Below are 72,089 nucleotides of genomic sequence, written 5' to 3'. Positions count from 1 at the left end.
AAACCCCATACATATTTAAAATCACCCTGGGAACCTTCTTAGGGTGTCTTGACAGTGCTATACTGCAATTTCCAGCCCACAATTCAAAAGTGAAATTTCTTAAAGAGACAGTACACTTTCATATAAAATGGCCAAAAATAACCTTATACCATTGCCCACTACAATTATAAAACCCATACATATTTAAAATCACCCTGGGAGCCTTCTTAGGGTGTCTTGACAGTGCTATACTGCGATTTCCAGCCCCCAATTCAAAAAAGAAATTTCTTAAAGAGACAGTACACTTTCATATAAAATGGCCAAAAATAACCTTATACCATTGCCCACTACAATTATAAACCCCATACATATTTAAAATCACCCTGGGAACCTTCTTAGGGTGTCTTGACAGTGCTATACTGCGATTTCCAGCCCCCAATTCAAAAGTTAAGTTTCTTAAAGAGACAGTACACTTTCATATAAAATGGCCAAAAATAACCTTATACCATTGACAACTACAATTATAAACCCCATACATATTTAAAATCACCCTGGGAACCTTCTTAGGGTGTCTTGACAGTGCTATACTGCGATTTCCAGCCCCCAATTCAAAAGTTAAGTTTCTTAAAGAGACAGTACACTTTCATATAAAATGGCCAAAAATAACCTTATACCATTGCCCACTACAATTATAAACCCCATACATATTTAAAATCACCCTGGGAACCTTCTTAGGGTGTCTTGACAGTGCTATACTGCGATTTCCAGCCCCCAATTCAAAAGTTAAGTTTCTTTAAGAGACAGTACACTTTCATATAAAATGGCCAAAAATAACCTTATACCATTGCCCACTACAATTATAAACCCCATACATATTTAAAATCACCCTGGGAACTTTCTTAGGGTGTCCTGAAAATGCTATACTGCGATTTCCAGCCCCCAAATTCAAAAGTTAAGTTTCTTAAAGAGACAGTACACTTTCATATAAAATGGCCAAAAATAACCTTATACCATTGCCCACTACAATTATAAACCCCATACATATTTAAAATCACCCTGGGAACCATCTCAGGGTATCTTGACAGTGCTATACTGCGATTTCCAGCCCCCAATTCAAAAGTTAAGTTTCTTAAAGAGACAGTACACTTTCATATAAAATGGCCAAAAATAACCTTATACCATTGCCCACTACAATTATAAACCCCATACATATTTAAAATCACCCTGGGAACCTTCTTAGGGTGTCTTGACAGTGCTATACTGCGATTTCCAGCCCCCAATTCAAAAGTTAAGTTTCTTAAAGAGACAGTACACTTTCATATAAAATGGCCAAAAATAACCTTATACCATTGCCCACTACAATTATAAACCCCATACATATTTAAAATCACCCTGGGAACCTTCTTAGGGCGTCTTGACAGTGCTATACTGCGATTTCCAGCCCCCAATTCAAAAGTTAAGTTTCTTAAAGAGACAGTACACTTTCATATAAAATGGCCAAAAATAACCTTATACCATTGCCCACTACAATTATAAACCCCATACATATTTATAATCACCCTAGGAACCTTCTTAGGGTGTCTTGACAGTGCTATACTGCGATTTCCAGCCCCCAATTCAAAAGTGAAATTTCTTAAAGAGACAGTACACTTTCATATAAAATGGGCAAAAATAACCTTATACCATTGCCCACTACAATTATAAACCCCATACATATTTAAAATCACCATGGGAACCTTCCCAAGGTGTCCTGAAAATGCTATACTGCGATTTCCAGCCCCCAATTCAAAAGTTAAGATTCTTAAAGAGACAGTACACTTTCATATAAAATGGCCAAAAATAACCTTATACCATTGCCCACTACAATTATAAACCCCATACATATTTAAAATCACCCTGGGAACCATCTCAGGGTGTCTTGACAGTGCTATACTGCGATTTCCAGCCCCCAATTCAAAAGTTAAGTTTCTTAAAGAGACAGTACACTTTCATATAAAATGGCCAAAAATAACCTTATACCATTGACAACTACAATTATAAACCCCATACATATTTAAAATCACCCTGGGAACCTTCTTAGGGTGTCTTGACAGTGCTATACTGGCATTTCCAGCCCCCAATTCAAAAGTTAAGTTTCTTAAAGAGACAGTACACTTTCATATAAAATGGCCAAAAATAACCTTATACCATTGCACACTACAATTATAAATCCCATACATATTTAAAATCACCCTGGGGACCTTCTTAGGGTGTATTGACAGTGCTATACTGCGATTTCCAGCCCCCAATTCAAAAGTTAACTTTCTTAAAGAGACAGTACACTTTCATATAAAATGGCCAAAAATAACCTTATACCATTGCCCACTACAATTATAAAACCCATACATATTTAAAATCACCCTGGGAACCTTCTTAGGGTGTCTTGACAGTGCTATACTGCGATTTCCAGCCCCCAATTCAAAAAAGAAATTTCTTAAAGAGACAGTACACTTTCATATAAAATGGCCAAAAATAACCTTATACCATTGCCCACTACAATTATAAACCCCATACATATTTAAAATCACCCTGGGAACCTTCTTAGGGTGTCTTGACAGTGCTATACTGCGATTTCCAGCCCCCAATTCAAAAGTTAAGTTTCTTAAAGAGACAGTACACTTTCATATAAAATGGCCAAAAATAACCTTATACCATTGACAACTACAATTATAAACCCCATACATATTTAAAATCACCCTGGGAACCTTCTTAGGGTGTCTTGACCGTGCTATACTGCGATTTCCAGCCCCCAATTCAAAAGTTAACTTTCTTAAAGAGACAGTACACTTTCATATAAAATGGCCAAAAATAACCTTATACCATTGCCCACTACAATTATAAAACCCATACATATTTAAAATCACCCTGGGAACCTTCTTAGGGTGTCTTGACAGTGCTATACTGCGATTTCCAGCCCCCAATTCAAAAGTTAAGTTTCTTAAAGAGACAGTACACTTTCATATAAAATGGCCAAAAATAACCTTATACCATTGACAACTACAATTATAAACCCCATACATATTTAAAATCACCCTGGGAACCTTCTTAGGGTGTCTTGACCGTGCTATACTGCGATTTCCAGCCCCCAATTCAAAAGTTAAGTTTCTTAAAGAGACAGTACACTTTCATATGAAATGGCCAAAAATAACCTTATACCATTGACAACTACAATTATAAACCCCATACATATTTAAAATCACCCTGGGAACCTTCTTAGGGTGTCTTGACAGTGCTATACTGCGATTTCCAGCCCCCAATTCAAAAGTTAAGTTTCTTTAAGAGACAGTACACTTTCATATAAAATGGCCAAAAATAACCTTATACCATTGCCCACTACAATTATAAACCCCATACATATTTAAAATCACTCTGGGAACTTTCTTAGGGTGTCCTGAAAATGCTATACTGCGATTTCCAGCCCCCAATTCAAAAGTTAAGATTCTTAAAGAGACAGTACACTTTCATATAAAATGGCCAAAAATAACCTTATACCATTGCCCACTACAATTATAAACCCCATACATATTTAAAATCACCCTGGGAACCATCTCAGGGTGTTTTGACAGTGCAATACTGCGATTTCCAGCCCCCAATTCAAAAGTTAAGTTTGTTAAAGAGACAGTACACTTTCATATAAAATGGCCAAAAATAACCTTATACCATTGCCCACTACAATTATAAACCCCATACATATTTAAAATCACCCTGGGAACCTTCTTAGGGTGTCCTGAAAATGCTATACTGCGATTTCCAGCCCCCAATTCAAAAGTTAAGTTTCTTAAAGAGACAGTACACTTTCATATAAAATGGCCAAAAATAACCTTATACCATTGCCCACTACAATTATAAACCCCATACATATTTAAAATCACCCTGGGAACCTTCTTTGGGTGTCTTGACAGTGCTATACTGCGCTTTGCAGCCTCCAATTCAAAAGTTAAGTTTCTTAAAGAGACAGTACACTTTCATATAAAATGGCTAAAAATAACCTTATACCATTGCCCACTACAATTATAAACCCCATACATATTTAAAATCACCCTGGGAACCTTCTTAGGGTGTCTTGACAGTGCTATACTGTGATTTCCAGCCCCTAATTCAAAAGTTAAGTTCTTAAAGAGACAGTACACTTTCATATAAAATGGCCAAAAATAACCTTATACCATTGACAACTACAATTATAAACCCCATACATATTTAAAATCACCCTGGGAACCTTCTTAGGGTGTCTTGACAGTGCTATACTGCCATTTCCAGCCCCCAATTCAAAAGTTAAGTTTCTTAAAGAGACAGTACACTTTCATATAAAATGGCCAAAAATAACCTTATACCATTGCCCACTACAATTATAAACCCCATACATATTTAAAATCACCATGGGAACCTTCCCAAGGTGTCCTGAAAATGCTATACTGCGATTTCCAGCCCCCAATTCAAAAGTTAAGATTCTTAAAGAGACAGTACACTTTCATATAAAATGGCCAAAAATAACCTTATACCATTGCCCACTACAATTATAAACCCCATACATATTTAAAATCACCCTGGGAACTTTCTCAGGGTGTCCTGAAAATGCTATACTGCGATTTCCAGCCCCCAAATTCAAAAGTTAAGTTTCTTAAAGAGACAGTACACTTTCATATAAAATGGCCAAAAATAACCTTATACCATTGCCCACTACAATTATAAACCCCATACATATTTAAAATCACCCTGGGAACCATCTCAGGGTGTCTTGACAGTGCTATACTGCGATTTCCAGCCCCCAATTCAAAAGTTAAGTTTCTTAAAGAGACAGTACACTTTCATATAAAATGGCCAAAAATAACCTTATACCATTGCCCACTACAATTATAAACCCCATACATATTTAAAATCACCCTGGGAACCTTCTTAGGGTGTCTTGACAGTGCTATACTGCGATTTCCAGCCCCCAATTCAAAAGTTAAGTTTCTTAAAGAGACAGTACACTTTCATATAAAATGGCCAAAAATAACCTTATACCATTGCCCACTACAATTATAAACCCCATACATATTTAAAATCACCCTGGGAACCTTCTTAGGGCGTCTTGACAGTGCTATACTGCGATTTCCAGCCCCCAATTCAAAAGTTAAGTTTCTTAAAGAGACAGTACACTTTCATATAAAATGGCCAAAAATAACCTTATACCATTGCCCACTACAATTATAAACCCCATACATATTTATAATCACCCTAGGAACCTTCTTAGGGTGTCTTGACAGTGCTATACTGCGATTTCCAGCCCCCAATTCAAAAGTGAAATTTCTTAAAGAGACAGTACACTTTCATATAAAATGGGCAAAAATAACCTTATACCATTGCCCACTACAATTATAAACCCCATACATATTTAAAATCACCATGGGAACCTTCCCAAGGTGTCCTGAAAATGCTATACTGCGATTTCCAGCCCCCAATTCAAAAGTTAAGATTCTTAAAGAGACAGTACACTTTCATATAAAATGGCCAAAAATAACCTTATACCATTGCCCACTACAATTATAAACCCCATACATATTTAAAATCACCCTGGGAACCATCTCAGGGTGTCTTGACAGTGCTATACTGCGATTTCCAGCCCCCAATTCAAAAGTTAAGTTTCTTAAAGAGACAGTACACTTTCATATAAAATGGCCAAAAATAACCTTATACCATTGACAACTACAATTATAAACCCCATACATATTTAAAATCACCCTGGGAACCTTCTTAGGGTGTCTTGACAGTGCTATACTGGCATTTCCAGCCCCCAATTCAAAAGTTAAGTTTCTTAAAGAGACAGTACACTTTCATATAAAATGGCCAAAAATAACCTTATACCATTGCACACTACAATTATAAATCCCATACATATTTAAAATCACCCTGGGGACCTTCTTAGGGTGTATTGACAGTGCTATACTGCGATTTCCAGCCCCCAATTCAAAAGTTAACTTTCTTAAAGAGACAGTACACTTTCATATAAAATGGCCAAAAATAACCTTATACCATTGCCCACTACAATTATAAAACCCATACATATTTAAAATCACCCTGGGAACCTTCTTAGGGTGTCTTGACAGTGCTATACTGCGATTTCCAGCCCCCAATTCAAAAAAGAAATTTCTTAAAGAGACAGTACACTTTCATATAAAATGGCCAAAAATAACCTTATACCATTGCCCACTACAATTATAAACCCCATACATATTTAAAATCACCCTGGGAACCTTCTTAGGGTGTCTTGACAGTGCTATACTGCGATTTCCAGCCCCCAATTCAAAAGTTAAGTTTCTTAAAGAGACAGTACACTTTCATATAAAATGGCCAAAAATAACCTTATACCATTGACAACTACAATTATAAACCCCATACATATTTAAAATCACCCTGGGAACCTTCTTAGGGTGTCTTGACCGTGCTATACTGCGATTTCCAGCCCCCAATTCAAAAGTTAAGTTTCTTAAAGAGACAGTACACTTTCATATGAAATGGCCAAAAATAACCTTATACCATTGACAACTACAATTATAAACCCCATACATATTTAAAATCACCCTGGGAACCTTCTTAGGGTGTCTTGGCAGTGCTATACTGCGATTTCCAGCCCCCAATTCAAAAGTGAAATTTCTTAAAGAGACAGTACACTTTCATATAAAATGGCCAAAAATAACCTTATACCATTGCCCACTACAATTATAAACCCCATACATATTTAAAATCACCCTGGGAACCTTCTTAGGGTGTCTTGACAGTGCTATACTGCGATTTCCAGCCCCCAATTCAAAAGTTAAGTTTCTTTAAGAGACAGTACACTTTCATATAAAATGGCCAAAAATAACCTTATACCATTGCCCACTACAATTATAAACCCCATACATATTTAAAATCACTCTGGGAACTTTCTTAGGGTGTCCTGAAAATGCTATACTGCGATTTCCAGCCCCCAATTCAAAAGTTAAGATTCTTAAAGAGACAGTACACTTTCATATAAAATGGCCAAAAATAACCTTATACCATTGCCCACTACAATTATAAACCCCATACATATTTAAAATCACCCTGGGAACCATCTCAGGGTGTTTTGACAGTGCAATACTGCGATTTCCAGCCCCCAATTCAAAAGTTAAGTTTGTTAAAGAGACAGTACACTTTCATATAAAATGGCCAAAAATAACCTTATACCATTGCCCACTACAATTATAAACCCCATACATATTTAAAATCACCCTGGGAACCTTCTTAGGGTGTCCTGAAAATGCTATACTGCGATTTCCAGCCCCCAATTCAAAAGTTAAGTTTCTTAAAGAGACAGTACACTTTCATATAAAATGGCCAAAAATAACCTTATACCATTGCCCACTACAATTATAAACCCCATACATATTTAAAATCACCCTGGGAACCTTCTTTGGGTGTCTTGACAGTGCTATACTGCGCTTTGCAGCCTCCAATTCAAAAGTTAAGTTTCTTAAAGAGACAGTACACTTTCATATAAAATGGCTAAAAATAACCTTATACCATTGCCCACTACAATTATAAACCCCATACATATTTAAAATCACCCTGGGAACCTTCTTAGGGTGTCCTGAAAATGCTATACTGTGATTTCCAGCCCCTAATTCAAAAGTTAAGTTCTTAAAGAGACAGTACACTTTCATATAAAATGGCCAAAAATAACCTTATACCATTGACAACTACAATTATAAACCCCATACATATTTAAAATCACCCTGGGAACCTTCTTAGGGTGTCTTGACAGTGCTATACTGCCATTTCCAGCCCCCAATTCAAAAGTTAAGTTTCTTAAAGAGACAGTACACTTTCATATAAAATGGCCAAAAATAACCTTATACCATTGCCCACTACAATTATAAACCCCATACATATTTAAAATCACCATGGGAACCTTCCCAAGGTGTCCTGAAAATGCTATACTGCGATTTCCAGCCCCCAATTCAAAAGTTAAGATTCTTAAAGAGACAGTACACTTTCATATAAAATGGCCAAAAATAACCTTATACCATTGCCCACTACAATTATAAACCCCATACATATTTAAAATCACCCTGGGAACCATCTCAGGGTGTCTTGACATTGCTATACTGCGATTTCCAGCCCCCAATTCAAAAGTTAAGTTTCTTAAAGAGACAGTACACTTTCATATAAAATGGCCAAAAATAACCTTATACCATTGCCCACTACAATTATAAACCCCATACATATTTAAAATCACCCTGGGAACCTTCTTAGGGTGTCTTGACAGTGCTATACTGTGATTTCCAGCCCCTAATTCAAAAGTTAAGTTCTTAAAGAGACAGTACACTTTCATATAAAATGGCCAAAAAAAACCTTATACCATTGACAACTACAATTATAAACCCCATCCATATTTAAAATCACCCTGGGAACCTTCTTAGGGTGTCTTGACAGTGCTATACTGCGATTTCCAGCCCCCAATTCAAAAGTTAAGTTTCTTAAAGAGACAGTACACTTTCATATAAAATGGCCAAAAATAAACTTATACCATTGCCCACTACAATTATAAACCCCATACATATTTAAAATCACCCTGGGAACCTTCTTAGGGTGTCTTGACAGTGCTATACTGCGATTTCCAGCCCCCAATTCAAAAGTTAAGTTTCTTAAAGAGACAGTACACTTTCATAGAAAATGGCCAAAAATAACCTTATACCATTGCCCACTACAATTATAAACCCCATACATATTTAAAATCACCCTGGGAACCTTCTGAGGGTGTCCTGAAAATGCTATACTGCGATTTCCAGCCCCCAATTCAAAAGTTAAGTTTCTTAAAGAGACAGTACACTTTCATATAAAATGGCCAAAAATAACCTTATACCATTGCCCACTACAATTATAAACCCCATACATATTTAAAATCACCCTGGGAACCTTCTTAGGGTGTCTTGGCAGTGCTATACTGCGATTTCCAGCCCCCAATTCAAAAGTGAAATTTCTTAAAGAGACAGTACACTTTCATATAAAATGGCCAAAAATAACCTTATACCATTGCCCACTACAATTATAAACCCCATACATATTTAAAATCACTCTGGGAACTTTCTTAGGGTGTCCTGAAAATGCTATACTGCGATTTCCAGCCCCCAATTCAAAAGTTAAGTTTCTTAAAGAGACAGTACACTTTCATATAAAATGGCCAAAAATAACCTTATACCATTGCCCACTACAATTATAAACCCCATACATATTTAAAATCACCATGGGAACCTTCCCAAGGTGTCCTGAAAATGCTATACTGCGATTTCCAGCCCCCAATTCAAAAGTTAAGATTCTTAAAGAGACAGTACACTTTCATATAAAATGGCCAAAAATAACCTTATACCATTGCCCACTACAATTATAAACCCCATACATATTTAAAATCACCCTGGGAACCATCTCAGGGTGTTTTGACAGTGCAATACTGCGATTTCCAGCCCCCAATTCAAAAGTTAAGTTTGTTAAAGAGACAGTACACTTTCATATAAAATGGCCAAAAATAACCTTATACCATTGCCCACTACAATTATAAACCCCATACATATTTAAAATCACCCTGGGAACCTTCTTTGGGTGTCTTGACAGTGCTATACTGCGCTTTGCAGCCTCCAATTCAAAAGTTAAGTTCTTAAAGAGACAGTACACTTTCATATAAAATGGCCAAAAATAACCTTATACCATTGACAACTACAATTATAAACCCCATACATATTTAAAATCACCCTGGGAACCTTCTTAGGGTGTCTTGACAGTGCTATACTGCCATTTCCAGCCCCCAATTCAAAAGTTAAGTTTCTTAAAGAGACAGTACACTTTCATATAAAATGGCCAAAAATAACCTTATACCATTGCCCACTACAATTATAAACCCCATACATATTTAAAATCACCATGGGAACCTTCCCAAGGTGTCCTGAAAATGCTATACTGCGATTTCCAGCCCCCAATTCAAAAGTTAAGATTCTTAAAGAGACAGTACACTTTCATATAAAATGGCCAAAAATAACCTTATACCATTGCCCACTACAATTATAAACCCCATACATATTTAAAATCACCCTGGGAACCATCTCAGGGTGTCTTGACATTGCTATACTGCGATTTCCAGCCCCCAATTCAAAAGTTAAGTTTCTTAAAGAGACAGTACACTTTCATATAAAATGGCCAAAAATAACCTTATACCATTGCCCACTACAATTATAAACCCCATACATATTTAAAATCACCCTGGGAACCTTCTTAGGGTGTCTTGACAGTGCTATACTGTGATTTCCAGCCCCTATTTCAAAAGTTAAGTTCTTAAAGAGACAGTACACTTTCATATAAAATGGCCAAAAATAACCTTATACCATTGACAACTACAATTATAAACCCCATACATATTTAAAATCACCCTGGGAACCTTCTTAGGGTGTCTTGACAGTGCTATACTGTGATTTCCAGCCCCTATTTCAAAAGTTAAGTTCTTAAAGAGACAGTACACTTTCATATAAAATGGCCAAAAATAACCTTATACCATTGCCCACTACAATTATAAACCCCATCCATATTTAAAATCACCCTGGGAACCATCTTAGGGTGTCTTGACAGTGCTATACTGCGATTTCCAGCCCCCAATTCAAAAGTTAAGTTTCTTAAAAAGACAGTACACTTTCATATAAAATGGCCAAAAATAACCTTATACCATTGCCCGCTACAATTATAAACCCCATACATATTTATAATCACCCTGGGAACCTTCTTAGGGTGTCTTGACAGTGCTATACTGCGATTTCCAGCCCCAATTCAAAAGTGAAATTTCTTAAAGAGACAGTACACTTTCATATAAAATGGGCAAAAATAACCTTATACCATTGCCCACTACAATTATAAACCCCATACATATTTAAAATCACCATGGGAACCTTCCCAAGGTGTCCTGAAAATGCTATACTGCGATTTCCAGCCCCAATTCAAAAGTGAAATTTCTTAAAGAGACAGTACACTTTCATATACAATGGCCAAAAATAACCTTATACCATTGCCCACTACAATTATAAACCCCATACATATTTAAAATCACCCTGGGAACCTTCTTAGGGTGTCTTGGCAGTGCTATACTGCGATTTCCAGCCCCCAATTCAAAAGTGAAATTTCTTAAAGAGACAGTACACTTTCATATAAAATGGCCAAAAATAACCTTATACCATTGCCCACTACAATTATAAACCCCATACATATTTAAAATCACCCTGGGAACCTTCTTAGGGTGTCTTGACAGTGCTATACTGCGATTTCCAGCCCCCAATTCAAAAGTTAAGTTTCTTTAAGAGACAGTACACTTTCATATAAAATGGCCAAAAATAACCTTATACCATTGCCCACTACAATTATAAACCCCATACATATTTAAAATCACTCTGGGAACTTTCTTAGGGTGTCCTGAAAATGCTATACTGCGATTTCCAGCCCCCAATTCAAAAGTTAAGTTTCTTAAAGAGACAGTACACTTTCATATAAAATGGCCAAAAATAACCTTATACCATTGCCCACTACAATTATAAACCCCATACATATTTAAAATCACCATGGGAACCTTCCCAAGGTGTCCTGAAAATGCTATACTGCGATTTCCAGCCCCCAATTCAAAAGTTAAGATTCTTAAAGAGACAGTACACTTTCATATAAAATGGCCAAAAATAACCTTATACCATTGCCCACTACAATTATAAACCCCATACATATTTAAAATCACCCTGGGAACCATCTCAGGGTGTTTTGACAGTGCAATACTGCGATTTCCAGCCCCCAATTCAAAAGTTAAGTTTGTTAAAGAGACAGTACACTTTCATATAAAATGGCCAAAAATAACCTTATACCATTGCCCACTACAATTATAAACCCCATACATATTTAAAATCACCCTGGGAACCTTCTTAGGGTGTCCTGAAAATGCTATACTGCGATTTCCAGCCCCCAATTCAAAAGTTAAGTTTCTTAAAGAGACAGTACACTTTCATATAAAATGGCCAAAAATAACCTTATACCATTGCCCACTACAATTATAAACCCCATACATATTTAAAATCACCCTGGGAACCTTCTTTGGGTGTCTTGAGAGTGCTATACTGCGCTTTGCAGCCTCCAATTCAAAAGTTAAGTTCTTAAAGAGACAGTACACTTTCATATAAAATGGCCAAAAATAACCTTATACCATTGACAACTACAATTATAAACCCCATACATATTTAAAATCACCCTGGGAACCTTCTTAGGGTGTCTTGACAGTGCTATACTGCCATTTCCAGCCCCCAATTCAAAAGTTAAGTTTCTTAAAGAGACAGTACACTTTCATATAAAATGGCCAAAAATAACCTTATACCATTGCCCACTACAATTATAAACCCCATACATATTTAAAATCACCATGGGAACCTTCCCAAGGTGTCCTGAAAATGCTATACTGCGATTTCCAGCCCCCAATTCAAAAGTTAAGATTCTTAAAGAGACAGTACACTTTCATATAAAATGGCCAAAAATAACCTTATACCATTGCCCACTACAATTATAAACCCCATACATATTTAAAATCACCCTGGGAACCATCTCAGGGTGTCTTGACATTGCTATACTGCGATTTCCAGCCCCCAATTCAAAAGTTAAGTTTCTTAAAGAGACAGTACACTTTCATATAAAATGGCCAAAAATAACCTTATACCATTGCCCACTACAATTATAAACCCCATACATATTTAAAATCACCCTGGGAACCTTCTTAGGGTGTCTTGACAGTGCTATACTGTGATTTCCAGCCCCTATTTCAAAAGTTAAGTTCTTAAAGAGACAGTACACTTTCATATAAAATGGCCAAAAATAACCTTATACCATTGACAACTACAATTATAAACCCCATACATATTTAAAATCACCCTGGGAACCTTCTTAGGGTGTCTTGACAGTGCTATACTGTGATTTCCAGCCCCTATTTCAAAAGTTAAGTTCTTAAAGAGACAGTACACTTTCATATAATATGGCCAAAAATAACCTTATACCATTGCCCACTACAATTATAAACCCCATACATATTTAAAATCACCCTGGGAACCTTCTTAGGGTGTCTTGACAGTGCTATACTGTGATTTCCAGCCCCTATTTCAAAAGTTAAGTTCTTAAAGAGACAGTACACTTTCATATAAAATGGCCAAAAATAACCTTATACCATTGCCCACTACAATTATAAACCCCATACATATTTAAAATCACCCTGGGAACCTTCTTAGGGTGTCTTGACAGCGCTATACTGCGATTTCCAGCCCCCAATTCAAAAGTTACGTTTCTTAAAGAGACAGTACACTTTCATATAAAATGGCCAAAAATAACCTTATACCATTGCCCACTACAATTATAAACCCCATACATATTTAAAATCACCCTGGGAACCTTCTTAGGGTGTATTGACAGTGCTATACTGCGATTTCCAGCCCCCAATTCAAAAGTTAACTTCCTTAAAGAGACAGTACACTTTCATATAAAATGGCCAAAAATAACCTTATACCATTGCCCACTACAATTATAAACCCCATCCATATTTAAAATCACCCTGGGAACCTTCTTAGGGTGTCTTGACAGTGCTATACTGCGATTTCCAGCCCCCAATTCAAAAGTTAAGTTTCTTAAAGAGACAGTACACTTTCATATAAAATGGCCAAAAATAACCTTATACCATTGCCCACTACAATTATAAACCCCATACATATTTAAAATCACCCTGGGAACCTTCTTAGGGTGTATTGACAGTGCTATACTGCGATTTCCAGCCCCCAATTCAAAAGTTAAGTTTCTTAAAGAGACAGTACACTTTCATAGAAAATGGCCAAAAATAACCTTATACCATTGCCCACTACAATTATAAACCCCATCCATATTTAAAATCACCCTGGGAACCATCTTAGGGTGTCTTGACAGTGCTATACTGCGATTTCCAGCCCCCAATTCAAAAGTTAAGTTTCTTAAAAAGACAGTACACTTTCATATAAAATGGCCAAAAATAACCTTATACCATTGCCCGCTACAATTATAAACCCCATACATATTTATAATCACCCTGGGAACCTTCTTAGGGTGTCTTGACAGTGCTATACTGCGATTTCCAGCCCCAATTCAAAAGTGAAATTTCTTAAAGAGACAGTACACTTTCATATAAAATGGGCAAAAATAACCTTATACCATTGCCCACTACAATTATAAACCCCATACATATTTAAAATCACCATGGGAACCTTCCCAAGGTGTCCTGAAAATGCTATACTGCGATTTCCAGCCCCCAATTCAAAAGTTAAGATTCTTAAAGAGACAGTACACTTTCATATAAAATGGCCAAAAATAACCTTATACCATTGCCCACTACAATTATAAACCCCATACATATTTAAAATCACCCTGGGAACCATCTCAGGGTGTCTTGACAGTGCTATACTGCGATTTCCAGCCCCCAATTCAAAAGTTAAGTTTCTTAAAGAGACAGTACACTTTCATATAAAATGACCAAAAATAAACTTATACCATTGCCCACTACAATTATAAACCCCATACATATTTAAAATCACCCTGGGAACCTTCTTAGGGTGTCCTGAAAATGCTATACTGCGATTTCCAGCCCCCAATTCAAAAGTTAAGTTTCTTAAAGAGACAGTACACTTTCATATAAAATGGCCAAAAATAACCTTATACCATTGACAACTACAATTATAAACCCCATACATATTTAAAATCACCCTGGGAACCTTCTTAGGGTGTCTTGACAGTGCTATACTGCCATTTCCAGCCCCCAATTCAAAAGTTAAGTTTCTTAAAGAGACAGTACACTTTCATATAAAATGGCCAAAAATAACCTTATACCATTGCCCACTACAATTATAAACCCCATACATATTTAAAATCACCATGGGAACCTTCCCAAGGTGTCCTGAAAATGCTATACTGCGATTTCCAGCCCCCAATTCAAAAGTTAAGATTCTTAAAGAGACAGTACACTTTCATATAAAATGGCCAAAAATAACCTTATACCATTGCCCACTACAATTATAAACCCCATACATATTTAAAATCACCCTGGGAACCATCTCAGGGTGTCTTGACATTGCTATACTGCGATTTCCAGCCCCCAATTCAAAAGTTAAGTTTCTTAAAGAGACAGTACACTTTCATATAAAATGGCCAAAAATAACCTTATACCATTGCCCACTACAATTATAAACCCCATACATATTTAAAATCACCCTGGGAACCTTCTTAGGGTGTCTTGACAGTGCTATACTGTGATTTCCAGCCCCTATTTCAAAAGTTAAGTTCTTAAAGAGACAGTACACTTTCATATAAAATGGCCAAAAATAACCTTATACCATTGACAACTACAATTATAAACCCCATACATATTTAAAATCACCCTGGGAACCTTCTTAGGGTGTCTTGACAGTGCTATACTGCGATTTCCAGCCCCCAATTCAAAAGTTAACTTTCTTAAAGAGACAGTACACTTTCATATAAAATGGCCAAAAATAACCTTATACCATTGCCCACTACAATTATAAACCCCATACATATTTAAAATCACCCTGGGAACCTTCTTAGGGTGTCTTGACAGCGCTATACTGCGATTTCCAGCCCCCAATTCAAAAGTTAAGTTTCTTAAAGAGACAGTACACTTTCATATAAAATGGCCAAAAATAACCTTATACCATTGCCCACTACAATTATAAACCCCATACATATTTAAAATCACCCTGGGAACCTTCTTAGGGTGTATTGACAGTGCTATACTGCGATTTCCAGCCCCCAATTCAAAAGTTAACTTCCTTAAAGAGACAGTACACTTTCATATAAAATGGCCAAAAATAACCTTATACCATTGCCCACTACAATTATAAACCCCATCCATATTTAAAATCACCCTGGGAACCTTCTTAGGGTGTCTTGACAGTGCTATACTGCGATTTCCAGCCCCCAATTCAAAAGTTAAGTTTCTTAAAGAGACAGTACACTTTCATATAAAATGGCCAAAAATAACCTTATACCATTGCCCACTACAATTATAAACCCCATACATATTTAAAATCACCCTGGGAACCTTCTTAGGGTGTATTGACAGTGCTATACTGCGATTTCCAGCCCCCAATTCAAAAGTTAAGTTTCTTAAAGAGACAGTACACTTTCATAGAAAATGGCCAAAAATAACCTTATACCATTGCCCACTACAATTATAAACCCCATCCATATTTAAAATCACCCTGGGAACCATCTTAGGGTGTCTTGACAGTGCTATACTGCGATTTCCAGCCCCCAATTCAAAAGTTAAGTTTCTTAAAAAGACAGTACACTTTCATATAAAATGGCCAAAAATAACCTTATACCATTGCCCGCTACAATTATAAACCCCATACATATTTATAATCACCCTGGGAACCTTCTTAGGGTGTCTTGACAGTGCTATACTGCGATTTCCAGCCCCAATTCAAAAGTGAAATTTCTTAAAGAGACAGTACACTTTCATATAAAATGGGCAAAAATAACCTTATACCATTGCCCACTACAATTATAAACCCCATACATATTTAAAATCACCATGGGAACCTTCCCAAGGTGTCCTGAAAATGCTATACTGCGATTTCCAGCCCCAATTCAAAAGTTAAGTTTCTTAAAGAGACAGTACACTTTCATATAAAATGGCCAAAAATAACCTTATACCATTGCCCACTACAATTATAAACCCCATACATATTTAAAATCACCCTGGGAACCTTCTTTGGGTGTCTTGACAGTGCTATACTGCGCTTTGCAGCCTCCAATTCAAAAGTTAAGTTTCTTAAAGAGACAGTACACTTTCATATAAAATGGCTAAAAATAACCTTATACCATTGCCCACTACAATTATAAACCCCATACATATTTAAAATCACCCTGGGAACCTTCTTAGGGTGTCTTGACAGTGCTATACTGTGATTTCCAGCCCCTAATTCAAAAGTTAAGTTCTTAAAGAGACAGTACACTTTCATATAAAATGGCCAAAAATAACCTTATACCATTGACAACTACAATTATAAACCCCATACATATTTAAAATCACCCTGGGAACCTTCTTAGGGTGTCTTGACAGTGCTATACTGCCATTTCCAGCCCCCAATTCAAAAGTTAAGTTTCTTAAAGAGACAGTACACTTTCATATAAAATGGCCAAAAATAACCTTATACCATTGCCCACTACAATTATAAACCCCATACATATTTAAAATCACCATGGGAACCTTCCCAAGGTGTCCTGAAAATGCTATACTGCGATTTCCAGCCCCCAATTCAAAAGTTAAGATTCTTAAAGAGACAGTACACTTTCATATAAAATGGCCAAAAATAACCTTATACCATTGCCCACTACAATTATAAACCCCATACATATTTAAAATCACCCTGGGAACCATCTCAGGGTGTCTTGACATTGCTATACTGCGATTTCCAGCCCCCAATTCAAAAGTTAAGTTTCTTAAAGAGACAGTACACTTTCATATAAAATGGCCAAAAATAACCTTATACCATTGCCCACTACAATTATAAACCCCATACATATTTAAAATCACCCTGGGAACCTTCTTAGGGTGTCTTGACAGTGCTATACTGTGATTTCCAGCCCCTAATTCAAAAGTTAAGTTCTTAAAGAGACAGTACACTTTCATATAAAATGGCCAAAAAAAACCTTATACCATTGACAACTACAATTATAAACCCCATCCATATTTAAAATCACCCTGGGAACCTTCTTAGGGTGTCTTGACAGTGCTATACTGCGATTTCCAGCCCCCAATTCAAAAGTTAAGTTTCTTAAAGAGACAGTACACTTTCATATAAAATGGCCAAAAATAACCTTATACCATTGCCCACTACAATTATAAACCCCATACATATTTAAAATCACCCTGGGAACCTTCTTAGGGTGTCTTGACAGTGCTATACTGCGATTTCCAGCCCCCAATTCAAAAGTTAAGTTTCTTAAAGAGACAGTACACTTTCATAGAAAATGGCCAAAAATAACCTTATACCATTGCCCACTACAATTATAAACCCCATACATATTTAAAATCACCCTGGGAACCATCTTAGGGTGTCTTGACAGTGCTATACTGCGATTTCCAGCCCCCAATTCAAAAGTTAAGTTTCTTAAAAAGACAGTACACTTTCATATAAAATGGCCAAAAATAACCTTATACCATTGCCCGCTACAATTATAAACCCCATACATATTTATAATCACCCTGGGAACCTTCTTAGGGTGTCTTGACAGTGCTATACTGCGATTTCCAGCCCCAATTAAAAAGTGAAATTTCTTAAAGAGACAGTACACTTTCATATAAAATGGGCAAAAATAACCTTATACCATTGCCCACTACAATTATAAACCCCATACATATTTAAAATCACCCTGGGAACCATCTCAGGGTGTCTTGACAGTGCTATACTGCGATTTCCAGCCCCCAATTCAAAAGTTAAGTTTCTTAAAGAGACAGTACACTTTCATATAAAATGGCCAAAAATAACCTTATACCATTGCCCACTACAATTATAAACCCCATACATATTTAAAATCACCCTGGGAACCTTCTTAGGGTGTCCTGAAAATGCTATACTGCGATTTCCAGCCCCCAATTCAAAAGTTAAGTTTCTTAAAGAGACAGTACACTTTCATATAAAATGGCCAAAAATAACCTTATACCATTGCCCACTACAATTATAAACCCCATACATATTTAAAATCACCCTGGGAACCTTCTTAGGGTGTCTTGGCAGTGCTATACTGCGATTTCCAGCCCCCAATTCAAAAGTGAAATTTCTTAAAGAGACAGTACACTTTCATATAAAATGGCCAAAAATAACCTTATACCATTGCCCACTACAATTATAAACCCCATACATATTTAAAATCACCCTGGGAACCTTCTTAGGGTGTCTTGACAGTGCTATACTGCGATTTCCAGCCCCCAATTCAAAAGTTAAGTTTCTTAAAGAGACAGTACACTTTCATATAAAATGGCCAAAAATAACCTTATACCATTGCCCACTACAATTATAAACCCCATACATATTTAAAATCACCATGGGAACCTTCCCAAGGTGTCCTGAAAATGCTATACTGCGATTTCCAGCCCCCAATTCAAAAGTTAAGATTCTTAAAGAGACAGTACACTTTCATATAAAATGGCCAAAAATAACCTTATACCATTGCCCACTACAATTATAAACCCCATACATATTTAAAATCACCCTGGGAACCATCTCAGGGTGTTTTGACAGTGCAATACTGCGATTTCCAGCCCCCAATTCAAAAGTTAAGTTTGTTAAAGAGACAGTACACTTTCATATAAAATGGCCAAAAATAACTTTATACCATTGCCCACTACAATTATAAACCCCATACATATTTAAAATCACCCTGGGAACCTTCTTTGGGTGTCTTGACAGTGCTATACTGCGCTTTGCAGCCTCCAATTCAAAAGTTAAGTTTCTTAAAGAGACAGTACACTTTCATATAAAATGGCTAAAAATAACCTTATACCATTGCCCACTACAATTATAAACCCCATACATATTTAAAATCACCCTGGGAACCTTCTTAGGGTGTCTTGACAGTGCTATACTGTGATTTCCAGCCCCTAATTCAAAAGTTAAGTTCTTAAAGAGACAGTACACTTTCATATAAAATGGCCAAAAATAACCTTATACCATTGACAACTACAATTATAAACCCCATACATATTTAAAATCACCCTGGGAACCTTCTTAGGGTGTCTTGACAGTGCTATACTGCCATTTCCAGCCCCCAATTCAAAAGTTAAGTTTCTTAAAGAGACAGTACACTTTCATATAAAATGGCCAAAAATAACCTTATACCATTGCCCACTACAATTATAAACCCCATACATATTTAAAATCACCATGGGAACCTTCCCAAGGTGTCCTGAAAATGCTATACTGCGATTTCCAGCCCCCAATTCAAAAGTTAAGATTCTTAAAGAGACAGTACACTTTCATATAAAATGGCCAAAAATAACCTTATACCATTGCCCACTACAATTATAAACCCCATACATATTTAAAATCACCCTGGGAACCATCTCAGGGTGTCTTGACATTGCTATACTGCGATTTCCAGCCCCCAATTCAAAAGTTAAGTTTCTTAAAGAGACAGTACACTTTCATATAAAATGGCCAAAAATAACCTTATACCATTGCCCACTACAATTATAAACCCCATACATATTTAAAATCACCCTGGGAACCTTCTTAGGGTGTCTTGACAGCGCTATACTGCGATTTCCAGCCCCCAATTCAAAAGTTAAGTTTCTTAAAGAGACAGTACACTTTCATATAAAATGGCCAAAAATAACCTTATACCATTGCCCACTACAATTATAAACCCCATACATATTTAAAATCACCCTGGGAACCTTCTTAGGGTGTATTGACAGTGCTATACTGCGATTTCCAGCCCCCAATTCAAAAGTTAACTTCCTTAAAGAGACAGTACACTTTCATATAAAATGGCCAAAAATAACCTTATACCATTGCCCACTACAATTATAAACCCCATCCATATTTAAAATCACCCTGGGAACCTTCTTAGGGTGTCTTGACAGTGCTATACTGCGATTTCCAGCCCCCAATTCAAAAGTTAAGTTTCTTAAAGAGACAGTACACTTTCATACAAAATGGCCAAAAATAACCTTATACCATTGCCCACTACAATTATAAACCCCATACATATTTAAAATCACCCTGGGAACCTTCTTAGGGTGTATTGACAGTGCTATACTGCGATTTCCAGCCCCCAATTCAAAAGTTAAGTTTCTTAAAGAGACAGTACACTTTCATAGAAAATGGCCAAAAATAACCTTATACCATTGCCCACTACAATTATAAACCCCATCCATATTTAAAATCACCCTGGGAACCATCTTAGGGTGTCTTGACAGTGCTATACTGCGATTTCCAGCCCCCAATTCAAAAGTTAAGTTTCTTAAAAAGACAGTACACTTTCATATAAAATGGCCAAAAATAACCTTATACCATTGCCCGCTACAATTATAAACCCCATACATATTTATAATCACCCTGGGAACCTTCTTAGGGTGTCTTGACAGTGCTATACTGCGATTTCCAGCCCCAATTCAAAAGTGAAATTTCTTAAAGAGACAGTACACTTTCATATAAAATGGGCAAAAATAACCTTATACCATTGCCCACTACAATTATAAACCCCATACATATTTAAAATCACCATGGGAACCTTCCCAAGGTGTCCTGAAAATGCTATACTGCGATTTCCAGCCCCCAATTCAAAAGTTAAGATTCTTAAAGAGACAGTACACTTTCATATAAAATGGCCAAAAATAACCTTATACCATTGCCCACTACAATTATAAACCCCATACATATTTAAAATCACCCTGGGAACCATCTCAGGGTGTCTTGACAGTGCTATACTGCGATTTCCAGCCCCCAATTCAAAAGTTAAGTTTCTTAAAGAGACAGTACACTTTCATATAAAATGGCCAAAAATAAACTTATACCATTGCCCACTACAATTATAAACCCCATACATATTTAAAATCACCCTGGGAACCTTCTTAGGGTGTCCTGAAAATGCTATACTGCGATTTCCAGCCCCCAATTCAAAAGTTAAGTTTCTTAAAGAGACAGTACACTTTCATATAAAATGGCCAAAAATAACCTTATACCATTGACAACTACAATTATAAACCCCATACATATTTAAAATCACCCTGGGAACCTTCTTAGGGTGTCTTGACAGTGCTATACTGCCATTTCCAGCCCCCAATTCAAAAGTTAAGTTTCTTAAAGAGACAGTACACTTTCATATAAAATGGCCAAAAATAACCTTATACCATTGCCCACTACAATTATAAACCCCATACATATTTAAAATCACCATGGGAACCTTCCCAAGGTGTCCTGAAAATGCTATACTGCGATTTCCAGCCCCCAATTCAAAAGTTAAGATTCTTAAAGAGACAGTACACTTTCATATAAAATGGCCAAAAATAACCTTATACCATTGCCCACTACAATTATAAACCCCATACATATTTAAAATCACCCTGGGAACCATCTCAGGGTGTCTTGACATTGCTATACTGCGATTTCCAGCCCCCAATTCAAAAGTTAAGTTTCTTAAAGAGACAGTACACTTTCATATAAAATGGCCAAAAATAACCTTATACCATTGCCCACTACAATTATAAACCCCATACATATTTAAAATCACCCTGGGAACCTTCTTAGGGTGTCTTGACAGTGCTATACTGTGATTTCCAGCCCCTATTTCAAAAGTTAAGTTCTTAAAGAGACAGTACACTTTCATATAAAATGGCCAAAAATAACCTTATACCATTGACAACTACAATTATAAACCCCATACATATTTAAAATCACCCTGGGAACCTTCTTAGGGTGTCTTGACAGTGCTATACTGCGATTTCCAGCCCCCAATTCAAAAGTTAACTTTCTTAAAGAGACAGTACACTTTCATATAAAATGGCCAAAAATAACCTTATACCATTGCCCACTACAATTATAAACCCCATACATATTTAAAATCACCCTGGGAACCTTCTTAGGGTGTCTTGACAGCGCTATACTGCGATTTCCAGCCCCCAATTCAAAAGTTAAGTTTCTTAAAGAGACAGTACACTTTCATATAAAATGGCCAAAAATAACCTTATACCATTGCCCACTACAATTATAAACCCCATACATATTTAAAATCACCCTGGGAACCTTCTAAGGGTGTATTGACAGTGCTATACTGCGATTTCCAGCCCCCAATTCAAAAGTTAACTTCCTTAAAGAGACAGTACACTTTCATATAAAATGGCCAAAAATAACCTTATATCATTGCCCACTACAATTATAAACCCCATCCATATTTAAAATCACCCTGGGAACCATCTTAGGGTGTCTTGACAGTGCTATACTGCGATTTCCAGCCCCCAATTCAAAAGTTAAGTTTCTTAAAAAGACAGTACACTTTCATATAAAATGGCCAAAAATAACCTTATACCATTGCCCGCTACAATTATAAACCCCATACATATTTATAATCACCCTGGGAACCTTCTTAGGGTGTCTTGACAGTGCTATACTGCGATTTCCAGCCCCAATTCAAAAGTGAAATTTCTTAAAGAGACAGTACACTTTAATATAAAATGGGCAAAAATAACCTTATACCATTGCCCACTACAATTATAAACCCCATACATATTTAAAATCACCATGGGAACCTTCCCAAGGTGTCCTGAAAATGCTATACTGCGATTTCCAGCCCCAATTCAAAAGTTAAGTTTCTTAAAGAGACAGTACACTTTCATATAAAATGGCCAAAAATAACCTTATACCATTGCCCACTACAATTATAAACCCCATACATATTTAAAATCACCCTGGGAACCTTCTTTGGGTGTCTTGACAGTGTTATACTGCGCTTTGCAGCCTCCAATTCAAAAGTTAAGTTTCTTAAAGAGACAGTACACTTTCATATAAAATGGCTAAAAATAACCTTATACCATTGCCCACTACAATTATAAACCCCATACATATTTAAAATCACCCTGGGAACCTTCTTAGGGTGTCTTGACAGTGCTATACTGTGATTTCCAGCCCCTAATTCAAAAGTTAAGTTCTTAAAGAGACAGTACACTTTCATATAAAATGGCCAAAAATAACCTTATACCATTGACAACTACAATTATAAACCCCATCCATATTTAAAATCACCCTGGGAACCTTCTTAGGGTGTCTTGACAGTGCTATACTGCGATTTCCAGCCCCCAATTCAAAAGTTAAGTTTCTTAAAGAGACAGTACACTTTCATATAAAATGGCCAAAAATAACCTTATACCATTGCCCACTACAATTATAAACCCCATACATATTTAAAATCACCCTGGGAACCTTCTTAGGGTGTCTTGACAGTGCTATACTGCGATTTCCAGCCCCCAATTCAAAAGTTAAGTTTCTTAAAGAGACAGTACACTTTCATAGAAAATGGCCAAAAATAACCTTATACCATTGCCCACTACAATTATAAACCCCATACATATTTAAAATCACCCTGGGAACCATCTTAGGGTGTCTTGACAGTGCTATACTGCGATTTCCAGCCCCCAATTCAAAAGTTAAGTTTCTTAAAAAGACAGTACACTTTCATATAAAATGGCCAAAAATAACCTTATACCATTGCCCGCTACAATTATAAACCCCATACATATTTATAATCACCCTGGGAACCTTCTTAGGGTGTCTTGACAGTGCTATACTGCGATTTCCAGCCCCAATTCAAAAGTGAAATTTCTTAAAGAGACAGTACACTTTCATATAAAATGGGCAAAAATAACCTTATACCATTGCCCACTACAATTATAAACCCCATACATATTTAAAATCACCATGGGAACCTTCCCAAGGTGTCCTGAAAATGCTATACTGCGATTTCCAGCCCCCAATTCAAAAGTTAAGATTCTTAAAGAGACAGTACACTTTCATATAAAATGGCCAAAAATAACCTTATACCATTGCCCACTACAATTATAAACCCCATACATATTTAAAATCACCCTGGGAACCATCTCAGGGTGTCTTGACAGTGCTATACTGCGATTTCCAGCCCCCAATTCAAAAGTTAAGTTTCTTAAAGAGACAGTACACTTTCATATAAAATGGCCAAAAATAACCTTATACCATTGCCCACTACAATTATAAACCCCATACATATTTAAAATCACCCTGGGAACCTTCTTAGGGTGTCCTGAAAATGCTATACTGCGATTTCCAGCCCCCAATTCAAAAGTTAAGTTTCTTAAAGAGACAGTACACTTTCATATAAAATGGCCAAAAATAACCTTATACCATTGCCCACTACAATTATAAACCCCATACATATTTAAAATCACCCTGGGAACCTTCTTAGGGTGTCTTGGCAGTGCTATACTGCGATTTCCAGCCCCCAATTCAAAAGTGAAATTTCTTAAAGAGACAGTACACTTTCATATAAAATGGCCAAAAATAACCTTATACCATTGCCCACTACAATTATAAACCCCATACATATTTAAAATCACCCTGGGAACCTTCTTAGGGTGTCTTGACAGTGCTATACTGCGATTTCCAGCCCCCAATTCAAAAGTTAAGTTTCTTAAAGAGACAGTACACTTTCATATAAAATGGCCAAAAATAACCTTATACCATTGCCCACTACAATTATAAACCCCATACATATTTAAAATCACCATGGGAACCTTCCCAAGGTGTCCTGAAAATGCTATACTGCGATTTCCAGCCCCCAATTCAAAAGTTAAGATTCTTAAAGAGACAGTACACTTTCATATAAAATGGCCAAAAATAACCTTATACCATTGCCCACTACAATTATAAACCCCATACATATTTAAAATCACCCTGGGAACCATCTCAGGGTGTTTTGACAGTGCAATACTGCGATTTCCAGCCCCCAATTCAAAAGTTAAGTTTGTTAAAGAGACAGTACACTTTCATATAAAATGGCCAAAAATAACTTTATACCATTGCCCACTACAATTATAAACCCCATACATATTTAAAATCACCCTGGGAACCTTCTTTGGGTGTCTTGACAGTGCTATACTGCGCTTTGCAGCCTCCAATTCAAAAGTTAAGTTTCTTAAAGAGACAGTACACTTTCATATAAAATGGCTAAAAATAACCTTATACCATTGCCCACTACAATTATAAACCCCATACATATTTAAAATCACCCTGGGAACCTTCTTAGGGTGTCTTGACAGTGCTATACTGTGATTTCCAGCCCCTAATTCAAAAGTTAAGTTCTTAAAGAGACAGTACACTTTCATATAAAATGGCCAAAAATAACCTTATACCATTGACAACTACAATTATAAACCCCATACATATTTAAAATCACCCTGGGAACCTTCTTAGGGTGTCTTGACAGTGCTATACTGCCATTTCCAGCCCCCAATTCAAAAGTTAAGTTTCTTAAAGAGACAGTACACTTTCATATAAAATGGCCAAAAATAACCTTATACCATTGCCCACTACAATTATAAACCCCATACATATTTAAAATCACCATGGGAACCTTCCCAAGGTGTCCTGAAAATGCTATACTGCGATTTCCAGCCCCCAATTCAAAAGTTAAGATTCTTAAAGAGACAGTACACTTTCATATAAAATGGCCAAAAATAACCTTATACCATTGCCCACTACAATTATAAACCCCATACATATTTAAAATCACCCTGGGAACCATCTCAGGGTGTCTTGACATTGCTATACTGCGATTTCCAGCCCCCAATTCAAAAGTTAAGTTTCTTAAAGAGACAGAACACTTTCATATAAAATGGCCAAAAATAACCTTATACCATTGCCCACTACAATTATAAACCCCATACATATTTAAAATCACCCTGGGAACCTTCTTAGGGTGTCTTGACAGTGCTATACTGTGATTTCCAGCCCCTAATTCAAAAGTTAAGTTCTTAAAGAGACAGTACACTTTCATATAAAATGGCCAAAAAAAACCTTATACCATTGACAACTACAATTATAAACCCCATCCATATTTAAAATCACCCTGGGAACCTTCTTAGGGTGTCTTGACAGTGCTATACTGCGATTTCCAGCCCCCAATTCAAAAGTTAAGTTTCTTAAAGAGACAGTACACTTTCATATAAAATGGCCAAAAATAACCTTATACCATTGCCCACTACAATTATAAACCCCATACATATTTAAAATCACCCTGGGAACCTTCTTAGGGTGTCTTGACAGTGCTATACTGCGATTTCCAGCCCCCAATTCAAAAGTTAAGTTTCTTAAAGAGACAGTACACTTTCATAGAAAATGGCCAAAAATAACCTTATACCATTGCCCACTACAATTATAAACCCCATACATATTTAAAATCACCCTGGGAACCATCTTAGGGTGTCTTGACAGTGCTATACTGCGATTTCCAGCCCCCAATTCAAAAGTTAAGTTTCTTAAAAAGACAGTACACTTTCATATAAAATGGCCAAAAATAACCTTATACCATTGCCCGCTACAATTATAAACCCCATACATATTTATAATCACCCTGGGAACCTTCTTAGGGTGTCTTGACAGTGCTATACTGCGATTTCCAGCCCCAATTCAAAAGTGAAATTTCTTAAAGAGACAGTACACTTTCATATAAAATGGGCAAAAATAACCTTATACCATTGCCCACTACAATTATAAACCCCATACATATTTAAAATCACCATGGGAACCTTCCCAAGGTGTCCTGAAAATGCTATACTGCGATTTCCAGCCCCCAATTCAAAAGTTAAGATTCTTAAAGAGACAGTACACTTTCATATAAAATGGCCAAAAATAACCTTATACCATTGCCCACTACAATTATAAACCCCATACATATTTAAAATCACCCTGGGAACCATCTCAGGGTGTCTTGACAGTGCTATACTGCGATTTCCAGCCCCCAATTCAAAAGTTAAGTTTCTTAAAGAGACAGTACACTTTCATATAAAATGGCCAAAAATAACCTTATACCATTGCCCACTACAATTATAAACCCCATACATATTTAAAATCACCCTGGGAACCTTCTTAGGGTGTCTTGGCAGTGCTATACTGCGATTTCCAGCCCCCAATTCAAAAGTGAAATTTCTTAAAGAGACAGTACACTTTCATATAAAATGGCCAAAAATAACCTTATACCATTGCCCACTACAATTATAAACCCCATACATATTTAAAATCACCCTGGGAACCTTCTTAGGGTGTCTTGACAGTGCTATACTGCGATTTCCAGCCCCCAATTCAAAAGTTAAGTTTCTTTAAGAGACAGTACACTTTCATATAAAATGGCCAAAAATAACCTTATACCATTGCCCACTACAATTATAAACCCCATACATATTTAAAATCACTCTGGGAACTTTCTTAGGGTGTCCTGAAAATGCTATACTGCGATTTCCAGCCCCCAATTCAAAAGTTAAGTTTCTTAAAGAGACAGTACACTTTCATATAAAATGGCCAAAAATAACCTTATACCATTGCCCACTACAATTATAAACCCCATACATATTTAAAATCACCATGGGAACCTTCCCAAGGTGTCCTGAAAATGCTATACTGCGATTTCCAGCCCCCAATTCAAAAGTTAAGATTCTTAAAGAGACAGTACACTTTCATATAAAATGGCCAAAAATAACCTTATACCATTGCCCACTACAATTATAAACCCCATACATATTTAAAATCACCCTGGGAACCATCTCAGGGTGTTTTGACAGTGCAATACTGCGATTTCCAGCCCCCAATTCAAAAGTTAAGTTTGTTAAAGAGACAGTACACTTTCATATAAAATGGCCAAAAATAACTTTATACCATTGCCCACTACAATTATAAACCCCATACATATTTAAAATCACCCTGGGAACCTTCTTAGGGTGTCCTGAAAATGCTATACTGCGATTTCCAGCCCCCAATTCAAAAGTTAAGTTTCTTAAAGAGACAGTACACTTTCATATAAAATGGCCAAAAATAACCTTATACCATTGCCCACTACAATTATAAACCCCATACATATTTAAAATCACCCTGGGAACCTTCTTTGGGTGTCTTGACAGTGCTATACTGCGCTTTGCAGCCTCCAATTCAAAAGTTAAGTTCTTAAAGAGACAGTACACTTTCATATAAAATGGCCAAAAATAACCTTATACCATTGACAACTACAATTATAAACCCCATACATATTTAAAATCACCCTGGGAACCTTCTTAGGGTGTCTTGACAGTGCTATACTGCCATTTCCAGCCCCCAATTCAAAAGTTAAGTTTCTTAAAGAGACAGTACACTTTCATATAAAATGGCCAAAAATAACCTTATACCATTGCCCACTACAATTATAAACCCCATACATATTTAAAATCACCATGGGAACCTTCCCAAGGTGTCCTGAAAATGCTATACTGCGATTTCCAGCCCCCAATTCAAAAGTTAAGATTCTTAAAGAGACAGTACACTTTCATATAAAATGGCCAAAAATAACCTTATACCATTGCCCACTACAATTATAAACCCCATACATATTTAAAATCACCCTGGGAACCATCTCAGGGTGTCTTGACATTGCTATACTGCGATTTCCAGCCCCCAATTCAAAAGTTAAGTTTCTTAAAGAGACAGTACACTTTCATATAAAATGGCCAAAAATAACCTTATACCATTGCCCACTACAATTATAAACCCCATACATATTTAAAATCACCCTGGGAACCTTCTTAGGGTGTCTTGACAGTGCTATACTGTGATTTCCAGCCCCTATTTCAAAAGTTAAGTTCTTAAAGAGACAGTACACTTTCATATAAAATGGCCAAAAATAACCTTATACCATTGACAACTACAATTATAAACCCCATACATATTTAAAATCACCCTGGGAACCTTCTTAGGGTGTCTTGACAGTGCTATACTGTGATTTCCAGCCCCTATTTCAAAAGTTAAGTTCTTAAAGAGACAGTACACTCTCATATAAAATGGCCAAAAATAACCTTATACCATTGCCCACTACAATTATAAACCCCATACATATTTAAAATCACCCTGGGAACCTTCTTAGGGTGTCTTGACAGTGCTATACTGTGATTTCCAGCCCCTATTTCAAAAGTTAAGTTCTTAAAGAGACAGTACACTTTCATATAAAATGGCCAAAAATAACCTTATACCATTGCCCACTACAATTATAAACCCCATACATATTTAAAATCACCCTCGGAACCTTCTTAGGGTGTCTTGACAGCGCTATACTGCGATTTCCAGCCCCCAATTCAAAAGTTAAGTTTCTTAAAGAGACAGTACACTTTCATATAAAATGGCCAAAAATAACCTTATACCATTGCCCACTACAATTATAAACCCCATACATATTTAAAATCACCCTGGGAACCTTCTTAGGGTGTATTGACAGTGCTATACTGCGATTTCCAGCCCCAATTCAAAAGTGAAAATTCTTAAAGAGACAGTACACTTTCATATAAAATGGGCAAAAATAACCTTATACCATTGCCCACTACAAATATAAACCCCATACATATTTAAAATCACCATGGGAACCTTCCCAAGGTGTCCTGAAAATGCTATACTGCGATTTCCAGCCCCCAATTCAAAAGTTAAGATTCTTAAAGAGACAGTACACTTTCATATAAAATGGCCAAAAATAACCTTATACCATTGCCCACTACAATTATAAACCCCATACATATTTAAAATCACCCTGGGAACCATCTCAGGGTGTCTTGACAGTGCTATACTGCGATTTCCAGCCCCCAATTCAAAAGTTAAGTTTCTTAAAGAGACAGTACACTTTCATATACAATGGCCAAAAATAACCTTATACCATTGCCCACTACAATTATAAACCCCATACATATTTAAAATCACCCTGGGAACCTTCTTAGGGTGTCCTGAAAATGCTATACTGCGATTTCCAGCCCCCAATTCAAAAGTGAAATTTCTTAAAGAGACAGTACACTTTCATATAAAATGGCCAAAAATAACCTTATACCATTGCCCACTACAATTATAAACCCCATACATATTTAAAATCACCCTGGGAACCTTCTTAGGGTGTCTTGACAGTGCTATACTGCGATTTCCAGCCCCCAATTCAAAAGTTAAGTTTCTTTAAGAGACAGTACACTTTCATATAAAATGGCCAAAAATAACCTTATACCATTGCCCACTACAATTATAAACCCCATACATATTTAAAATCACTCTGGGAACTTTCTTAGGGTGTCCTGAAAATGCTATACTGCGATTTCCAGCCCCCAATTCAAAAGTTAAGTTTCTTAAAGAGACAGTACACTTTCATATAAAATGGCCAAAAATAACCTTATACCATTGCCCACTACAATTATAAACCCCATACATATTTAAAATCACCATGGGAACCTTCCCAAGGTGTCCTGAAAATGCTATACTGCGATTTCCAGCCCCCAATTCAAAAGTTAAGATTCTTAAAGAGACAGTACACTTTCATATAAAATGGCCAAAAATAACCTTATACCATTGCCCACTACAATTATAAACCCCATACATATTTAAAATCACCCTGGGAACCATCTCAGGGTGTTTTGACAGTGCAATACTGCGATTTCCAGCCCCCAATTCAAAAGTTAAGTTTGTTAAAGAGACAGTACACTTTCATATAAAATGGCCAAAAATAACCTTATACCATTGCCCACTACAATTATAAACCCCATACATATTTAAAATCACCCTGGGAACCTTCTTAGGGTGTCCTGAAAATGCTATACTGCGATTTCCAGCCCCCAATTCAAAAGTTAAGTTTCTTAAAGAGACAGTACACTTTCATATAAAATGGCCAAAAATAACCTTATACCATTGCCCACTACAATTATAAACCCCATACATATTTAAAATCACCCTGGGAACCTTCTTTGGGTGTCTTGACAGTGCTATACTGCGCTTTGCAGCCTCCAATTCAAAAGTTAAGTTCTTAAAGAGACAGCACACTTTCATATAAAATGGCCAAAAATAACCTTATACCATTGACAACTACAATTATAAACCCCATACATATTTAAAATCACCCTGGGAACCTTCTTAGGGTGTCTTGACAGTGCTATACTGCCATTTCCAGCCCCCAATTCAAAAGTTAAGTTTCTTAAAGAGACAGTACACTTTCATATAAAATGGCCAAAAATAACCTTATACCATTGCCCACTACAATTATAAACCCCATACATATTTAAAATCACCATGGGAACCTTCCCAAGGTGTCCTGAAAATGCTATACTGCGATTTCCAGCCCCCAATTCAAAAGTTAAGATTCTTAAAGAGACAGTACACTTTCATATAAAATGGCCAAAAATAACCTTATACCATTGCCCACTACAATTATAAACCCCATACATATTTAAAATCACCCTGGGAACCATCTCAGGGTGTTTTGACAGTGCAATACTGCGATTTCCAGCCCCCAATTCAAAAGTTAAGTTTGTTAAAGAGACAGTACACTTTCATATAAAATGGCCAAAAATAACTTTATACCATTGCCCACTACAATTATAAACCCCATACATATTTAAAATCACCCTGGGAACCTTCTTAGGGTGTCCTGAAAATGCTATACTGCGATTTCCAGCCCCCAATTCAAAAGTTAAGTTTCTTAAAGAGACAGTACACTTTCATATAAAATGGCCAAAAATAACCTTATACCATTGCCCACTACAATTATAAACCCCATACATATTTAAAATCACCCTGGGAACCTTCTTTGGGTGTCTTGACAGTGCTATACTGCGCTTTGCAGCCTCCAATTCAAAAGTTAAGTTCTTAAAGAGACAGTACACTTTCATATAAAATGGCCAAAAATAACCTTATACCATTGACAACTACAATTATAAACCCCATACATATTTAAAATCACCCTGGGAACCTTCTTAGGGTGTCTTGACAGTGCTATACTGCCATTTCCAGCCCCCAATTCAAAAGTTAAGTTTCTTAAAGAGACAGTACACTTTCATATAAAATGGCCAAAAATAACCTTATACCATTGCCCACTACAATTATAAACCCCATACATATTTAAAATCACCATGGGAACCTTCCCAAGGTGTCCTGAAAATGCTATACTGCGATTTCCAGCCCCCAATTCAAAAGTTAAGATTCTTAAAGAGACAGTACACTTTCATATAAAATGGCCAAAAATAACCTTATACCATTGCCCACTACAATTATAAACCCCATACATATTTAAAATCACCCTGGGAACCATCTCAGGGTGTCTTGACATTGCTATACTGCGATTTCCAGCCCCCAATTCAAAAGTTAAGTTTCTTAAAGAGACAGTACACTTTCATATAAAATGGCCAAAAATAACCTTATACCATTGCCCACTACAATTATAAACCCCATACATATTTAAAATCACCCTGGGAACCTTCTTAGGGTGTCTTGACAGTGCTATACTGTGATTTCCAGCCCCTATTTCAAAAGTTAAGTTCTTAAAGAGACAGTACACTTTCATATAAAATGGCCAAAAATAACCTTATACCATTGACAACTACAATTATAAACCCCATACATATTTAAAATCACCCTGGGAACCTTCTTAGGGTGTCTTGACAGTGCTATACTGTGATTTCCAGCCCCTATTTCAAAAGTTAAGTTCTTAAAGAGACAGTACACTCTCATATAAAATGGCCAAAAATAACCTTATACCATTGCCCACTACAATTATAAACCCCATACATATTTAAAATCACCCTGGGAACCTTCTTAGGGTGTCTTGACAGTGCTATACTGTGATTTCCAGCCCCTATTTCAAAAGTTAAGTTCTTAAAGAGACAGTACACTTTCATATAAAATGGCCAAAAATAACCTTATACCATTGCCCACTACAATTATAAACCCCATACATATTTAAAATCACCCTCGGAACCTTCTTAGGGTGTCTTGACAGCGCTATACTGCGATTTCCAGCCCCCAATTCAAAAGTTAAGTTTCTTAAAGAGACAGTACACTTTCATATAAAATGGCCAAAAATAACCTTATACCATTGCCCACTACAATTATAAACCCCATACATATTTAAAATCACCCTGGGAACCTTCTTAGGGTGTATTGACAGTGCTATACTGCGATTTCCAGCCCCAATTCAAAAGTGAAATTTCTTAAAGAGACAGTACACTTTCATATAAAATGGGCAAAAATAACCTTATACCATTGCCCACTACAATTATAAACCCCATACATATTTAAAATCACCATGGGAACCTTCCCAAGGTGTCCTGAAAATGCTATACTGCGATTTCCAGCCCCCAATTCAAAAGTTAAGATTCTTAAAGAGACAGTACACTTTCATATAAAATGGCCAAAAATAACCTTATACCATTGCCCACTACAATTATAAACCCCATACATATTTAAAATCACCCTGGGAACCATCTCAGGGTGTCTTGACAGTGCTATACTGCGATTTCCAGCCCCCAATTCAAAAGTTAAGTTTCTTAAAGAGACAGTACACTTTCATATACAATGGCCAAAAATAACCTTATACCATTGCCCACTACAATTATAAACCCCATACATATTTAAAATCACCCTGGGAACCTTCTTAGGGTGTCCTGAAAATGCTATACTGCGATTTCCAGCCCCCAATTCAAAAGTTAAGTTTCTTAAAGAGACAGTACACTTTCATATAAAATGGCCAAAAATAACCTTATACCATTGCCCACTACAATTATAAACCCCATACATATTTAAAATCACCCTGGGAACCTTCTTAGGGTGTCTTGGCAGTGCTATACTGCGATTTCCAGCCCCCAATTCAAAAGTGAAATTTCTTAAAGAGACAGTACACTTTCATATAAAATGGCCAAAAATAACCTTATACCATTGCCCACTACAATTATAAACCCCATACATATTTAAAATCACCCTGGGAACCTTCTTAGGGTGTCTTGACAGTGCTATACTGCGATTTCCAGCCCCCAATTCAAAAGTTAAGTTTCTTTAAGAGACAGTACACTTTCATATAAAATGGCCAAAAATAACCTTATACCATTGCCCACTACAATTATAAACCCCATACATATTTAAAATCACTCTGGGAACTTTCTTAGGGTGTCCTGAAAATGCTATACTGCGATTTCCAGCCCCCAATTCAAAAGTTAAGTTTCTTAAAGAGACAGTACACTTTCATATAAAATGGCCAAAAATAACCTTATACCATTGCCCACTACAATTATAAACCCCATACATATTTAAAATCACCATGGGAACCTTCCCAAGGTGTCCTGAAAATGCTATACTGCGATTTCCAGCCCCCAATTCAAAAGTTAAGATTCTTAAAGAGACAGTACACTTTCATATAAAATGGCCAAAAATAACCTTATACCATTGCCCACTACAATTATAAACCCCATACATATTTAAAATCACCCTGGGAACCATCTCAGGGTGTTTTGACAGTGCAATACTGCGATTTCCAGCCAACAATTCAAAAGTTAAGTTTGTTAAAGAGACAGTACACTTTCATATAAAATGGCCAAAAATAACCTTATACCATTGCCCACTACAATTATAAACCCCATACATATTTAAAATCACCCTGGGAACCTTCTTAGGGTGTCCTGAAAATGCTATACTGCGATTTCCAGCCCCCAATTCAAAAGTTAAGTTTCTTAAAGAGACAGTACACTTTCATATAAAATGGCCAAAAATAACCTTATACCATTGCCCACTACAATTATAAACCCCATACATATTTAAAATCACCCTGGGAACCTTCTTTGGGTGTCTTGACAGTGCTATACTGCGCTTTGCAGCCTCCAATTCAAAAGTTAAGTTCTTAAAGAGACAGTACACTTTCATATAAAATGGCCAAAAATAACCTTATACCATTGACAACTACAATTATAAACCCCATACATATTTAAAATCACCCTGGGAACCTTCTTAGGGTGTCTTGACAGTGCTATACTGTGATTTCCAGCCCCTATTTCAAAAGTTAAGTTCTTAAAGAGACAGTACACTTTCATATAAAATGGCCAAAAATAACCTTATACCATTGACAACTACAATTATAAACCCCATACATATTTAAAATCACCCTGGGAACCTTCTTAGGGTGTCTTGACAGTGCTATACTGTGATTTCCAGCCCCTATTTCAAAAGTTAAGTTCTTAAAGAGACAGTACACTCTCATATAAAATGGCCAAAAATAACCTTATACCATTGCCCACTACAATTATAAACCCCATACATATTTAAAATCACCCTGGGAACCTTCTTAGGGTGTCTTGACAGTGCTATACTGTGATTTCCAGCCCCTATTTCAAAAGTTAAGTTCTTAAAGAGACAGTACACTTTCATATAAAATGGCCAAAAATAACCTTATACCATTGCCCACTACAATTATAAACCCCATACATATTTAAAATCACCCTCGGAACCTTCTTAGGGTGTCTTGACAGCGCTATACTGCGATTTCCAGCCCCCAATTCAAAAGTTAAGTTTCTTAAAGAGACAGTACACTTTCATATAAAATGGCCAAAAATAACCTTATACCATTGCCCACTACAATTATAAACCCCATACATATTTAAAATCACCCTGGGAACCTTCTTAGGGTGTATTGACAGTGCTATACTGCGATTTCCAGCCCCAATTCAAAAGTGAAAATTCTTAAAGAGACAGTACACTTTCATATAAAATGGGCAAAAATAACCTTATACCATTGCCCACTACAAATATAAACCCCATACATATTTAAAATCACCATGGGAACCTTCCCAAGGTGTCCTGAAAATGCTATACTGCGATTTCCAGCCCCCAATTCAAAAGTTAAGATTCTTAAAGAGACAGTACACTTTCATATAAAATGGCCAAAAATAACCTTATACCATTGCCCACTACAATTATAAACCCCATACATATTTAAAATCACCCTGGGAACCATCTCAGGGTGTCTTGACAGTGCTATACTGCGATTTCCAGCCCCCAATTCAAAAGTTAAGTTTCTTAAAGAGACAGTACACTTTCATATACAATGGCCAAAAATAACCTTATACCATTGCCCACTACAATTATAAACCCCATACATATTTAAAATCACCCTGGGAACCTTCTTAGGGTGTCCTGAAAATGCTATACTGCGATTTCCAGCCCCCAATTCAAAAGTGAAATTTCTTAAAGAGACAGTACACTTTCATATAAAATGGCCAAAAATAACCTTATACCATTGCCCACTACAATTATAAACCCCATACATATTTAAAATCACCCTGGGAACCTTCTTAGGGTGTCTTGACAGTGCTATACTGCGATTTCCAGCCCCCAATTCAAAAGTTAAGTTTCTTTAAGAGACAGTACACTTTCATATAAAATGGCCAAAAATAACCTTATACCATTGCCCACTACAATTATAAACCCCATACATATTTAAAATCACTCTGGGAACTTTCTTAGGGTGTCCTGAAAATGCTATACTGCGATTTCCAGCCCCCAATTCAAAAGTTAAGTTTCTTAAAGAGACAGTACACTTTCATATAAAATGGCCAAAAATAACCTTATACCATTGCCCACTACAATTATAAACCCCATACATATTTAAAATCACCATGGGAACCTTCCCAAGGTGTCCTGAAAATGCTATACTGCGATTTCCAGCCCCCAATTCAAAAGTTAAGATTCTTAAAGAGACAGTACACTTTCATATAAAATGGCCAAAAATAACCTTATACCATTGCCCACTACAATTATAAACCCCATACATATTTAAAATCACCCTGGGAACCATCTCAGGGTGTTTTGACAGTGCAATACTGCGATTTCCAGCCCCCAATTCAAAAGTTAAGTTTGTTAAAGAGACAGTACACTTTCATATAAAATGGCCAAAAATAACCTTATACCATTGCCCACTACAATTATAAACCCCATACATATTTAAAATCACCCTGGGAACCTTCTTAGGGTGTCCTGAAAATGCTATACTGCGATTTCCAGCCCCCAATTCAAAAGTTAAGTTTCTTAAAGAGACAGTACACTTTCATATAAAATGGCCAAAAATAACCTTATACCATTGCCCACTACAATTATAAACCCCATACATATTTAAAATCACCCTGGGAACCTTCTTTGGGTGTCTTGACAGTGCTATACTGCGCTTTGCAGCCTCCAATTCAAAAGTTAAGTTCTTAAAGAGACAGCACACTTTCATATAAAATGGCCAAAAATAACCTTATACCATTGACAACTACAATTATAAACCCCATACATATTTAAAATCACCCTGGGAACCTTCTTAGGGTGTCTTGACAGTGCTATACTGCCATTTCCAGCCCCCAATTCAAAAGTTAAGTTTCTTAAAGAGACAGTACACTTTCATATAAAATGGCCAAAAATAACCTTATACCATTGCCCACTACAATTATAAACCCCATACATATTTAAAATCACCATGGGAACCTTCCCAAGGTGTCCTGAAAATGCTATACTGCGATTTCCAGCCCCCAATTCAAAAGTTAAGATTCTTAAAGAGACAGTACACTTTCATATAAAATGGCCAAAAATAACCTTATACCATTGCCCACTACAATTATAAACCCCATACATATTTAAAATCACCCTGGGAACCATCTCAGGGTGTTTTGACAGTGCAATACTGCGATTTCCAGCCCCCAATTCAAAAGTTAAGTTTGTTAAAGAGACAGTACACTTTCATATAAAATGGCCAAAAATAACTTTATACCATTGCCCACTACAATTATAAACCCCATACATATTTAAAATCACCCTGGGAACCTTCTTAGGGTGTCCTGAAAATGCTATACTGCGATTTCCAGCCCCCAATTCAAAAGTTAAGTTTCTTAAAGAGACAGTACACTTTCATATAAAATGGCCAAAAATAACCTTATACCATTGCCCACTACAATTATAAACCCCATACATATTTAAAATCACCCTGGGAACCTTCTTTGGGTGTCTTGACAGTGCTATACTGCGCTTTGCAGCCTCCAATTCAAAAGTTAAGTTCTTAAAGAGACAGTACACTTTCATATAAAATGGCCAAAAATAACCTTATACCATTGACAACTACAATTATAAACCCCATACATATTTAAAATCACCCTGGGAACCTTCTTAGGGTGTCTTGACAGTGCTATACTGCCATTTCCAGCCCCCAATTCAAAAGTTAAGTTTCTTAAAGAGACAGTACACTTTCATATAAAATGGCCAAAAATAACCTTATACCATTGCCCACTACAATTATAAACCCCATACATATTTAAAATCACCATGGGAACCTTCCCAAGGTGTCCTGAAAATGCTATACTGCGATTTCCAGCCCCCAATTCAAAAGTTAAGATTCTTAAAGAGACAGTACACTTTCATATAAAATGGCCAAAAATAACCTTATACCATTGCCCACTACAATTATAAACCCCATACATATTTAAAATCACCCTGGGAACCATCTCAGGGTGTCTTGACATTGCTATACTGCGATTTCCAGCCCCCAATTCAAAAGTTAAGTTTCTTAAAGAGACAGTACACTTTCATATAAAATGGCCAAAAATAACCTTATACCATTGCCCACTACAATTATAAACCCCATACATATTTAAAATCACCCTGGGAACCTTCTTAGGGTGTCTTGACAGTGCTATACTGTGATTTCCAGCCCCTATTTCAAAAGTTAAGTTCTTAAAGAGACAGTACACTTTCATATAAAATGGCCAAAAATAACCTTATACCATTGACAACTACAATTATAAACCCCATACATATTTAAAATCACCCTGGGAACCTTCTTAGGGTGTCTTGACAGTGCTATACTGTGATTTCCAGCCCCTATTTCAAAAGTTAAGTTCTTAAAGAGACAGTACACTCTCATATAAAATGGCCAAAAATAACCTTATACCATTGCCCACTACAATTATAAACCCCATACATATTTAAAATCACCCTGGGAACCTTCTTAGGGTGTCTTGACAGTGCTATACTGTGATTTCCAGCCCCTATTTCAAAAGTTAAGTTCTTAAAGAGACAGTACACTTTCATATAAAATGGCCAAAAATAACCTTATACCATTGCCCACTACAATTATAAACCCCATACATATTTAAAATCACCCTCGGAACCTTCTTAGGGTGTCTTGACAGCGCTATACTGCGATTTCCAGCCCCCAATTCAAAAGTTAAGTTTCTTAAAGAGACAGTACACTTTCATATAAAATGGCCAAAAATAACCTTATACCATTGCCCACTACAATTATAAACCCCATACATATTTAAAATCACCCTGGGAACCTTCTTAGGGTGTATTGACAGTGCTATACTGCGATTTCCAGCCCCAATTCAAAAGTGAAATTTCTTAAAGAGACAGTACACTTTCATATAAAATGGGCAAAAATAACCTTATACCATTGCCCACTACAATTATAAACCCCATACATATTTAAAATCACCATGGGAACCTTCCCAAGGTGTCCTGAAAATGCTATACTGCGATTTCCAGCCCCCAATTCAAAAGTTAAGATTCTTAAAGAGACAGTACACTTTCATATAAAATGGCCAAAAATAACCTTATACCATTGCCCACTACAATTATAAACCCCATACATATTTAAAATCACCCTGGGAACCATCTCAGGGTGTCTTGACAGTGCTATACTGCGATTTCCAGCCCCCAATTCAAAAGTTAAGTTTCTTAAAGAGACAGTACACTTTCATATACAATGGCCAAAAATAACCTTATACCATTGCCCACTACAATTATAAACCCCATACATATTTAAAATCACCCTGGGAACCTTCTTAGGGTGTCCTGAAAATGCTATACTGCGATTTCCAGCCCCCAATTCAAAAGTTAAGTTTCTTAAAGAGACAGTACACTTTCATATAAAATGGCCAAAAATAACCTTATACCATTGCCCACTACAATTATAAACCCCATACATATTTAAAATCACCCTGGGAACCTTCTTAGGGTGTCTTGGCAGTGCTATACTGCGATTTCCAGCCCCCAATTCAAAAGTGAAATTTCTTAAAGAGACAGTACACTTTCATATAAAATGGCCAAAAATAACCTTATACCATTGCCCACTACAATTATAAACCCCATACATATTTAAAATCACCCTGGGAACCTTCTTAGGGTGTCTTGACAGTGCTATACTGCGATTTCCAGCCCCCAATTCAAAAGTTAAGTTTCTTTAAGAGACAGTACACTTTCATATAAAATGGCCAAAAATAACCTTATACCATTGCCCACTACAATTATAAACCCCATACATATTTAAAATCACTCTGGGAACTTTCTTAGGGTGTCCTGAAAATGCTATACTGCGATTTCCAGCCCCCAATTCAAAAGTTAAGTTTCTTAAAGAGACAGTACACTTTCATATAAAATGGCCAAAAATAACCTTATACCATTGCCCACTACAATTATAAACCCCATACATATTTAAAATCACCATGGGAACCTTCCCAAGGTGTCCTGAAAATGCTATACTGCGATTTCCAGCCCCCAATTCAAAAGTTAAGATTCTTAAAGAGACAGTACACTTTCATATAAAATGGCCAAAAATAACCTTATACCATTGCCCACTACAATTATAAACCCCATACATATTTAAAATCACCCTGGGAACCATCTCAGGGTGTTTTGACAGTGCAATACTGCGATTTCCAGCCAACAATTCAAAAGTTAAGTTTGTTAAAGAGACAGTACACTTTCATATAAAATGGCCAAAAATAACCTTATACCATTGCCCACTACAATTATAAACCCCATACATATTTAAAATCACCCTGGGAACCTTCTTAGGGTGTCCTGAAAATGCTATACTGCGATTTCCAGCCCCCAATTCAAAAGTTAAGTTTCTTAAAGAGACAGTACACTTTCATATAAAATGGCCAAAAATAACCTTATACCATTGCCCACTACAATTATAAACCCCATACATATTTAAAATCACCCTGGGAACCTTCTTTGGGTGTCTTGACAGTGCTATACTGCGCTTTGCAGCCTCCAATTCAAAAGTTAAGTTCTTAAAGAGACAGTACACTTTCATATAAAATGGCCAAAAATAACCTTATACCATTGACAACTACAATTATAAACCCCATACATATTTAAAATCACCCTGGGAACCTTCTTAGGGTGTCTTGACAGTGCTATACTGCCATTTCCAGCCCCCAATTCAAAAGTTAAGTTTCTTAAAGAGACAGTACACTTTCATATAAAATGGCCAAAAATAACCTTATACCATTGCCCACTACAATTATAAACCCCATACATATTTAAAATCACCATGGGTACCTTCCCAAGGTGTCCTGAAAATGCTATACTGCGATTTCCAGCCCCCAATTCAAAAGTTAAGATTCTTAAAGAGACAGTACACTTTCATATAAAATGGCCAAAAATAACCTTATACCATTGCCCACTACAATTATAAACCCCATACATATTTAAAATCACCCTGGGAACCTTCTTAGGGTGTCTTGACAGTGCTATACTGTGATTTCCAGCCCCTATTTCAAAAGTTAAGTTCTTAAAGAGACAGTACACTTTCATATAAAATGGCCAAAAATAACCTTATACCATTGACAACTACAATTATAAACCCCATACATATTTAAAATCACCCTGGGAACCTTCTTAGGGTGTCTTGACAGTGCTATACTGTGATTTCCAGCCCCTATTTCAAAAGTTAAGTTCTTAAAGAGACAGTACACTTTCATATAAAATGGCCAAAAATAACCTTATACCATTGCCCACTACAATTATAAACCCCATACATATTTAAAATCACCCTGGGAACCTTCTTAGGGTGTCTTGACAGTGCTATACTGTGATTTCCAGCCCCTATTTCAAAAGTTAAGTTCTTAAAGAGACAGTACACTTTCATATAAAATGGCCAAAAATAACCTTATACCATTGCCCACTACAATTATAAACCCCATACATATTTAAAATCACCCTGGGAACCTTCTTAGGGTGTCTTGACAGCGCTATACTGCGATTTCCAGCCCCCAATTCAAAAGTTAAGTTTCTTAAAGAGACAGTACACTTTCATATAAAATGGCCAAAAATAACCTTATACCATTGCCCACTACAATTATAAACCCCATACATATTTAAAATCACCCTGGGAACCTTCTTAGGGTGTATTGACAGTGCTATACTGCGATTTCCAGCCCCCAATTCAAAAGTTAACTTCCTTAAAGAGACAGTACACTTTCATATAAAATGGCCAAAAATAACCTTATACCATTGCCCACTACAATTATAAACCCCATCCATATTTAAAATCACCCTGGGAACCTTCTTAGGGTGTCTTGACAGTGCTATACTGCGATTTCCAGCCCCCAATTCAAAAGTTAAGTTTCTTAAAGAGACAGTACACTTTCATATAAAATGGCCAAAAATAACCTTATACCATTGCCCACTACAATTATAAACCCCATACATATTTAAAATCACCCTGGGAACCTTCTTAGGTTGTACTGACAGTGCTATACTGCGATTTCCAGCCCCCAATTCAAAAGTTAAGTTTCTTAAAGAGACAGTACACTTTCATAGAAAATGGCCAAAAATAACCTTATACCATTGCCCACTACAATTATAAACCCCATCCATATTTAAAATCACCCTGGGAACCATCTTAGGGTGTCTTGACAGTGCTATACTGCGATTTCCAGCCCCCAATTCAAAAGTTAAGTTTCTTAAAAAGACAGTACACTTTCATATAAAATGGCCAAAAATAACCTTATACCATTGCCCGCTACAATTATAAACCCCATACATATTTATAATCACCCTGGGAACCTTCTTAGGGTGTCTTGACAGTGCTATACTGCGATTTCCAGCCCCAATTCAAAAGTGAAATTTCTTAAAGAGACAGTACACTTTCATATAAAATGGGCAAAAATAACCTTATACCATTGCCCACTACAATTATAAACCCCATACATATTTAAAATCACCATGGGAACCTTCCCAAGGTGTCCTGAAAATGCTATACTGCGATTTCCAGCCCCAATTCAAAAGTTAAGATTCTTAAAGAGACAGTACACTTTCATATAAAATGGCCAAAAATAACCTTATACCATTGCCCACTACAATTATAAACCCCATACATATTTAAAATCACCCTGGGAACCATCTCAGGGTGTCTTGACAGTGCTATACTGCGATTTCCAGCCCCCAATTCAAAAGTTAAGTTTCTTAAAGAGACAGTACACTTTCATATAAAATGGCCAAAAATAAACTTATACCATTGCCCACTACAATTATAAACCCCATACATATTTAAAATCACCCTTGGAACCTTCTTAGGGTGTCCTGAAAATGCTATACTGCGATTTCCAGCCCCCAATTCAAAAGTTAAGTTTCTTAAAGAGACAGTACACTTTCATATAAAATGGCCAAAAATAACCTTATACCATTGACAACTACAATTATAAACCCCATACATATTTAAAATCACCCTGGGAACCTTCTTAGGGTGTCTTGACAGTGCTATACTGCCATTTCCAGCCCCCAATTCAAAAGTTAAGTTTCTTAAAGAGACAGTACACTTTCATATAAAATGGCCAAAAATAACCTTATACCATTGCCCACTACAATTATAAACCCCATACATATTTAAAATCACCATGGGAACCTTCCCAAGGTGTCCTGAAAATGCTATACTGCGATTTCCAGCCCCCAATTCAAAAGTTAAGATTCTTAAAGAGACAGTACACTTTCATATAAAATGGCCAAAAATAACCTTATACCATTGCCCACTACAATTATAAACCCCATACATATTTAAAATCACCCTGGGAACCATCTCAGGGTGTCTTGACATTGCTATACTGCGATTTCCAGCCCCCAATTCAAAAGTTAAGTTTCTTAAAGAGACAGTACACTTTCATATAAAATGGCCAAAAATAACCTTATACCATTGCCCACTACAATTATAAACCCCATACATATTTAAAATCACCCTGGGAACCTACTTAGGGTGTCTTGACAGTGCTATACTGTGATTTCCAGCCCCTATTTCAAAAGTTAAGTTCTTAAAGAGACAGTACACTTTCATATAAAATGGCCAAAAATAACCTTATACCATTGACAACTACAATTATAAACCCCATACATATTTAAAATCACCCTGGGAACCTTCTTAGGGTGTCTTGACAGTGCTATACTGCGATTTCCAGCCCCCAATTCAAAAGTTAACTTTCTTAAAGAGACAGTACACTTTCATATAAAATGGCCAAAAATAACCTTATACCATTGCCCACTACAATTATAAACCCCATACATATTTAAAATCACCCTGGGAACCTTCTTAGGGTGTCTTGACAGCGCTATACTGCGATTTCCAGCCCCCAATTCAAAAGTTAAGTTTCTTAAAGAGACAGTACACTTTCATATAAAATGGCCAAAAATAACCTTATACCATTGCCCACTACAATTATAAACCCCATACATATTTAAAATCACCCTGGGAACCTTCTTAGGGTGTATTGACAGTGCTATACTGCGATTTCCAGCCCCCAATTCAAAAGTTAACTTCCTTAAAGAGACAGTACACTTTCATATAAAATGGCCAAAAATAACCTTATACCATTGCCCACTACAATTATAAACCCCATCCATATTTAAAATCACCCTGGGAACCTTCTTAGGGTGTCTTGACAGTGCTATACTGCGATTTCCAGCCCCCAATTCAAAAGTTAAGTTTCTTAAAGAGACAGTACACTTTCATATAAAATGGCCAAAAATAACCTTATACCATTGCCCACTACAATTATAAACCCCATACATATTTAAAATCACCCTGGGAACCTTCTTAGGGTGTATTGACAGTGCTATACTGCGATTTCCAGCCCCCAATTCAAAAGTTAAGTTTCTTAAAGAGACAGTACACTTTCATAGAAAATGGCCAAAAATAACCTTATACCATTGCCCACTACAATTATAAACCCCATCCATATTTAAAATCACCCTGGGAACCATCTTAGGGTGTCTTGACAGTGCTATACTGCGATTTCCAGCCCCCAATTCAAAAGTTAAGTTTCTTAAAGAGACAGTACACTTTCATATAAAATGGCCAAAAATAACCTTATACCATTGCCCACTACAATTATAAACCCCATACATATTTAAAATCACCCTGGGAACCTTCTTAGGGTGTCCTGAAAATGCTATACTGCGATTTCCAGCCCCCAATTCAAAAGTTAAGTTTCTTAAAGAGACAGTACACTTTCATATAAAATGGCCAAAAATAACCTTATACCATTGCCCACTACAATTATAAACCCCATACATATTTAAAATCACCCTGGGAACCTTCTTAGGGTGTCTTGACAGTGCTATACTGTGATTTCCAGCCCCTAATTCAAAAGTTAAGTTCTTAAAGAGACAGTACACTTTCATATAAAATGGCCAAAAATAACCTTATACCATTGACAACTACAATTATAAACCCCATACATATTTAAAATCACCCTGGGAACCTTCTCAGGGTGTCTTGACAGTGCTATACTGCGATTTCCAGCCCCCAACATTTCCAGCCCCCAATTCAAAAGTTAAGTTTCTTAAAGAGACAGTACACTTTCATATAAAATGGCCAAAAATAACCTTATACCATTGCCCACTACAATTATAAACCCCATACATATTTAAAATCACCCTGGGAACCTTCTTAGGATGTCTTGACAGTGCTATACTGCGATTTCCAGCCCCCAATTCAAAAGTTAAGTTTCTTAAAGAGACAGTACACTTTCATATAAAATGGCCAAAAATAACCTTATACCATTGCCCGCTACAATTATAAACCCCATACATATTTAAAATCACCCTGGGAACCATCTTAGGGTGTCTTGACAGTGCTATACTGCGATTTCCAGCCCCAATTCAAAAGTTAAGTTTCTTAAAAAGACAGTACACTTTCATATAAAATGGCCAAAAATAACCTTATACCATTGCCCACTACAATTATAAACCCCATACATATTTAAAATCACCCTGGGAACCTTCTTAGGATGTCTTGACAGTGCTATACTGCGATTTCCAGCCCCCAATTCAAAAGTTAAGTTTCTTAAAGAGACAGTACACTTTCATATAAAATGGCCAAAAATAACCTTATACCATTGCCAGCTACAATTATAAACCCCATACATATTTATAATCACCCTGGGAACCTTCTTAGGGTGTCTTGACAGTGCTATACTGCGATTTCCAGCCCCCAATTCAAAAGTGAAATTTCTTAAAGAGACAGTACACTTTCATATAAAATGGCCAAAAATAACCTTATACCATTGCTCACTACAATTATAAACCCCATACATATTTAAAATCACCCTGGGAACCTTCTTAGGGTGTTTGACAGTGCTATACTGCGATTTCCAGCCCCCAATTCAAAAGTGAAATTTCTTAAAGAGACAGTACACTTTCATATAAAATGGCCAAAAATAACCTTATACCATTGCCCAATACAATTATAAACCCCATACATATTTAAAATCACCATGGGAACCTTCCCAGGGTGTCCTGAAAATGCTATACTGCAATTTCCAGCCCCCAATTCAAAAGTTAAGTTTCTTAAAGAGACAGTACACTTTCATATAAAATGGCCAAAAATAACCTTATACCATTGCCCACTACAATTATAAACCCCATACATATTTAAAATCACCCTGGGAACCTTCTTAGGGTGTCTTGACAGTGCTATACTGCGATTTCCAGCCCCCAATTCAAAAGTTAAGTTTCTTAAAAAGACAGTACACTTTCATATAAAATGGCCAAAAATAACCTTATACCATTGCCCGCTACAATTATAAACCCCATACATATTTACAATCACCCTGGGAACCTTCTTAGGGTGTCTTTACAGTGCTATACTGCGATTTCCAGCCCCAATTCAAAAGTGAAATTTCTTAAAGAGACAGTACACTTTCATATAAAATGGGCAAAAATAACCTTATACCATTGCCCACTACAATTATAAACCCCATACATATTTCAAATCACCATGGGAACCTTCCCAAGGTGTCCTGAAAATGCTAAACTGCGATTTCCAGCCCCCAATTCAAAAGTTAAGATTCTTAAAGAGACAGTACACTTTCATATAAAATGGCCAAAAATAACCTTATACCATTGCCCACTACAATTATAAACCCCATACATATTTAAAATCACCCTGGGAACCATCTCAGGGTGTCTTGACAGTGCTATACTGCGATTTCCAGCCCCCAATTCAAAAGTTAAGTTTCTTAAAGAGACAGTACACTTTCATATAAAATGGCCAAAAATAACCTTATACCATTGCCCACTACAATTATAAACCCCATACATATTTAAAATCACCCTGGGAACCTTCTTAGGGTGTCCTGAAAATGCTATACTGCGATTTCCAGCCCCCAATTCAAAAGTTAAGTTTCTTAAAGAGACAGTACACTTTCATATAAAATGGAAAAAAATAACCTTATACCATTGCCCACTACAATTATAAACCCCATACATATTTAAAATCACCCTGGGAACCTTCTTAGGGTGTCTTGACAGTGCTATACTGCGATTTCCAGCCCCCAATTCAAAAGTTAACTTTCTTAAAGAGACAGTACACTTTCATATAAAATGGCCAAAAATAACCTTATACCATTGCCCACTACAATTATAAACCCCATCCATATTTAAAATCACCCTGGGAACCTTCTTAGGGTGTCTTGACAGTGCTATACTGCGATTTCCAGCCCCCAATTCAAAAATTAAGTTTCTTAAAAAGACAGTACACTTTCATATAAAATGGCCAAAAATAACCTTATACCATTGCCCACTACAATTATAAACCCCATACATATTTAAAATCACCCTGGGAACCTTCTTAGGGTGTCTTGACAGTGCTATACTGCGATTTCCAGCCCCCAATTCAAAAGTTAAATTTCTTAAAGAGACAGTACACTTTCATATAAAATGGCCAAAAATAACCTTATACCATTGCCCACTACAATTATAAACCCCATACATATTTAAAATCACCCTGGGAACCTTCTTAGGGTGTCTTGACAGTGCTATACTGCGATTTCCAGCCCCTAATTCAAAAGTTAAGTTCTTAAAGAGACAGTACACTTTCATATAAAATGGCCAAAAATAACCTTATACCATTGACAACTACAATTATAAACCCCATACATATTTAAAATCACCCTGGGAACCTTCTTAGGGTGTCTTGACAGTGCTATACTGCGATTTCCAGCCCCCAATTCAAAAGTTAACTTTCTTAAAGAGACAGTACACTTTCATATAAAATGGCCAAAAATAACCTTATACCATTGACAACTACAATTATAAACCCCATACATACTTAAAATCAACCTGGGAAGCTTCTTAGGGTGTCTTGACAGTGCTATACTGCAATTTCCAGGACACAATTCAAAAGTGAAATTTCTTAAAAAGACAGTACACTTTCATATAAAATGGTCAAAAATAACCTTATACCATTGCCCACTACAATTATAAACCCCATACATATTTAAAATCACCCTGGGAACCTTCTTAGGGTGTCTTGACAGTGCTATACTGCGATTTCCAGCCCCCAATTCAAAAGTTAAATTTCTTAAAGAGACAGTACACTTTCATATAAAATGGCCAAAAATAACCTTATACCATTGCCCACTACAATTTTAAACCCCATACATATTTATAATCACCCTGGGAACCTTCTTAGGGTTTCTTGACAGTGCTATACTGCGATTTCCAGCCCCCAATTTAAAAGTGAAATTTCTTAAAGAGACAGTACACTTTCATATAAAATGGGCAAAAATAACCTTATACCATTGCCCACTACAATTATAAACCCCATACATATTTAAAATCACCATGGGAACCTTCCCAGGGTGTCCTGAAAATGCTATACTGCAATTTCCAGCCCCCAATTCAAAAGTTAAGTTTCTTAAAGAGACAGTACACTTTCATATAAAATGGCCAAAAATAACCTTATACCATTGCCCAATACAATTATAAACCCCATACATATTTAAAATCACCATGGGAACCTTCCCAGGGTGTCCTGAAAATGCTATACTGCAATTTCCAGCCCCCAATTCAAAAGTTAAGTTTCTTAAAGAGACAGTACACTTTCATATAAAATGGCCAAAAATAACCTTATACCATTGCCCACTACAATTATAAACCCCATACATATTTAAAATCACCCTGGGAACCTTCTTAGGGTGTCTTGACAGTGCTATACTGCGATTTCCAGCCCCCAATTCAAAAGTTAACTTTCTTAAAGAGACAGTACACTTTCATATAAAATGGCCAAAAATAACCTTATACCATTGCCCACTACAATTATAAACCCCATCCATATTTAAAATCACCCTGGGAACCTTCTTAGGGTGTCTTGACAGTGCTATACTGCGATTTCCAGCCCCCAATTCAAAAGTTAAGTTTCTTTAAGAGACAGTACACTTTCATATAAAATGGCCAAAAATAACCTTATACCATTGCCCACTACAATTATAAACCCCATACATATTTAAAATCACTCTGGGAACTTTCTTAGGGTGTCCTGAAAATGCTATACTGCGATTTCCAGCCCCCAATTCAAAAGTTAAGTTTCTTAAAGAGACAGTACACTTTCATATAAAATGGCCAAAAATAACCTTATACCATTGCCCACTACAATTATAAACCCCATACATATTTAAAATCACCATGGGAACCTTCCCAAGGTGTCCTGAAAATGCTATACTGCGATTTTCAGCCCCCAATTCAAAAGTTAAGATTCTTAAAGAGACAGTACACTTTCATATAAAATGGCCAAAAATAACCTTATACCATTGCCCACTACAATTATAAACCCCATACATATTTAAAATCACCCTGGGAACCATCTCAGGGTGTTTTGACAGTGCAATACTGCGATTTCCAGCCCCCAATTCAAAAGTTAAGTTTGTTAAAGAGACAGTACACTTTCATATAAAATGGCCAAAAATAACCTTATACCATTGCCCACTACAATTATAAACCCCATACATATTTAAAATCACCCTGGGAACCTTCTTAGGGTGTCCTGAAAATGCTATACTGCGATTTCCAGCCCCCAATTCAAAAGTTAAGTTTCTTAAAGAGACAGTACACTTTCATATAAAATGGCCAAAAATAACCTTATACCATTGCCCACTACAATTATAAACCCCATACATATTTAAAATCACCCTGGGAACCTTCTTTGGGTGTCTTGACAGTGCTATACTGCGCTTTGCAGCCTCCAATTCAAAAGTTAAGTTCTTAAAGAGACAGTACACTTTCATATAAAATGGCCAAAAATAACCTTATACCATTGACAACTACAATTATAAACCCCATACATATTTAAAATCACCCTGGGAACCTTCTTAGGGTGTCTTGACAGTGCTATACTGCCATTTCCAGCCCCCAATTCAAAAGTTAAGTTTCTTAAAGAGACAGTACACTTTCATATAAAATGGCCAAAAATAACCTTATACCATTGCCCACTACAATTATAAACCCCATACATATTTAAAATCACCATGGGAACCTTCCCAAGGTGTCCTGAAAATGCTATACTGCGATTTCCAGCCCCCAATTCAAAAGTTAAGATTCTTAAAGAGACAGTACACTTTCATATAAAATGGCCAAAAATAACCTTATACCATTGCCCACTACAATTATAAACCCCATACATATTTAAAATCACCCTGGGAACCATCTCAGGGTGTTTTGACAGTGCAATACTGCGATTTCCAGCCCCCAATTCAAAAGTTAAGTTTGTTAAAGAGACAGTACACTTTCATATAAAATGGCCAAAAATAACTTTATACCATTGCCCACTACAATTATAAACCCCATACATATTTAAAATCACCCTGGGAACCTTCTTAGGGTGTCCTGAAAATGCTATACTGCGATTTCCAGCCCCCAATTCAAAAGTTAAGTTTCTTAAAGAGACAGTACACTTTCATATAAAATGGCCAAAAATAACCTTATACCATTGCCCACTACAATTATAAACCCCATACATATTTAAAATCACCCTGGGAACCTTCTTTGGGTGTCTTGACAGTGCTATACTGCGATTTCCAGCCCCCAATTCAAAAGTTAAGTTTCTTAAAGAGACAGTACACTTTCATATAAAATGGCCAAAAATAACCTTATACCATTGCCCACTACAATTATAAACCCCATACATATTTAAAATCACCCTGGGAACCTTCTTAGGGTGTCTTGACAGTGCTATACTGTGATTTCCAGCCCCTATTTCAAAAGTTAAGTTCTTAAAGAGACAGTACACTTTCATATAAAATGGCCAAAAATAACCTTATACCATTGACAACTACAATTATAAACCCCATACATATTTAAAATCACCCTGGGAACCTTCTTAGGGTGTCTTGACAGTGCTATACTGTGATTTCCAGCCCCTATTTCAAAAGTTAAGTTCTTAAAGAGACAGTACACTCTCATATAAAATGGCCAAAAATAACCTTATACCATTGCCCACTACAATTATAAACCCCATACATATTTAAAATCACCCTGGGAACCTTCTTAGGGTGTCTTGACAGTGCTATACTGTGATTTCCAGCCCCTATTTCAAAAGTTAAGTTCTTAAAGAGACAGTACACTTTCATATAAAATGGCCAAAAATAACCTTATACCATTGCCCACTACAATTATAAACCCCATACATATTTAAAATCACCCTCGGAACCTTCTTAGGGTGTCTTGACAGCGCTATACTGCGATTTCCAGCCCCCAATTCAAAAGTTAAGTTTCTTAAAGAGACAGTACACTTTCATATACAATGGCCAAAAATAACCTTATACCATTGCCCACTACAATTATAAACCCCATACATATTTAAAATCACCCTGGGAACCTTCTTAGGGTGTCCTGAAAATGCTATACTGCGATTTCCAGCCCCCAATTCAAAAGTTAAGTTTCTTAAAGAGACAGTACACTTTCATATAAAATGGCCAAAAATAACCTTATACCATTGCCCACTACAATTATAAACCCCATACATATTTAAAATCACCCTGGGAACCTTCTTAGGGTGTCTTGGCAGTGCTATACTGCGATTTCCAGCCCCCAATTCAAAAGTGAAATTTCTTAAAGAGACAGTACACTTTCATATAAAATGGCCAAAAATAACCTTATACCATTGCCCACTACAATTATAAACCCCATACATATTTAAAATCACCCTGGGAACCTTCTTAGGGTGTCTTGACAGTGCTATACTGCGATTTCCAGCCCCCAATTCAAAAGTTAAGTTTCTTTAATAGACAGTACACTTTCATATAAAATGGCCAAAAATAACCTTATACCATTGCCCACTACAATTATAAACCCCATACATATTTAAAATCACTCTGGGAACTTTCTTAGGGTGTCCTGAAAATGCTATACTGCGATTTCCAGCCCCCAATTCAAAAGTTAAGTTTCTTAAAGAGACAGTACACTTTCATATAAAATGGCCAAAAATAACCTTATACCATTGCCCACTACAATTATAAACCCCATACATATTTAAAATCACCATGGGAACCTTCCCAAGGTGTCCTGAAAATGCTATACTGCGATTTCCAGCCCCCAATTCAAAAGTTAAGATTCTTAAAGAGACAGTACACTTTCATATAAAATGGCCAAAAATAACCTTATACCATTGCCCACTACAATTATAAACCCCATACATATTTAAAATCACCCTGGGAACCATCTCAGGGTGTTTTGACAGTGCAATACTGCGATTTCCAGCCCCCAATTCAAAAGTTAAGTTTGTTAAAGAGACAGTACACTTTCATATAAAATGGCCAAAAATAACCTTATACCATTGCCCACTACAATTATAAACCCCATACATATTTAAAATCACCCTGGGAACCTTCTTAGGGTGTCCTGAAAATGCTATACTGCGATTTCCAGCCCCCAATTCAAAAGTTAAGTTTCTTAAAGAGACAGTACACTTTCATATAAAATGGCCAAAAATAACCTTATACCATTGCCCACTACAATTATAAACCCCATACATATTTAAAATCACCCTGGGAACCTTCTTTGGGTGTCTTGACAGTGCTATACTGCGCTTTGCAGCCTCCAATTCAAAAGTTAAGTTCTTAAAGAGACAGTACACTTTCATATAAAATGGCCAAAAATAACCTTATACCATTGACAACTACAATTATAAACCCCATACATATTTAAAATCACCCTGGGAACCTTCTTAGGGTGTCTTGACAGTGCTATACTGCCATTTCCAGCCCCCAATTCAAAAGTTAAGTTTCTTAAAGAGACAGTACACTTTCATATAAAATGGCCAAAAATAACCTTATACCATTGCCCACTACAATTATAAACCCCATACATATTTAAAATCACCATGGGAACCTTCCCAAGGTGTCCTGAAAATGCTATACTGCGATTTCCAGCCCCCAATTCAAAAGTTAAGATTCTTAAAGAGACAGTACACTTTCATATAAAATGGCCAAAAATAACCTTATACCATTGCCCACTACAATTATAAACCCCATACATATTTAAAATCACCCTGGGAACCATCTCAGGGTGTCTTGACATTGCTATACTGCGATTTCCAGCCCCCAATTCAAAAGTTAAGTTTCTTAAAGAGACAGTACACTTTCATATAAAATGGCCAAAAATAACCTTATACCATTGCCCACTACAATTATAAACCCCATACATATTTAAAATCACCCTGGGAACCTTCTTAGGGTGTCTTGACAGTGCTATACTGTGATTTCCAGCCCCTATTTCAAAAGTTAAGTTCTTAAAGAGACAGTACACTTTCATATAAAATGGCCAAAAATAACCTTATACCATTGACAACTACAATTATAAACCCCATACATATTTAAAATCACCCTGGGAACCTTCTTAGGGTGTCTTGACAGTGCTATACTGTGATTTCCAGCCCCTATTTCAAAAGTTAAGTTCTTAAAGAGACAGTACACTTTCATATAAAATGGCCAAAAATAACCTTATACCATTGCCCACTACAATTATAAACCCCATACATATTTAAAATCACCCTGGGAACCTTCTTAGGGTGTCTTGACAGTGCTATACTGTGATTTCCAGCCCCTATTTCAAAGTTAAGTTCTTAAAGAGACAGTACACTTTCATATAAAATGGCCAAAAATAACCTTATACCATTGCCCACTACAATTATAAACCCCATACATATTTAAAATCACCCTGGGAACCTTCTTAGGGTGTCTTGACAGCGCTATACTGCGATTTCCAGCCCCCAATTCAAAAGTTAAGTTTCTTAAAGAGACAGTACACTTTCATATAAAATGGCCAAAAATAACCTTATACCATTGCCCACTACAATTATAAACCCCATACATATTTAAAATCACCCTGGGAACCTTCTTAGGGTGTATTGACAGTGCTATACTGCGATTTCCAGCCCCCAATTCAAAAGTTAACTTCCTTAAAGAGACAGTACACTTTCATATAAAATGGCCAAAAATAACCTTATACCATTGCCCACTACAATTATAAACCCCATCCATATTTAAAATCACCCTGGGAACCTTCTTAGGGTGTCTTGACAGTGCTATACTGCGATTTCCAGCCCCCAATTCAAAAGTTAAGTTTCTTAAAGAGACAGTACACTTTCATATAAAATGGCCAAAAATAACCTTATACCATTGCCCACTACAATTATAAACCCCATACATATTTAAAATCACCCTGGGAACCTTCTTAGGTTGTATTGACAGTGCTATACTGCGATTTCCAGCCCCCAATTCAAAAGTTAAGTTTCTTAAAGAGACAGTACACTTTCATAGAAAATGGCCAAAAATAACCTTATACCATTGCCCACTACAATTATAAACCCCATCCATATTTAAAATCACCCTGGGAACCATCTTAGGGTGTCTTGACAGTGCTATACTGCGATTTCCAGCCCCCAATTCAAAAGTTAAGTTTCTTAAAAAGACAGTACACTTTCATATAAAATGGCCAAAAATAACCTTATACCATTGCCCGCTACAATTATAAACCCCATACATATTTATAATCACCCTGGGAACCTTCTTAGGGTGTCTTGACAGTGCTATACTGCGATTTCCAGCCCCAATTCAAAAGTGAAATTTCTTAAAGAGACAGTACACTTTCATATAAAATGGGCAAAAATAACCTTATACCATTGCCCACTACAATTATAAACCCCATACATATTTAAAATCACCATGGGAACCTTCCCAAGGTGTCCTGAAAATGCTATACTGCGATTTCCAGCCCCAATTCAAAAGTTAAGATTCTTAAAGAGACAGTACACTTTCATATAAAATGGCCAAAAATAACCTTATACCATTGCCCACTACAATTATAAACCCCATACATATTTAAAATCACCCTGGGAACCATCTCAGGGTGTCTTGACAGTGCTATACTGCGATTTCCAGCCCCCAATTCAAAAGTTAAGTTTCTTAAAGAGACAGTACACTTTCATATAAAATGGCCAAAAATAAACTTATACCATTGCCCACTACAATTATAAACCCCATACATATTTAAAATCACCCTGGGAACCTTCTTAGGGTGTCCTGAAAATGCTATACTGCGATTTCCAGCCCCCAATTCAAAAGTTAAGTTTCTTAAAGAGACAGTACACTTTCATATAAAATGGCCAAAAATAACCTTATACCATTGACAACTACAATTATAAACCCCATACATATTTAAAATCACCCTGGGAACCTTCTTAGGGTGTCTTGACAGTGCTATACTGCCATTTCCAGCCCCCAATTCAAAAGTTAAGTTTCTTAAAGAGACAGTACACTTTCATATAAAATGGCCAAAAATAACCTTATACCATTGCCCACTACAATTATAAACCCCATACATACTTAAAATCACCATGGGAACCTTCCCAAGGTGTCCTGAAAATGCTATACTGCGATTTCCAGCCCCCAATTCAAAAGTTAAGATTCTTAAAGAGACAGTACACTTTCATATAAAATGGCCAAAAATAACCTTATACCATTGCCCACTACAATTATAAACCCCATACATATTTAAAATCACCCTGGGAACCATCTCAGGGTGTCTTGACATTGCTATACTGCGATTTCCAGCCCCCAATTCAAAAGTTAAGTTTCTTAAAGAGACAGTACACTTTCATATAAAATGGCCAAAAATAACCTTATACCATTGCCCACTACAATTATAAACCCCATACATATTTAAAATCACCCTGGGAACCTTCTTAGGGTGTCTTGACAGTGCTATACTGTGATTTCCAGCCCCTATTTCAAAAGTTAAGTTCTTAAAGAGACAGTACACTTTCATATAAAATGGCCAAAAATAACCTTATACCATTGACAACTACAATTATAAACCCCATACATATTTAAAATCACCCTGGGAACCTTCTTAGGGTGTCTTGACAGTGCTATACTGCGATTTCCAGCCCCCAATTCAAAAGTTAACTTTCTTAAAGAGACAGTACACTTTCATATAAAATGGCCAAAAATAACCTTATACCATTGCCCACTACAATTATAAACCCCATACATATTTAAAATCACCCTGGGAACCTTCTTAGGGTGTCTTGACAGCGCTATACTGCGATTTCCAGCCCCCAATTCAAAAGTTAAGTTTCTTAAAGAGACAGTACACTTTCATATAAAATGGCCAAAAATAACCTTATACCATTGCCCACTACAATTATAAACCCCATACATATTTAAAATCACCCTGGGAACCTTCTTAGGGTGTATTGACAGTGCTATACTGCGATTTCCAGCCCCCAATTCAAAAGTTAACTTCCTTAAAGAGACAGTACACTTTCATATAAAATGGCCAAAAATAACCTTATACCATTGCCCACTACAATTATAAACCCCATCCATATTTAAAATCACCCTGGGAACCTTCTTAGGGTGTCTTGACAGTGCTATACTGCGATTTCCAGCCCCCAATTCAAAAGTTAAGTTTCTTAAAGAGACAGTACACTTTCATATAAAATGGCCAAAAATAACCTTATACCATTGCCCACTACAATTATAAACCCCATACATATTTAAAATCACCCTGGGAACCTTCTTAGGGTGTATTGACAGTGCTATACTGCGATTTCCAGCCCCCAATTCAAAAGTTAAGTTTCTTAAAGAGACAGTACACTTTCATAGAAAATGGCCAAAAATAACCTTATACCATTGCCCACTACAATTATAAACCCCATCCATATTTAAAATCACCCTGGGAACCATCTTAGGGTGTCTTGACAGTGCTATACTGCGATTTCCAGCCCCCAATTCAAAAGTTAAGTTTCTTAAAAAGACAGTACACTTTCATATAAAATGGCCAAAAATAACCTTATACCATTGCCCGCTACAATTATAAACCCCATACATATTTATAATCACCCTGGGAACCTTCTTAGGGTGTCTTGACAGTGCTATACTGCGATTTCCAGCCCCAATTCAAAAGTGAAATTTCTTAAAGAGACAGTACACTTTCATATAAAATGGGCAAAAATAACCTTATACCATTGCCCACTACAATTATAAACCCCATACATATTTAAAATCACCATGGGAACCTTCCCAAGGTGTCCTGAAAATGCTATACTGCGATTTCCAGCCCCCAATTCAAAAGTTAAGTTTCTTAAAGAGACAGTACACTTTCATATAAAATGGCCAAAAATAACCTTATACCATTGCCCACTACAATTATAAACCCCATACATATTTAAAATCACCCTGGGAACCTTCTTAGGGTGTCCTGAAAATGCTATACTGCGATTTCCAGCCCCCAATTCAAAAGTTAAGTTTCTTAAAGAGACAGTACACTTTCATATAAAATGGCCAAAAATAACCTTATACCATTGCCCACTACAATTATAAACCCCATACATATTTAAAATCACCCTGGGAACCTTCTTAGGGTGTCTTGACAGTGCTATACTGTGATTTCCAGCCCCTAATTCAAAAGTTAAGTTCTTAAAGAGACAGTACACTTTCATATAAAATGGCCAAAAATAACCTTATACCATTGACAACTACAATTATAAACCCCATACATATTTAAAATCACCCTGGGAACCTTCTCAGGGTGTCTTGACAGTGCTATACTGCGATTTCCAGCCCCCAACATTTCCAGCCCCCAATTCAAAAGTTAAGTTTCTTAAAGAGACAGTACACTTTCATATAAAATGGCCAAAAATAACCTTATACCATTGCCCACTACAATTATAAACCCCATACATATTTAAAATCACCCTGGGAACCTTCTTAGGATGTCTTGACAGTGCTATACTGCGATTTCCAGCCCCCAATTCAAAAGTTAAGTTTCTTAAAGAGACAGTACACTTTCATATAAAATGGCCAAAAATAACCTTATACCATTGCCCGCTACAATTATAAACCCCATACATATTTAAAATCACCCTGGGAACCATCTTAGGGTGTCTTGACAGTGCTATACTGCGATTTCCAGCCCCAATTCAAAAGTTAAGTTTCTTAAAAAGACAGTACACTTTCATATAAAATGGCCAAAAATAACCTTATACCATTGCCCACTACAATTATAAACCCCATACATATTTAAAATCACCCTGGGAACCTTCTTAGGATGTCTTGACAGTGCTATACTGCGATTTCCAGCCCCCAATTCAAAAGTTAAGTTTCTTAAAGAGACAGTACACTTTCATATAAAATGGCCAAAAATAACCTTATACCATTGCCCGCTACAATTATAAACCCCATACATATTTATAATCACCCTGGGAACCTTCTTAGGGTGTCTTGACAGTGCTATACTGCGATTTCCAGCCCCCAATTCAAAAGTGAAATTTCTTAAAGAGACAGTACACTTTCATATAAAATGGCCAAAAATAACCTTATACCATTGCTCACTACAATTATAAACCCCATACATATTTAAAATCACCCTGGGAACCTTCTTAGGGTGTTTGACAGTGCTATACTGCGATTTCCAGCCCCCAATTCAAAAGTGAAATTTCTTAAAGAGACAGTACACTTTCATATAAAATGGCCAAAAATAACCTTATACCATTGCCCAATACAATTATAAACCCCATACATATTTAAAATCACCATGGGAACCTTCCCAGGGTGTCCTGAAAATGCTATACTGCAATTTCCAGCCCCCAATTCAAAAGTTAAGTTTCTTAAAGAGACAGTACACTTTCATATAAAATGGCCAAAAATAACCTTATACCATTGCCCACTACAATTATAAACCCCATACATATTTAAAATCACCCTGGGAACCTTCTTAGGGTGTCTTGACAGTGCTATACTGCGATTTCCAGCCCCCAATTCAAAAGTTAAGTTTCTTAAAAAGACAGTACACTTTCATATAATATGGCCAAAAATAACCTTATACCATTGCCCGCTACAATTATAAACCCCATACATATTTACAATCACCCTGGGAACCTTCTTAGGGTGTCTTTACAGTGCTATACTGCGATTTCCAGCCCCAATTCAAAAGTGAAATTTCTTAAAGAGACAGTACACTTTCATATAAAATGGGCAAAAATAACCTTATACCATTGCCCACTACAATTATAAACCCCATACATATTTCAAATCACCATGGGAACCTTCCCAAGGTGTCCTGAAAATGCTAAACTGCGATTTCCAGCCCCCAATTCAAAAGTTAAGATTCTTAAAGAGACAGTACACTTTCATATAAAATGGCCAAAAATAACCTTATACCATTGCCCACTACAATTATAAACCCCATACATATTTAAAATCACCCTGGGAACCATCTCAGGGTGTCTTGACAGTGCTATACTGCGATTTCCAGCCCCCAATTCAAAAGTTAAGTTTCTTAAAGAGACAGTACACTTTCATATAAAATGGCCAAAAATAACCTTATACCATTGCCCACTACAATTATAAACCCCATACATATTTAAAATCACCCTGGGAACCTTCTTAGGGTGTCCTGAAAATGCTATACTGCGATTTCCAGCCCCCAATTCAAAAGTTAAGTTTCTTAAAGAGACAGTACACTTTCATATAAAATGGAAAAAAATAACCTTATACCATTGCCCACTACAATTATAAACCCCATACATATTTAAAATCACCCTGGGAACCTTCTTAGGGTGTCTTGACAGTGCTATACTGCGATTTCCAGCCCCCAATTCAAAAGTTAACTTTCTTAAAGAGACAGTACACTTTCATATAAAATGGCCAAAAATAACCTTATACCATTGCCCACTACAATTATAAACCCCATCCATATTTAAAATCACCCTGGGAACCTTCTTAGGGTGTCTTGACAGTGCTATACTGCGATTTCCAGCCCCCAATTCAAAAATTAAGTTTCTTAAAAAGACAGTACACTTTCATATAAAATGGCCAAAAATAACCTTATACCATTGCCCACTACAATTATAAACCCCATACATATTTAAAATCACCCTGGGAACCTTCTTAGGGTGTCTTGACAGTGCTATACTGCGATTTCCAGCCCCCAATTCAAAAGTTAAATTTCTTAAAGAGACAGTACACTTTCATATAAAATGGCCAAAAATAACCTTATACCATTGCCCACTACAATTATAAACCCCATACATATTTAAAATCACCCTGGGAACCTTCTTAGGGTGTCTTGACAGTGCTATACTGCGATTTCCAGCCCCTAATTCAAAAGTTAAGTTCTTAAAGAGACAGTACACTTTCATATAAAATGGCCAAAAATAACCTTATACCATTGACAACTACAATTATAAACCCCATACATATTTAAAATCACCCTGGGAACCTTCTTAGGGTGTCTTGACAGTGCTATACTGCGATTTCCAGCCCCCAATTCAAAAGTTAACTTTCTTAAAGAGACAGTACACTTTCATATAAAATGGCCAAAAATAACCTTATACCATTGACAACTACAATTATAAACCCCATACATACTTAAAATCAACCTGGGAAGCTTCTTAGGGTGTCTTGACAGTGCTATACTGCAATTTCCAGGACACAATTCAAAAGTGAAATTTCTTAAAAAGACAGTACACTTTCATATAAAATGGTCAAAAATAACCTTATACCATTGCCCACTACAATTATAAACCCCATACATATTTAAAATCACCCTGGGAACCTTCTTAGGGTGTCTTGACAGTGCTATACTGCGATTTCCAGCCCCCAATTCAAAAGTTAAATTTCTTAAAGAGACAGTACACTTTCATATAAAATGGCCAAAAATAACCTTATACCATTGCCCACTACAATTTTAAACCCCATACATATTTATAATCACCCTGGGAACCTTCTTAGGGTTTCTTGACAGTGCTATACTGCGATTTCCAGCCCCCAATTTAAAAGTGAAATTTCTTAAAGAGACAGTACACTTTCATATAAAATGGGCAAAAATAACCTTATACCATTGCCCACTACAATTATAAACCCCATACATATTTAAAATCACCATGGGAACCTTCCCAGGGTGTCCTGAAAATGCTATACTGCAATTTCCAGCCCCCAATTCAAAAGTTAAGTTTCTTAAAGAGACAGTACACTTTCATATAAAATGGCCAAAAATAACCTTATACCATTGCCCAATACAATTATAAACCCCATACATATTTAAAATCACCATGGGAACCTTCCCAGGGTGTCCTGAAAATGCTATACTGCAATTTCCAGCCCCCAATTCAAAAGTTAAGTTTCTTAAAGAGACAGTACACTTTCATATAAAATGGCCAAAAATAACCTTATACCATTGCCCACTACAATTATAAACCCCATACATATTTAAAATCACCCTGGGAACCTTCTTAGGGTGTCTTGACAGTGCTATACTGCGATTTCCAGCCCCCAATTCAAAAGTTAACTTTCTTAAAGAGACAGTACACTTTCATATAAAATGGCCAAAAATAACCTTATACCATTGCCCACTACAATTATAAACCCCATCCATATTTAAAATCACCCTGGGAACCTTCTTAGGGTGTCTTGACAGTGCTATACTGCGATTTCCAGCCCCCAATTCAAAAATTAAGTTTCTTAAAAAGACAGTACACTTTCATATAAAATGGCCAAAAATAACCTTATACCATTGCCCACTACAATTATAAACCCCATACATATTTAAAATCACCCTGGGAACCTTCTTAGGGTGTCTTGACAGTGCTATACTGCGATTTCCAGCCCCTAATTCAAAAGTTAAGTTCTTAAAGAGACAGTACACTTTCATATAAAATGGCCAAAAATAACCTTATACCATTGACAACTACAATTATAAACCCCATACATATTTAAAATCACCCTGGGAACCTTCTTAGGGTGTCTTGACAGTGCTATACTGCGATTTCCAGCCCCCAATTCAAAAGTTAACTTTCTTAAAGAGACAGTACACTTTCATATAAAATGGCCAAAAATAACCTTATACCATTGACAACTACAATTATAAACCCCATACATACTTAAAATCAACCTGGGAACCTTCTTAGGGTGTCTTGACAGTGCTATACTGCAATTTCCAGGACACAATTCAAAAGTGAACTTTCTTAAAAAGACAGTACACTTTCATATAAAATGGTCAAAAATAACCTTATACCATTGCCCACTACAATTATAAACCCCATACATATTTAAAATCACCCTGGGAACCTTCTTAGGGTGTCTTGACAGTGCTATACTGCGATTTCCAGCCCCCAATTCAAAAGTTAAATTTCTTAAAGAGACAGTACACTTTCATATAAAATGGCCAAAAATAACCTTATACCATTGCCCACTACAATTTTAAACCCCATACATATTTATAATCACCCTGGGAACCTTCTTAGGGTGTCTTGACAGTGCTATACTGCGATTTCCAGCCCCCAATTTAAAAGTGAAATTTCTTAAAGAGACAGTACACTTTCATATAAAATGGGCAAAAATAACCTTATACCATTGCCCACTACAATTATAAACCCCATACATATTTAAAATCACCATGGGAACCTTCCCAGGGTGTCCTGAAAATGCTATACTGCAATTTCCAGCCCCCAATTCAAAAGTTAAGTTTCTTAAAGAGACAGTACACTTTCATATAAAATGGCCAAAAATAACCTTATACCATTGCCCAATACAATTATAAACCCCATACATATTTAAAATCACCATGGGAACCTTCCCAGGGTGTCCTGAAAATGCTATACTGCAATTTCCAGCCCCCAATTCAAAAGTTAAGTTTCTTAAAGAGACAGTACACTTTCATATAAAATGGCCAAAAATAACCTTATACCATTGCCCACTACAATTATAAACCCCATACATATTTAAAATCACCATGGGAACCTTCCCAGGGTGTCCTGAAAATGCTATACTGCGATTTCCAGCCCCAATTCAAAAGTGAAATTTCTTAAAGAGACAGTACACTTTCATATAAAATGGGCAAAAATAACCTTATACCATTGCCCACTACAATTATAAACCCCATACATATTTAAAATCACCATGGGAACCTTCCCAAGGTGTCCTGAAAATGCTAAACTGCGATTTCCAGCCCCCAATTCAAAAGTTAAGTTTCTTAAAGAGACAGTACACTTTCATATAAAATGGCCAAAAATAACCTTATACCATTGCCCACTACAATTATAAACCCCATACATATTTAAAATCACCCTGGGAACCTTCTTAGGGTGTCTTGACAGTGCTATACTGCGATTTCCAGCCCCCAATTCAAAAGTTAAGTTTCTTAAAGAGACAGTACACTTTCATATAAAATGGCCAAAAATAACCTTATACCATTGCCCACTGCAATTATAAACCCCATCCATATTTAAAATCACCCTGGGAACCTTCTTAGGGTGTCTTGACAGTGCTATACTGCGATTTCCAGCCCCCAATTCAAAAATTAAGTTTCTTAAAAAGACAGTACACTTTCATATAAAATGGCCAAAAATAACCTTATACCATTGCCCACTACAATTATAAACCCCATACATATTTAAAATCACCCTGGGAACCTTCTTAGGGTGTCTTGACAGTGCTATACTGCGATTTCCAGCCCCCAATTCAAAAGTTAAATTTCTTAAAGAGACAGTACACTTTCATATAAAATGGCCAAAAATAACCTTATACCATTGCCCACTACAATTATAAACCCCATACATATTTAAAATCACCCTGGGAACCTTCTTAGGGTGTCTTGACAGTGCTATACTGTGATTTCCAGCCCCTAATTCAAAAGTTAAGTTCTTAAAGAGACAGTACACTTTCATATAAAATGGCCAAAAATAACCTTATACCATTGACAACTACAATTATAAACCCCATACATATTTAAAATCACCCTGGGAACCTTCTTAGGGTGTCTTGACAGTGCTATACTGCGATTTCCAGCCCCCAATTCAAAAGTTAACTTTCTTAAAGAGACAGTACACTTTCATATAAAATGGCCAAAAATAACCTTATACCATTGACAACTACAATTATAAACCCCATACATATTTAAAATCAACCTGGGAACCTTCTTAGGGTGTCTTGACAGTGCTATACTGCAATTTCCAGCCCACAATTCAAAAGTGAAATTTCTTAAAAAGACAGTACACTTTCATATAAAATGGTCAAAAATAACCTTATACCATTGCCCACTACAATTATAAACCCCATACATATTTAAAATCACCCTGGGAACCTTCTTAGGGTGTCTTGACAGTGCTATACTGCGATTTCCAGCCCCCAATTCAAAAGTGAAATTTCTTAAAGAGACAGTACACTTTCATATAAAATGGCCAAAAATAACCTTATACCATTGCCCACTACAATTTTAAACCCCATACATATTTATAATCACCCTGGGAACCTTCTTAGGGTGTCTTGACAGTGCTATACTGCGATTTCCAGCCCCCAATTCAAAAGTGAAATTTCTTAAAGAGACAGTACACTTTCATATAAAATGGGCAAAAATAACCTTATACCATTGCCCACTACAATTATAAACCCCATACATATTTAAAATCACCATGGGAACCTTCCCAGGGTGTCCTGAAAATGCTATACTGCAATTTCCAGCCCCCAATTCAAAAGTTAAGTTTCTTAAAGAGACAGTACACTTTCATATAAAATGGCCAAAAATAACCTTATACCATTGCCCACTACAATTATAAACCCCGTACATATTTAAAATCACCCTGGGAACCTTCTTAGGGTGTCTTGACAGTGCTATACTGCGATTTCCAGCCCCCAATTCAAAAGTTAAGTTTCTTAAAGAGACAGTACACTTTCATAGAAAATGGCCAAAAATAACCTTATACCATTGCCCACTACAATTATAAACCCCATACATATTTAAAATCACCCTGGGAACCATCTTAGGGTGTCTTGACAGTGCTATACTGCGATTTCCAGCCCCCAATTCAAAAGTTAAGTTTCTTAAAGAGACAGTACACTTTCATATAAAATGGCCAAAAATAACCTTATACCATTGCCCACTACAATTATAAACCCCATACATATTTAAAATCACCCTGGGAACCTTCTTAGGGTGTCCTGAAAATGCTATACTGCGATTTCCAGCCCCCAATTCAAAAGTTAAGTTTCTTAAAAAGACAGTACACTTTCATATAAAATGGCCAAAAATAACCTTATACCATTGACAACTACAATTATAAATCCCATACATATTTAAAATCACCCTGGGAACCTTCTTAGGGTGTCTTGACAGTCCTATACTGCGATTTCCAGCCCCTAATTCAAAAAAAAAATTTCTTAAAGAGACAGTACACTTTCATATAAAATGGCCAAAAATAACCTTATACCATTGCCCACTACAATTATAAACCCCATACATATTTAAAATCACCCTGGGAACCTTCTTAGGGTGTCTTGACAGTGCTATACTGCGATTTCCAGCCCCCAATTCAAAAGTTAAGTTTCTTAAAAAGACAGTACACTTTCATATAAAATGGTCAAAAATAACATTATACCATTGCCCACTACAATTATAAACCCCATACATATTTAAAATCACCCTGGGAACCTTGTTAGGGTGTCTTGACAGTGCTATACTGCGATTTCCAGCCCCCAATTCAAAAGTTAAATTTCTTAAAGAGACAGTACACTTTCATATAAAATGGCCAAAAATAACCTTATACCATTGCCCACTACAATTATAAACCCCATACATATTTAAAATCACCCTGGGAACCTTCTTAGGGTGTCTTGACAGTGCTATACTGCGATTTCCAGACCCCAATTCAAAAGTGAAATTTCTTAAAGAGACAGTACACTTTCATATAAAATGGGCAAAAATAACCTTATACCATTGCCCACTACAATTATAAACCCCATACATATTTAAAATCACCATGGGAACCTTCCCAGGGTGTCCTGAAAATGCCATACTGCGATTTCCAGCCCCCAATTCAAAAGTTAAGATTCTTAAAGAGACAGTACACTTTCATATAAAATGGCCCAAAATAACCTTATACCATTGCCCACTACAATTATAAACCCCATACATATTTAAAATCACCCTGGGAACCATCTCAGGGTGTCTTGACAGTGCTATACTGCGATTTCCAGCCCCCAATTCAAAAGTTAAGTTTCTTAAAGAGACAGTACACTTTCATATAAAATGGCCAAAAATAACCTTATACCATTGCCCACTACAATTATAAAACCCATACATATTTAAAATCACCCTGGGAACCTTCTTAGGGTGTCTTGACAGTGCTATACTGCGATTTCCAGCCCCCAATTCAAAAAAGAAATTTCTTAAAGAGACAGTACACTTTCATATAAAATGGCCAAAAATAACTTTATACCATTGCCCACTACAATTATAAACCCCATACATATTTAAAATCACCCTGGGAACCTTCTTAGGGTGTCTTGACAGTGCTATACTGCGATTTCCAGCCCCGAATTCAAAAGTTAACTTTCTTAAAGAGACAGTACACTTTCATATAAAATGGCCAAAAATAACCTTATACCATTGCCCACTACAATTAAAAACCCCATACATATTTAAAATCACCCTGGGAACCTTCTTAGGGTGTCTTGACAGTGCTATACTGCGATTTCCAGCCCCCAATTCAAAAGTTAAATTTCTTAAAGAGACAGTACACTTTCATATAAAATGGCCAAAAATAACTTTATACCATTGCCCACTACAATTATAAACCCCATACATATTTAAAATCACCCTGGGAACCTTCTTAGGGTGTCTTGACAGTGCTATACTGCGATTTCCAGCCCCCAATTCAAAAGTTAACTTTCTTAAAGAGACAGTACACTTTCATATAAAATGGCCAAAAATAACCTTATACCATTGCCCACTACAATTAAAAACCCCATACATATTTAAAATCACCCTGGGAACCTTCTTAGGGTGTCTTGACAGTGCTATACTGCGATTTCCAGCCCCAAATTCAAAAGTTAAGGTTCTTAAAGAGACAGTACACTTTCATATAAAATGGCCAAAAATAACCTTATACCATTGCCCACTACAATTATAAACCCCATACATATTTAAAATCACCCTGGGAACTTTCTTAGGGTGTCCTGAAAATGCTATACTGCGATTTCCAGCCCCCAATTCAAAAGTTAAGTTTCTTAAAGAGACAGTACACTTTCATATAAAATGGCCAAAAATAACCTTATACCATTGCCCACTACAATTATAAACCCCATACATATTTAAAATCACCCTGGGAACCTTCTTAGGGTGTCTTGACAGTGCTATACTGCGATTTCCAGCCCCCAATTCAAAAGTTAAATTTCTTAAAGAGACAGTACACTTTCATATAAAATGGCCAAAAATAACCTTATACCATTGACAACTACAATTATAAACCCCATACATATTTAAAATCACCCTGGGAACCTTCTTAGGGTGTCTTGACACTGCTATACTGCGATTTCCAGCCCCCAATTCAAAAGTTAAGTTTCTTAAAGAGACAGTACACTTTCATGTAAAATGGCCAAAAATAACCTTATACCATTGACAACTACAATTATAAACCCCATACATATTTAAAATCACCCTGGGAACCTTCTTAGGGTGTCTTGACAGTGCTATACTGCAATTTCCAGCCCACAATTCAAAAGTTAACTTTCTTAAAGAGACAGTACACTTTCATATAAAATGGCCAAAAATAACCTTATACCATTGCCCACTACAATTAAAAACCCCATACATATTTAAAATCACCCTGGGAACCTTCTTAGGGTGTCTTGACAGTGCTATACTGCGATTTCCAGCCCCCAATTCAAAAGTTAAGTTTCTTAAAGAGACAGTACACTTTCATATAAAATGGCCAAAAATAACCTTATACCATTGCCCACTACAATTATAAACCCCATACATATTTAAAATCACCCTGGGAACTTTCTTAGGGTGTCCTGAAAATGCTATACTGCGATTTCCAGCCCCCAATTCAAAAGTTAAGTTTCTTAAAGAGACAGTACACTTTCATATAAAATGGCCAAAAATAACCTTATACCATTGCCCACTACAATTATAAACCCCATACATATTTAAAATCACCCTGGGAACCTTCTTAGGGTGTCTTGACAGTGCTATACTGCGATTTCCAGCCCCCAATTAAAAAGTTAAATTTCTTAAAGAGACAGTACACTTTCATATAAAATGGCCAAAAAGAACCTTATACCATTGCCCACTACAATTATAAACCCCATACATATTTAAAATCACCCTGGGAACCTTCTTAGGGTGTCTTGACAGTGCTATACTGCGATTTCCAGCCCCCAATTCAAAAAAGAAATTTCTTAAAGAGACAGTACACTTTCATATAAAATGGCCAAAAATAACTTTATACCATTGCCCACTACAATTATAAACCCCATACATATTTAAAATCACCCTGGGAACCTTCTTAGGGTGTCTTGACAGTGCTATACTGCGATTTCCAGCCCCCAATTCAAAAGTTAACTTTCTTAAAGAGACAGTACACTTTCATATAAAATGGCCAAAAATAACCTTATACCATTGCCCACTACAATTAAAAACCCCATACATATTTAAAATCACCCTGGGAACCTTCTTAGGGTGTCTTGACAGTGCTATACTGCGATTTCCAGCCCCAAATTCAAAAGTTAAGGTTCTTAAAGAGACAGTACACTTTCATATAAAATGGCCAAAAATAACCTTATACCATTGCCCACTACAATTATAAACCCCATACATATTTAAAATCACCCTGGGAACTTTCTTAGGGTGTCCTGAAAATGCTATACTGCGATTTCCAGCCCCCAATTCAAAAGTTAAGTTTCTTAAAGAGACAGTACACTTTCATATAAAATGGCCAAAAATAACCTTATACCATTGCCCACTACAATTATAAACCCCATACATATTTAAAATCACACTGGGAACCTTCTTAGGGTGTCTTGACAGTGCTATACTGTGATTTCCAGCCCCTAATTCAAAAGTTAAGTTCTTAAAGAGACAGTACACTTTCATATAAAATGGCCAAAAATAACCTTATACCATTGACAACTACAATTATAAACCCCATACATATTTAAAATCACCCTGGGAACCTTCTTAGGGTGTCTTGACACTGCTATACTGCGATTTCCAGCCCCCAATTCAAAAGTTAAGTTTCTTAAAGAGACAGTACACTTTCATGTAAAATGGCCAAAAATAACCTTATACCATTGACAACTACAATTATAAACCCCATACATATTTAAAATCACCCTGGGAACCTTCTTAGGGTGTCTTGACAGTGCTATACTGCAATTTCCAGCCCACAATTCAAAAATGAAATTTCTTAAAGAGACAGTACACTTTCATATACAATGGCCAAAAATAACCTTATACCATTGCCCACTACAATTATAAAACCCATACATATTTAAAATCACCCTGGGAACCTTCTTAGGGTGTCTTGACAGTGCTATACTGCGATTTCCAGCCCCCAATTCAAAAAATAAATTTCTTAAAGAGACAGTACACTTTCATATAAAATGGCCAAAAATAACCTTATACCATTGCCCACTACAATTATAAACCCCATACATATTTAAAATCACCCTGGGAACCTTCTTAGGGTGTCTTGACAGTGCTATACTGCGATTTCCAGCCCCCAATTCAAAAGTTAAGTTTCTTAAAGAGACAGTACACTTTCATATAAAATGGCCAAAAATAACCTTATACCATTGACAACTACAATTATAAACCCCATACATATTTAAAATCACCCTGGGAACCTTCTTAGGGTGTCTTGACAGTGCTATACTGCGATTTCCAGCCCCCAATTCAAAAGTTAAGTTTCTTAAAGAGACAGTACACTTTCATATAAAATGGCCAAAAATAACCTTATACCATTGACAACTACAATTATAAACCCCATACATATTTAAAATCACCCTGGGAACCTTCTTAGGGTGTCTTGACAGTGCTATACTGCGATTTCCAGCCCACAATTCAAAAGTGAAATTTCTTAAAGAGACAGTACACTTTCATATAAAATGGCCAAAAATAACCTTATACCATTGACAACTACAATTATAAACCCCATACATATTTAAAATCACCCTGGGAACCTCCACAGGGTGTCCTGAAAATGCTATACTGCGATTTCCAGCCCCCAATTCAAAAGTTAAGTTTCTTAAAGAGACAGTACACTTCCATATAAAATGGCCAAAAATAACCTTATACCATTGCCCACTACAATTATAAAACCCATACATATTTAAAATCACCCTGGGAACCTTCTTAGGGTGTCTTGACAGTGCTATACTGCGATTTCCAGCCCCCAATTCAAAAGTTAAGTTTCTTAAAGAGACAGTACACTTTCATATAAAATGGGCAAAAATAACCTTATACCATTGCCCACTACAATTATAAACCCCATACATATTTAAAATCACCATGGGAACCTTCCCAGGGTGTCCTGAAAATGCTATACTGCGATTTCCAGCCCCCAATTCAAAAGTTAAGATTCTTAAAGAGACAGTACACTTTCATATAAAATGGCCAAAAATAACCTTATACCATTGACAACTACAATTATAAATCCCATACATATTTAAAATCACCCTGGGAACCTTCTTAGGGTGTCTTGACAGTGCTATACTGCGATTTCCAGCCCCCAATTCAAAAAAGAAATTTCTTAAAGAGACAGTACACTTTCATATAAAATGGCCAAAAATAACCTTATACCATTGCCCACTACAATTATAAACCCCATACATATTTAAAATCACCCTGGGAACCTTCTTAGGGTGTTTTGACAGTGCTATACTGCGATTTCCAGCCCCCAATTCAAAAGTTAAGTTTCTTAAAGAGACAGTACACTTTCATATAAAATGGCCAAAAATAACCTTATACCATTGACAACTACAATTATAAACCCCATACATATTTAAAATCACCCTGGGAACCTTCTTAGGGTGTCTTGACAGTGCTATACTGCAA

This window comes from Phyllobates terribilis, unplaced genomic scaffold, assembly GCF_046119375.1.
Source record: "Phyllobates terribilis strain yellow unplaced genomic scaffold, ASM4611937v1 Scaffold_116__1_contigs__length_5312468, whole genome shotgun sequence".
NCBI lineage: Eukaryota > Metazoa > Chordata > Amphibia > Anura > Dendrobatidae > Phyllobates > Phyllobates terribilis.
This window is presented reverse-complemented; position numbering follows the sequence as displayed.